The sequence below is a fragment of the Eptatretus burgeri genome, chromosome 8 (genome assembly GCF_056783735.1).
Source record: "Eptatretus burgeri isolate ZD-2024b chromosome 8, Ebu_testis_v1, whole genome shotgun sequence".
NCBI classification, from domain to species: Eukaryota; Metazoa; Chordata; class Myxini; order Myxiniformes; family Myxinidae; genus Eptatretus; species Eptatretus burgeri.
In genome coordinates, this window is record NC_140968.1 from 29813736 (window position 1) to 29885824 (window position 72089).

Here is a 72089-nt window from a genome sequence, read left to right on the forward strand (position 1 = left end):
CAGCTGATGCTGCACTTGGTGGTCATATTACAGTAATCATGCATTGCAGAGTGCTCTACGCATAGGTCTGTAACTTGAACCCAAAGTCTAAAGTTAGGCAACTCATTCCTGATGGAAAGTGCATAGTGTAAGTTTTGTGCCAAAGAGATGGGCATGCCAGTGTCCCACAGGGCAAATGCATGCGACAGCTTCGCGTTCTCCAACAGAGTAACATTTCTCAATATCAGTCAATTTCCTTGACACACAAGCAGTGGTACACTCAATACCATCCATCCATCGGGACCATACTCTGTACAGAGCGTTGGCGCTGCCTTAGCATTCTCCATTGCTGTTGAGCACAATCCTGGATGGGTCATCACTCTGACACAGGATACCAGCAAGCTGGCACTCATTTTGCCAAACTCGGAACGATGACAGGCAGTCAACACCACCTGATATAAATTCAACAGCCGAGTGGCATTTGAACACAGGATCATCATATCCCAAGCCCCCCACCCAAACCATGAAGCCAACACTTCCTCTTAAACGCAAAATCTTCCTCCCAACACTGTTTTTCAAGCCACTGGTTGACATCTATCATTCTGTTCATCATTTCTATTCCATTTCCGAATCTTGGAAGAATCCCAAAGGTGATTTCATTCAATACTGGAGAATATGAACAATTTTTATTCTCATCCAAATAATAAAATAAACAAGCAGTCAGAGACTTGTACTTACGAAATTGTCAACTTGACCTCTGACCTTGTCTAATAAAAGCTTCTGTTTGAAGCCTCGAGAGAAGGTAGCGACGCAAACCAGAAGTTTCTACGATGATTCTGGACCAAACCATCAAAAAACGTAACGTCGACCGAAGCAAAAATCTCCATTTCTCCACGCAATTATTTTATATTATTTTATCAAAGTCAGAAAACCGTAATAATCGGCCATCCACCAACAATCTTTACATAGTCCGATGGCTTCGAGAGTCAGGCATGCAACGATAACCTTTATTGGGGAAAAAAATGACTTCTAAACACCATCTTTATGGAAAACACCGTCAGCGCTCACACGGAAAACCTTTATGTGATCAACGATGCCTCTGCTCGAGCGCGCTGCACCACGTGACGAGCTGTGACGCGGCGAGTGAAATATTTTTTCTACAATCTTAAACTGTCTCCAAAACATCTGATTTTTACCAGAATTTCGACAACTGAGATTTAAGCATCCTAAGCGATTGCAAAAACTGAAGACAAAATTAAAATCGAAGTAAAAACGAACTCGTAACGTCAACTGAAGCAAAAATACTCCATTTCTCCACATGAATTTACGGAATTATGTTTGATCTCACTGCGACCTTGACCTTTGACCGATTTTGACCAAAATCTCATCAGCGCTAGCCATCACCCTCCTGAATCACGTGGTGTAATTTGACATTGGTAGCTTCTTCCGTTCTCGAGTTATCATGCCTATAAGAAAACACACAAACACACAAACACACACAAATAAACACACAAACAAACACACAAACAAACAAACAGAGGACAGAAGTCATCAATATACTTTCGAAATCTTTAGACTTCGTAAGTAATAAAAATCAATGTAAAGATGTGAAACTGTTGAAAAGCTTGACATTAGCCATTGAACAAAGTTGCGAAGTAACACAAAGGTCACTCTTTACCCATCTGAATAAAAGGATACACTCTCACACCACGAACAAAACCACAATTTTTGTGGATTTGCGTTCATTTCAATATTTACCTTTTTACAGCAAAATAAGTAGAAATCCACCAATTGGCGAAAGAGTAGCTATTTTAAGTGGAGGTGCTTCAGGCAAAATTGGAAGATGAATTTGAGACCAAAGGTGTAACCTTGCAGCTGATTATATTTGGTTGCAAAAATGTAAGTTTCATATTTATGACGACGTAATCAGGGTTGTTTGAAGCGAGAGGTGAAGCGTAAATTCCATGCATTAACTACTCTGAGTGAAAGACCCTCTCTTTAATACTGTCCTCACTCTGTCCTTTCAGCTCGACACCATGGAAACCAAGATCTGTCTTCTACCACCCTCCTTTCTGGTCTCTTATGCCCTCCTGCAGGATGCATGTAGTCCACCAAAACCCTCTTCTGTTGAAACTCTCAAAATCCAGAATCACTGCTCACCTCTGATTTTTTTTCCCTCCTCTTTTTGCCGCCTGTGGAACCACATCTGCATTTTTTCAGTCTCTTTATTCGCTCCAAGTCTTCAAAACTGCTGTTCAACACCATCTCGGACCATCCCCCATTCTTTTCCTTGGTAAGCGTACCATACATTCACAAGGACACAAATTCAACAAAATGCCACAAGAAGATCAGGTTAAACACAGAAAAATTGTCCAAAAACACAAATAACACAAGGAATAAAAGATAAGAGAGAGACGAAACGGATATGGTCCGAAAACTTCGCTTTGATAAACTGGAAAGAGGCACCGCATGATCCACGTCGAATGCACTTAGACCCAGAACCAGAAATTCATGTTTATTTTGTCCAATGGCTACCCAGCTGCCCTATTATCAGTTCATGTTCTCTATCACCTTGCTCTTCCATGAGGCTCCATATTATTCAGAAACTATGAAAGAGTGTAAGAAAGAAAAAATAAAAATAATGACGACAAAAGGACGGCTGCTTACCTTCAAAATTACATCTGGTGATGTACTTCGAAAAATGGGTGGTTCACAATCTCCTGCAAAACAATGGATGTGTTGGAATCAAATATAAACAGGATCAGGAAACACCTCCACACATGAGCAATTGCATTTTCATCCACAATAACAGGAGGTCTGCAACCTCAACATTTTTGTTCACGGAAATAAAATAGTTGTAGACATGATCAAATCCTCACCTGCATAGTGAGTCGCTCCAGAGGATCCTTCCGAAGCATCCCAGTCAGAAGGGAAACCAATGTCTTACTCGCAAAAGGTGGTGGGCTGAATACCACATTGTAGTCACTCTTGTCAAGTGACATCTGCAAAGAATCAAAACAAATTTATTTGTGACAGAATCTGAAACCATCTTCACAATCGAACACTGACATTTACGTGACGAGAAGGGCACTCAGTGGAGCACATACCTCTGCCAAATAATGCCTGATCAAGTGGAACACATAAGGCCCAATAAGTTTTTGAAATATCATGCTGTTTATTGTTGAAGATCCATCTCTCAATGAGGAAGAATCACTTTTAAAATGAAAATAAAAAATTAATATCCGGATCCAGAGTCGTATCTTCACCAAAATCGAATCCTTGTCGCATATCCAACCTGTCCACCAAGTGTCGCCTGAATCCATCTATAACTTTTTGAAATGTAATAAATGATATCGGTTTTTGCCCCCTCTCTCAATGGTTAAGAATCACTTGAAAATTTCTCGTAGCCATGTCACAGACAGGGTTGAAAACATAACCTCCTTCGACCTTTGGTGGTGAAGGTAAGAAGCATATTTAAAACAAGCACTCACTGATGAAATAACCATGACCTGACTCGAAACCAATAAAATACATTTCATTCCTCAAATAAGTGATAGTGTACAACACAAAAGTTTGTCCGAAGCTGAAAAACAAACCTTCTCAACTCAATGAATGGATGTTAAGTCTTTGTCGGTTTGTTGACCGAAGGTCGAGGAAAGGGAGGTCGAGGCCATTTATTCCTGACACATGAAACACCCTGTAGCCCATGCCATCAGGAAACGGACTTTTTGGAATGCCGGCCGAATTTTCCATCCAATTATCATGTCACTTTGTATGAAGTTAGCTTTTACCATTGCACCCACAATATCCGATTTCATCAACTTGGTTATGGGATAACTTTGAAGGCCATAAAATACAAGTTGATGAGTCTTTCCTTGGTGTTGGGAAAGGAGGTGCACAGAGCATATTGCACAAGTGCGAGCACACCACACTTACCACCTAGAGATGGTTTGAAGCCAAAGATTGAGCCCGGAATGAACAAAACCAGGAAAAGGCCAGAATCCCAAATTAATTCCCCTCAATTTTCCATGAATTCATGGGAAATGATTTACCAGGAAGAAACACAAGCTTGGGTTGTATTTGTTTGAGAGTTTATCTCAGCCCAAGCTCGAGAAAATGAGGCTTGCACCATCTCTAATCTCTGTCACATGCGACGTGTAAGCAGTGTGGTATGATTGCTGCCAGTGTGGCCATGGGCGTCCGCAGAAAAAAATGCAGGGGGGGGGGCAATGTTATCCTGAGATCGCCGTGTGAAGTGTGAAGACATCTTTTTGCTCAGATTACTGTAAATAACAGAACAAAATGTTAACAATTCTTCAGGTAGAAGACACACGATTGATTGAATGTCATGATATTTGGTGTGGAAGATAGTGTTTTTTCGTTCATTTCTTCTGTGTTGCGGCTATTTATTTTATTTCAGTAACAAAACTCATGCTAATTTTCTTCATTGGATTTTATACAAAATAATCAAATGAAATGCTCTTGATTTGATTGTTATAGTCTGGGGAAGACCAGTGTATTAAATTTGTGTTGCTATGTTAACTTCATTTTTCTTATTTTTCAGGAATGTGAAATGGATATCAGGAGGTTCTTTAAAAAACGTAAGTCTGATGACTCTGACAACAATCAAGACACCCCGTGTACATCAGAGACGCATGTTGAACCAGCAGAGCAGCGCAGAGGGGGACATCACGAGCAGTTACTCACAGCAACCAATCAGATGCCACCCCAAACACCACTTGCGAAAGTGGCCAATGACTTGCCTCATCATCTGGACATTGGATCATACGTCAAAACCACAGAACATTTGACCAATAATCGAAGATATGACCTTCTGATGAACACATACGTCCCACCAACTGATTACAGCTATCAGAACGATTCACAGGGCTCCCGCTGTTTCCGCCACACGTGGATAAACCAATATTCTCCATGGCTGGCCTACTCAAGTCACTTGAAAGGTGCTCTGTGCAAATACTGTGTGCTGTTCCCTCAACCAGTGCACCGAGGTCAAATGGGTGCGTTCATCGTGACTCCTTTTGTTAAATAAAAAGACTTCAATGAGTGCGAGAGGAAGCACATGCTTTCCTCCTGGCATAAAGGCGCACTGCAAGATACCAACAATTTCCTCAGCACCGTGCAAAGGCCAGAGTTGACCATCGTGAGCCAGATGGACCGAGCAGTCAACAAAGCAGTCACTCAAAACCGAGAGAAACTGTTCCCCATACTATCCAGCATTCTGTTCTGCTGCAGCCATGACATTGCATTGAGGGGGAAGGAGAGTACATCGGGAAACCTCTGTGACCTACTGCGATTCAGGATAGAAGCAGGGGACACGGTCCTGAAGGATCACATGGAGGGCGCAAGCAAAAATGCGAGATACACATCAGTTTGTGTACAGAACGAGCTGATAGTTCTCTCCGAAGAAGTCGTAAGAGACAATATTGTGAAAGCTGCAAATGAATCAAATGGATTCTCTATCATTGCAGATGAAACTGCTGACATATCAGGCACCGAGCAACTGTCCATTGGAGTACGATTTGTTGTGCTGCAGGAACAACGGAATGACTCAGCCACCATACGTGAGGAATTCCTTTGATTCATTCCACTGGAGAGGGTGGACGCTGCAACAATTGCAGATACTATCAGCGACCAAGCAAAAAAAATTGGTCTTAACGTTGACAAGCTCCACGGCCAAGGCTTCGATGGATGCTCAACCATGGCAGGAAAAGACAATGGTGTACAGGCCCGTATCAGGAACACCTATCCCAAAGCTGTTTTCGTGCACTGCTCTTCACATCGACTGAATTTGGTGGTTCATGATCTGAATTCTGTCGCAGATGTGAGGAATACGACTGGAACTGTGAAATCTATCATTAAATTCTTCCGTGACAGTCCCAAGCACAGGAGACTGGTTCCAAATATACCTTTGTTGTGTGAAACCAGATGGAGCGCAAAGTACAAAAGCATCCGCATCTTTTCAGACAACTTTTGTGATATCTATGCACAACTGGAGCAACTGGAGGCAAACCAGCATGAGTCACAGAGTATGCGTCAGACGGCGTATCAGCTGAGGTGTGCTGCAGGAACCACAGTGTTCCTCATCTCTCTGAAGATCATTGTGAAGTACTCAGCGATGTTGGAGCCAGTGACCCAACAGCTGTAGGCAGTCGACATGGACATGTTGGGAGTCCGAGATCACATTGACCTGTTGATGAAGGCTTTCCGAGCTCACCGGGATGGTGCAGACCGTGTGTTCTCAGAAGATGTCATCCCTGAGGTGAAAACCTTGGCAGAAGAACTTGGCATAGACTTGACTATGCCTCGGCGATGCGCACGCCAGGTCCACCGGCCGAATGTAGGAGGCTCCATTGAGGAGTACTATCGCTGCACCATCTATGTCCCGTACATGGATTCCTTGATCCAGTCTCTGGAAAGTCGCTTTGATGAAAGTAACATGCCATATTTTCACATTTTCGCACTACATCTGAGAGAAATGCAGCAAACAGAAAGGGATGAATTCAAGCACATCGTTTCATCTGTCAAGGAAATGTATGGCATTGACAACCTTGCAGAAGAAGCTCTAGCGTGGTATGACGTGCAGAAGCATAAGCCACTGGATGACAACTCTCTGGGTATGATCGAGCTGGTGAAGAGACCACTCTGTTCCCTCCTGTGCACAAGGCTATCCTCATCGCACTGACTCTGCCTGCAACATCATGTACAGTGGAAAGGTCCTTCAGCACACTGCGCAGGGTGAAGACCTGGTTAAGATCAACGATGAGTGAAAACGTCTGTCCGGCCTCTGCATGCTGAGTGTCCACCGCGACAAAGTGAACAGCCAAAAGACCGAGCTAATGAACAGGGTCATTGACAATTTCAGAAGAGATCTCCGATGGCTCCAATTCCTGTTCCAAGAGTAGTAACCTGCTCTAACTGAATGAAGTGTTGAGAAATGTTTATGTTATTTTATTCATTTTGTATTTTCCATGTAATTTTTTCAAATTTTTGATTTTCCAGGGGAGGGCCAAATGCCTCCCCCCCTTGCGCCTCCCTGCCGACGCCCATGGGTGTGGCACAATCGACAAAATTGAAGAAAATGAGAATGAAAATATTATCCTGAACTTTGTGTTGACTGAAACTATCAGTAAATTCTGTTTTCATGTCATCCGCACAAGGGCCTCGGCTGACGTTCCACAGCATGGTCAAGAATAGTGGTGGACGCCTACTACTAGTTAAATGGATTTATGAAAGCTCAAATAATTGGCAGACAAAATGAAACATAGCCAAAATATTGTCCAAATTTCCAGTGCGTTATGGTGAAATTAAACATTAAAAAAAGAAAATTAGTTCAAACAATAATTACAAAAGAGAATATAACTGAAGGATGAACCAATCATTTGTTTCATTCCACAGTGTGGAAGAAAACATATCATGCCTCCAAGCAGGAATATCCAGCAGAACCTCGACTCATCAAACTAACAGATCTTAACATCAAAAGCATCTCCATGACCGACGCATCCATAATGGCATGTGCTGAACAAGCCAACCAACAACAACCCAACATCAAACCATCAGATATTTTACAACAAAACATATCCTTCAACTAAATACACACTCAACACAACTATCACTCAATAAACCCTCAACACTCCCTTCATTCAATACTTAACACACCTCAGCATCAGCATCACATTCACACCACATTCATGATCATGACACCATTATAAGCAAAACTCACTTTCACGATATTCCGTCCATCAAATTTATGTCCAACGAATAATGTCATAAACAGGACACCAAGAGCCCACACATCGATCGGGGGACCTTCGAAGCCATTCTCTGAGATCTCTGGCGCCATATAGCGAGATGTGCCAGAGCGGCCGTAAATCTTTTCACCGTGAATGAAACATTGAGAAATGCCAAAGTCGATGACCTTCACAAGCCCACTGCTGTAAAGCACGTTTGAAAGCTGGAGAATAAACAGAAATCAACATGTTAAAAAAACATCAAACCTTTCATGATAAAATGTGTTCAAATAAAGATGCAAATTTGAATGTAAAAGACAGGCAGGAAAAAAACAAATTCCATTCAAAGAAAAGTTTAAAATAAATAAATAAAAAGTTCTTCAACAATGTCCGGAGTTTATTTAATGTGAAGGAGGGAATTAATGTAGAGGGTTATGTGTGGATAGAGATTTGGGATGGAAGAGTAGCTACCCCACACACACAAAGTGAAGAGCAGGGTTGAGCAATTGGTTCATGTCTGTCTGTCCATCCATCCATCTTATCCACTTATCTTCGAGGAACAGCTGATGTAAATCAAGTGATATATTTTAGACATGAATTGGAACATGAATCGAGAGACAAGTCTGCTGTTTTACCATATTTTTGCTCAGAATTCATTCCAAATCGCACATGCGCAGAGAGGAGTGAGATAATATTTTTACTCTGTCGAACTGCCTCCGAATGTCACTGTGCCCCACTGTTTTTTCCTTCCCACTCCTGCCCCTCTTGTCTCATGCCCCCTTTGCTGTATGTTGTGTGTTAGCTCTCATACGAGCCTCGACAAGGTATACAAAAAACCCCCCAAAAACAAGGTGTGTGCAAGTGTATTCTGTAAGAGGAGATTGATATTGTAGAATGAGACGTCAGGAGGCAAATTTTGAGAGTACGAGGAGAGAAGTGCCATAGATTGGGATAAACCAACAGAGCAATGAGTATCGGAGAAACGGGCAGCCTTCAAGGAGAAAATGTGCAACAACATCTTCACAACGTCGACATGAATAGAGATATAAAAAAATTGAACACATACCAACAATGGGTGGTTCTGTTTTCCACAGACTGCAACCGAGCTGGAATGGATATTTAATTTTATCTTCCTTTCGAGTTATGGTGTGGGTTTCATTAATTGTGCAACAAACACAAAAAGGATCGGTGCGTAATCGGCACCTCCCCCCACACCCCCATCCACCGCCACCTTTGTGAATCATTACCCAACAATATGAATTTTGTACTTTCTTGGCCACCACCCCTCTCCCCCCCCTTCCAACCCCCATTCCCTCCTTGCTGTGCTGCATAAAAATGGTTTTCACTGCAGTGTTATTAACAGAAGGATTCATGTTCTGTGCTGGTGTAGTTGGTTACCTTTATGTCCCTGTGCACAATGTTCTTGCTATGCATATACGCAAAAGCAGAAGCCAGCTGGAAGGAAGAGATAAAACATTAAAACATGGAGACAGATTGTAATTGTTTAGATTTTACAATTTTGAGTTCAATTATATTTGTTCAAGTCATTTCAAAACACATCATAAACATGAGACTGATGCTGAGAGCTCTTTCAGCTCACCTGCTCCATGATCTGCCACGCCTGTCTTTCTGTGAACGTTTTCCACAAAGCAACTTGATTTTCGAGTGTAGCTGGACACATCAAACAGTAACACACAAGAGCAAGGCAATGAGATTTTTAACTTATCAGAAAACACAACCAGAGGAAAAGTTATTTTGTTTTTGAAGATTTGGATGTTTTATTGTTCAATAAGCACAAAAGGGTAAAGATAAAATTTGTTTGCAAAATTGAAGGTCATAGAAGAGCAAGGGGAAAGAAAAATTCTGGAGGAAGTTATCGAGGATGATGTGAGATGGTGGCACACCGCATGCTTGAAGTTTTTGGGTGGTGGGGGGGGGGGGAGAGAATGTGATTGATAGTACAGTAGATTAAGTCAACATTTCACCAGAATCGTTCAAAATGTGAAAAAGTGTGAAAACTGGTACACATGACTACTTTTATATGCTCTGTCATATAAGAGCAGGACACACATGTTCAGATGAGAATTACAGCCGCCATTTTGAATTTCAAAATGGTCGCCACCGAAAACTATTTTTACAATATCTTGGTCTCCAAGAGGCCTCAACACTTGAATAAAGAGTCTAATCCAATGTTTCCACACAAAAGGAATCCAATAAACACACTTATAATGCTCCATTTTCAGTCTTTCTGCTTTAAAATCGAAATGAGACCCTTTCATAAACAACTAAATACTTAAAAGTGTTTGCTCGACGTTTGATATCCAAATGCTATGAGCGTGTAGAAATGGCTTTATCCAATTTAATTTTCAATATAATGTTTTGAAAGGTGATATAATTCTTAGAGTCTGTCTGTCATTCCCTCTGAAACTATGGTCCATGGTCGTTCCAGCTGTCAGTCGATCCATGCGTTCCAGAGAACGTCCCTGTGTGTGGGTCAATCACTATCACTCTTTGCATGCTTGAATATGATCTGTATTGCAATTGATGTCCTAAAAATCAGTTGCTGTCTGAAAATAATGAGATGTATGCATGTATAGATGTGTATAAGCAGAAATATATGTTGTAAATTGTAATGGTGGTGGACTAACATTTTTTCCCCCTTTTTTCAGGACATTTGATACAGTGATAACATTGCACTGACATGAGAATGTGTGTCAACTGGAAAGGTTCGTCATACATCTTTGTGATAGAACCAGTGAATGCACCGAGGTGAATCAGGCAAGGAAGCTTCTGTTCGCGAAAGGAAGACAAATAGATCGCATACCCCCCACAAAGGCAGCCCTCACGGAACATATCAAGAGATCGACATACCAGGCAGGACACATCTGGGGCCAAGCGCTGATATATAAGCAGCAGTTACCAAGCCCATGCGACTGGGGATGGACGAAGAATGCCATCAAACAGTAGATACCTTTCTGGACAGCACTTGCCAAGGTGGCCAAATCCTGCACAGAGCTGATCAAATGCTGCTGCAAAAAGGCATGCACACCACCATGCAAATGTTTCTGTGCATCACTCCTGTGCACTGAACTTTGCCATTGTGCAGGAACATGTTATCAGATAGATTGAAGTCAGAACTGTTTCTCGACCAGATGAACTATACTTGGGACAGTGTATATATCATTTTAAAGCAGAAAGACTGACAATAGAGCATTTAAGTGTGTTTATTGGATTCGGTGTGTGTGTGAAAACATTGGATTAGACTCTTTATTCATTTTGCTCGGTCTCTTGGTGACCGAGATATTGTAAAATATTATTTTTGGTGGTGGCCATTTTGAAATTCAAGATGGCGGCCGTAAATGTATTCTGAAAAGGTGTGCCCTGCTCTTGCATGAAAGAACAGATAAAAATGGACATGTATGCCAATTTTCACACTTTTTTCACAATCTGAACGATTTTTCTTGAAGCTACTGTACTTTGAACAGTTTCTGGAGGGAAGTTTGACAAATGGAAGAAAAGAGGAACAAAGGAGTGCAAGTGTGTGGAAAGAGTAGACTTTGAGTTTAACCACGAGGGTGTCACTTGAACTGTCTGTAATGAGGAAAGGGAGATGGGCAGAGCAGTGCTGGATTAACTATTAGGCAGACAAGGCATGTGCCTTAGGGCCATCCAAAAATTCTGACCAAAAATTCTTTTCACATGAAATATTTGTCTTCTTTTGTATTAAATATTTTGTTCTTGAATCGGTTAATCTTTTGTCTGGGGTCCATTTCCATGAGCCTGAGATCTAATTAAAAATTTTCAGGCCATTCTCTAAAATTTCAAAATGTGCCTGAGGGCCAGCCGAGGCTTAATCCGGCACTGGGGCAGAGGGGTGAGGGGACAGGAGGAGCTCAACTGCAAGGCAGCAAATATGGAACGTTTGACATGTTGCTCCATGTGTGCAGAACAACATCCCGTCCTCTGCTATTTTTTCTCTTCCTGTTCAGTCATTTTCTTGTTTATGTCCACCGATGGTCCGACTGTAAATACGGTGTTATCCTCACTCTTCCAAGACTCTGCGTTCCCTTGACAGGCCACATAAATTGAAGGAATCAACTCATATCCGATGTGAGAGGAGCTGGCCTTTGTTTCAGCCAGATCACGTGATATGCTGATAATGTTGAGCTTTATATTCCACAGAATCCAGATCAGTTTGTGGTGCTGCCATCTCATCACCTCGGAGAGAGGTTGCAGAATCAAAAACGGATCTCCTGGATTCTGTGGAACATAAAGCTCTCAATACGTCTGCATTGAACGATACAGAAACAGCTTATAGACGATGAGTTTAAGGAATTATTTCGAATGATGAAGTCTGCAGCTCAGTTTGGAAGACAGCTTTGATATACGATCCACATTATGGCTGTCAGTGAGGCCTATAAAGACAAGAGACTGAAGCACTTCCTGTTTCTGACCATGGAAATCGTTCAGTGGGTTGTTGTTAACAATCCTGCCAGAGTGACAGGATGAGACTGAGATTTGTCAGAACTGAAAGATATGTTACATTTATCAGAGCAACAAGCCTCAACTTCAAAACATATATTATTTACTTTCTGATTTGGATCAACATTCATGGTTGAGCTCAATACAGCGTACTGCTGACAGGGACATCAGATGGTGAACATGACAATGTAAAACCAAAGCTGTTAATGCCATCTTTTCTGCTCTTTTAGTTCTTGAAAGAAATATACACAGTCAAGCATGAGCCTGACACTGAGTATAAAAGGTCCCAACAATTAGGACACCATAATTCATGTTAACTAATGACTACATTATTTAGCTGCTCAAGTAAAAGTCGACTTGATGGATAAAAACAACAGATTTTCAGCAAACTGATGTCAGAAAACTCACCTCCATCCACATACTCCAGAATGAGGACCACTCGGCGAACTTCCGGATTTATATGGACGCGAATCAACTTCACTGTAGGGAAACAAGATAGTGGAGCACAAGTTAAGATGATGTTCGAAACTCACCCAAAGTGATACACCTTTAAAAAACATTGATGAATATGCAAATTTTGTGTGATCCTTCAAATGACAAGTCAACAGGTGAGGGTCAATATACCACAACAGGTGAGGGTCAATGTGGTCCTTTCACCATTCTTGATCATGTCTGGAAATATTTGGGCAACACCCACCAATCATAAGTAAATCGATAAAATCAGCATGGGTGTTAGTTACATGGGCAGTGTATGTATGAATCCCAGTTGTATGGAGTAGACTTAGGTTCAGGCAAACTGATGAGAATTATTGCGATAAGACGACTACATTCTGTGAACACACTGCTCCGATGGAGTTGTCTGAGTACATTTGATTGACAGTGTGTAGTGGTCTCATTATTGATTATTGTACACAAAAGCAATTGAAAGTGAAACACAAAGAGCCGATAATCAACAACGGAACTCCTGGATTCTGTGGAATATTATGAGTGGTGGGTGTTACCGAAATATTTGCAGACATGATAATGAATGGTGAAAGGAACACATTGACCATCACCTGTTGTGGTATATTGACCCTCACCTGTCGACTACTTGTCATTTGAAGGGTCACACAAAATTTGCATGTTCATCATGTTGATAAGAGGATCCGGTTTCGGGCAGCAGCTTTTCTTCTCCATTTCAAGTGGTTCGCTTCCAAAGCTACGTGAACCGTTCCACATTTGTTTGTTGCTATCGCTTGTTGAACACTTTTGTTGTGTTCATTACCACGCGTTCATATCATGGGTTCACTATCCTGCGTTTTGTGTTCCAGTTTGGTGATTTTAATATCCTGCACTCAGGGTCAGCTGATTCGGCCTCCCCATTTAACCTCTTCCTCTCACACCAGCTTCTCGTCCCTTTATCAGAAGGTCAATCATCATCCCTATTCCCATGGAGCCTGGTGTTGGTTTAACGGTGAAGATGGCTGGCTTAAGTTCTTCGGTTCTTGACTTTGAAATCGCACCAGGTGGGTTGACTCAGCCTGTCATTCTTCCGAGGGTGGCAAGATGAGTACCACCAGCTTACTGGTAACAGGAACACTGCATCAGTGGCACAGCCACGCTTCGAGAAAATGATGCAGCCAGCAGCCACATGCTGGATACAAAACAACGACCCTTTCCATCCTCACTAAAAACTTTCTTCTCAGCTTGTTCAACCTCTGTGTCCTCTTCCCCCTTCCCTCCACTCAATCTTCCTTCAAGTGTCCTCCTCTTGCATCCATTAACCTCCTATCATTGAAGAACCAGTCTGACAATAGGAACTGCACCTGGACTCAACAGCTCAAATGGGGTTCCTATGCAACATCCGACTGAACCCCAAAGACCAACAATGAAGTAAATATAATTACATTTCAATCTCAAAATGTACTGTTACGGCTGTGGAAATTCGCAGAGCACCATAAAGGATATCCCCAAGATCAGTTCTATCGCTTAGTGTGTGTTCAAATAGATTTCCCCACCGTGGTCTGAATGGAATTTTTCGTGTGAACAGGGCTGTGATCTGTGAGTTTGCCGTTATTCTTTGCTATCGTTATTTTGGACCAACCACACCACCAACCACCTTTTTTTACAAGCGCCCAACCACACCACCCTCACGCCCACCACACAACGCCAACCACACCACCATTACAACAACCACGACCACCTCAACCACCAACCATACCACCAATCACCTTCTACACAACAACGCTACAACCCTCTCTGCATCAAAAACCATCTCTGCCATGGGGAAAGAAGAAGGGGTTCCAGCACGCATGGGGTTTTCCCTCCTGCTTTCCCACGCTTCGCGACGGGGGAAGGGCGGATTGAACCAGGGGTCAAAGGTGATGTAGGGTGGGGGCCTGTTTTTGGGCGATAAATGTCCCTGGGCCACATTCCCATTGAGGGCTACCGCAACTATTTCTTCTGCCCTTTGCGCCCCGTGAAGGGAGGAGCCAGGGCGTTGGAGGTAAAACGCGCCCTCCTTCTGGAGGCTTCCCACGGGAGCTGGAAGAAGGGCGGGGCGAGAAGGCAGGGGGAATAAAAAGGGTGCACGGAGCATTCACAGTCTCTCTCTGGAGTTGGTTGTTGGTCGGTCGGTGGAGGTCTCGGTCTGGGTGGAGCAGTCAGTCGGTGGAGGTCTCGGAGCGTGGAGTTGTGGACAGCCACGTTCGAGCCTGGAGTCCCTGTAGTCGGTGAGGAGCTTGAGAGGGTCCATCGAGGGTCGCCCAACCAAGTCACCACGAATGTGGAGGTAACCTGCGGTGGCCTCTGGGAGTCCCTTCGGTCAACTCCCTTGGACAACTTCGTCTCCTTGGACATAAAGGACTACGGGTCCAGTCTGACTCCCTTGCCTTTGAGGGGGTCTTTCTTTGCTTTTAATTGTGTGAATGTTGTGACGCCATGTCCCGCAAGTAGAACTGTGTTAGTGCTTGTGAATAATAACCATAGACGGTTGTCGTGCTTTTACCTTGCTTGTGTCTTGTCCCCTTCCCCCATTCATTGCATGACTGCTTATCCCTGTTTACGTGTGCATTGTAAATAAATGTCCTTGTGTGAATGTTAACTCGTTCGTCGTGTCTTTTCCCCAATTGAACTGCTGTCCTTGCTCTCGGAATAATAGTGGGCTTTTTAATAGCCGATAAAAGAATTGGGTCCAGCGAGGTCTCGCGATAATAAACCGCTCGGTTATCCCAGAATGGAACGAACCGCTTTAGCGGTTCGTGTCCGAGCAGGCCTCGCTGAGGTAAGGTCTCTCGGTAGGCTGCCCGCGCGAATACTTTGGTATATCGATTAATTCGGCGATTGACCCTGTCGCACGCGGGTAGCACATTGACATGGCCGTGGTGTGCGCATTGGAGCACACCCGTGACTGGTTTTCGGCGTTGTTCCGGAAAGTCGCGACTGAATTGTCCATCCGGTGGGCGAGACGGCCGTCATTGGCTAAAGCAGCTGTTCGCACGCTGAGCGGGCGGTATAATTCATAGCAGTACATTTATTCTCTAAAACTCATTATTCAAGTATCTCTGAGAGAGGAATTGTGAGGATAGACACTTTATGACAAATACTTTTCAATTTTGTTCACAGATGGCATGATAAGGGAGAACCACTCCTTTTGCGTCTTCAGACGCATGGGGATGCTAAGGCTGGATCAGAGGTGGGTGGTGGTGGTGGTGGTGGTGGTGGTGGTGGTGGTGGTGATGGTGGTGGTGCTGGTGGTGGTGGTGGGGACGGTACAATACTGGACAGGTCACCACTCCGATGCATGATGTGATAGAGTGCGAGCGATATTTCTTTTAAAAAAGATGGAACCCAAAAGGGGGCTGACAGGGTAGCCTAGAGCCACAGATGTATGCAGACTTGCTCAAAGCTGTCTCGCCTGGGTTGGAAACTCCGCCCCGTTTTAAACTGTCATCCTGGTGTTTCACAGGCAGGTTGATTCAATGTGTGTGCCGACCTTTGGAGGGATGTTAAGCTGGCATTCCATCTGCCTGAATTAGTTGGTGGACATTAAAGACCCCACATTTTCCAAGCTATCACCAGCAGCCTGGCCAAATTACAAATTCCTGCTCCAACTACTGCTGGGAAGGCAAAGGCAAACCATCCAGTATAACCCTTGCTGAGGAAGCTGCTTAAGCGGCACCAGCAATTTGTGACAAAGGATGAATAGACGGATCCAAAAGGGTGTTTTTGCAAATTTGAACATTGGTTTTGTGAAAAGTGAAATGTTGACTGATAAGTGAGAAATTCATGCCACAGAAGCGATTTGTAACTTGTTTTGTTCATACTGCGAGACATTTGAGTGAAAGCCAAACTTACGAATGTTTTTGTGATGAAGTGACTTCATCTTCTTTGCTTCATACAAGAGCTACAAAGAAAAGGAGGAAATTGAACAAATTCATGGAGATGTACGAAGGTTATCATACCCCTCATAGCTCAAACGAAAAGATTGTAACCCACACAGACAGACTCAGCCTCAAGGGCCAATCGGCATTAAATATGTCAGAGATAAAATATCTACCAGGACACTTCAGAGGTAAATTAAACTGTATTGGTTCAGCAGTTAAAACACCATTATCTCCACATTCACACAAACTTACTCCAAGGAGACCGGCCACATATTTTGCTTTCTTCACAACAACCTGAAAGAGATGACAAGATGTCACATTTTAAAATCTTGGTTTCAATGCGGGAAAGTGAGGAAAATATATGATATCGGTGAATCGTGATATACAATGATTGTGTCCATTTATACAGAAGTCTTTAGAGGAGCAAAATGACAGAAAGGAACTTTACATCCATGGAGGATCAAAAGGAGAAAAGATAGATTATTACATGTACAAACCACCGGTGAATGTGGTTGAGTGGCAGGAATTGAAAGTGGAAGAAAAATATAGAACGGCACTCTTCCACTTAGCCAGATTTGCCTCTGCCCACATGATTCCATCATTATACATGATACTTGTTCCAAGTTTGATTTAAATCCCTGAACCCAGATGCAAAATATAAAAAAGGTCTGCCTGCCAGACCATGCGTCCAATCAGGTTGAAACTGAAAACAAATATTCCCCATGATGATGATATCAAAATTGTGAAGTTTCATGCCGATTGATGAAGTCGTTCAAGAGAAAGAATTTGTTAAAGATTTTCGTTCAATACAATATGGCTGCCAAACCATGTGACCTATTAATTTTTCGTGAACAGTTTGGAATCCCAAAAGCTTGGGGAAGATGTGGGTGAAGTTTCTCCTCGTTCTGTCAAGCCAATCTGGAGAGGATTTTCAAAGGTGTATTCTTTAAAAAAAAGATCATAGCTGCCAAACCATGTGACCTATGACATCATAGGAAGATAACTTTTTTTCCTCATGGATCGTTGATGATGCCTGTAAAGTTTTGCCTCGATCTGTTCAGCCGTTCTGGAGAAGATTTTCAGACTGATCGTTTTGTTCGATGGATTTCAGACGGATGAAGCATTCGATGCATGCAGTTATGATGTCACAAAAATGCCACCTATGACATCATCAAAATATCCCACATATTTCCCATGGGGAGTACTTGATATGCGCTACGTTTCATTTTTTTCCATGGAGCGGTTTCAGAGATACAGAGGTCTCAACTCTCCTTTTTTCCCAACATGACTGCCACACCACATGACCGATGACATCATAATTATCATTAAAACATTCTGGTTGAGTAGTCGCACCTCTGGTGAAAATTTTGTGTCAATCGGATAAGCAATCGCAGAGAAAACAGAGAAAACTAGAAGGGCACTCAATGGAGCGCATACCTCCGCCACATAATGCCTGATCCATGAGAACATATCGGGCCCAATACATTTTTAAAATACCGTGCTCTATATTGTTTTTGGCCCGATCTTTGAACAGTGAAGAATCACTTTCAATAATTCAATAATTCTCGGATCCAGATCCGGATTCGTATCTTCACCAAAATTGAATCAATTCTTCCTTGTCACACACCCAATGTGTCCACAAAGTTTCATCCAAATCTGTCAACAACTTTTTGAGATATCACGCTGCATATCATTTTTGGCCTGATCTCTCATTGGTGAAGAATAACTTTAAAAATTCGCCGTCGGATCCAGATCCTGATCTTCATCAAAATCTAATCAGTTTGTCCTTGTCACACACCCAAACTGCCCTCCAAATTTCATCCGGATCCGTCCACAAATTATTGAGATATCCTGCACACAGACAAACAGAAAAACAGACAGAGATGGGTGAGAACATAAGCTTCTTCACCTTCGGTGGCAGAGATAATTAGAATGTAGGATGTAAGGACCTACAGACAACACGAAAACATAATGCCTCCGGAAACTTCGTCAGTGGAGGCAGAACAATGATAGGAATGAAGAAGCCCCTCACCTTTGCCTCAAGGGGTTTTCCCCATTATTTTTACTGAGATTTCTGACACATCGCCATCATCTGTCACAAATGACACATTATTTCTCCAATGTAATCACATCAATGATGTAATCTTCCACAGGAATGATGTGGGGCTGACAAGTCAAAAGAAAAAGCATCTTTCATCGAAACAGAAACAAGGGAGACAAATTCAGATGAAGGAGAATCTCCCCATCGCTTTGCTCTCATTCTTCTTCCATGTGTCCCTCTGTCATGCCCCTCGAAACTGCTGGCTGTGTTTTCTCCTGTGTTCTGTGTAGCTATCCCAAGAGCTGCTCAAGATCCGAGAAAGTGAAAGGAACACACAGGAAGTATGTATTCCACAAGGTTGTACCTCTTTTCCAGAATTGATATTCTTTGCCTTGTAGACGACTCCACAGCCTCCTTCTCCAATTTTGGAGATAATCTCCCATTTCCCGATCTGAAAACAGGCACAAACATAGCTTGACAACAGTGCTCATGGAATGCAAGAGAAATAATGAAGCCATGTTTAAATGATTCCATCACATTAACTCAATAATCATCATCATATTCATGTACCATACTCTTGGGCTTAGCAGAGAGTCCGTGCTGCCGAAACAGTTACAAGGCTACAATGCTGGTCAGGTCGCCACACCAGCTCAGGAAGTCAGGGCAGGAATTTGAAATTTGCTCATGGTGCCGGTGATAGATTGCCTACTCTTCGTGAAGGAGACCGTGGGATCTTTAACGTCCACCGACTCATGCCGGCAGATGGGACGACTAATCCAACATCCATCCAAGGGATGGCACACACATTGACGATTCACCCTCCCTGTCAAGCATTGGGATGACAGTTTATAGCAGGGTAGAGATTCATAGCTGGCGAGACAGCGAGAGATTCAAACTCAGGCAAGACAGCTCACAGGGGAGTGTTGTAACTACTGAGTCACGTTATCAGTCCCACTACCGAATTTGTGTCACCTCAACTCACACTTACGTCGCTTTCAAAAGCCATACCTTTTATTCTCTCACATTTTCAGAACAAACAAGGCTGATAAAAGATGCCAGAATACATCGTGAAAGAAACAAACAGGGAGATCACAAAATTACCGAAATAAGTACTACACTGTGCTTCAATATAACTGTCATAATCAAAAAATGGTAATATCATAGGTAACTAGGATACTCGGTAGAGCGCATACTTCCACCACACAATCCTGTCCACGAGTACATATTGGGCCCAATACATTTATGAAATATCATACTATATCTATTTTTTGGCCCGATCTCTCAATGGTGAAGAATCACTGAAAAAATTAAATATCTCGTATCCAGATTCGGAACTTCACCAAAATTGAATCAATTCTTCCATGTCACACACCCAAGGTGTCCACCAAGCTTCGTGTGAATCCGTCCACAACTTTTTGAGATATTTTGCTCTATATCGTTTTTAGCCTGATCTCTCAATGGTGAAGAATCACTTAAAAATATGATGGTTATTGGATCCAAATCCAAATCCAGATCTTCACCAAAATATAATCAGTTCGTTTTTGTCACACACCCAAACTGTCCACAAAATTTCATCCGGATCCGTCCGCAACTTTTTGAGATATCCTGCACACAAACAAACAGACAGACAAACAGACAGAAAGTGGTGAAAACATAGTCTCCTTCACCTTCAGTGGAGGAGGTAAAAAGTGAAATATAACACTTGAAGTGAGGAACGCATCCCTCACTTAATCCATCAATTCTTATGAGAAAAATTTCAAGGGTTTACTTTGTTTAAATAAATGGTCGCGCTTTTCAGGAACCCCTCCCGACGCAAACTGGGGTGTTACTGTTCAGTATAAAGGTAATCCAATGTCTTGCTTACCACAGCAGGCTCGTCCTCATTCAACTTGAACTCCTCACTATAATAAGTCTCATATTCACTCTCATTTTGAGAAGATTCTGTTGCGTTGAGGGAAACAGCACTCTCGTCATCTTCACTCTGACTGAGAGAAGACCATGGAAGTTTGAGGGGAATAGTATCCTCATCATCTCCACTATGATCGAGAGAAGATCCTGGAAAGAAGAGGCAAAATCACCATAAAATCGATATTGTGACACGAAAATATCAATGAAAAGAATACAACCATGATAGATTCTGTTTAGTTGAGGGAAACACACTCTCGTCACCTTCACTCTGACTGAGAGAAGACAATGGAAGTTTGAGGTGATCAGCATCCTCATCATCTCCACCATGATTGAGAGAAGATCCTGGAAAGAAGAGGCAAAATCACCATAAAATGGATATTGTGACACGAAAATATCAATGAAAAGAATACAACCATGATAGCTCGCCCACTCTCCACGAAGGACAGCGTGGGGTCTTTAACGTCCTCCTCCGAATGCCGACAGATGGGACGCCTGTTTAATGTCCATCCGAGGGAGGGCACACACATTGATGAATGACCCCACCGACGAAACACAGAGATGACATGAAGAAAGATTTGAAAAAAACAAATGCTGTAACATTTGAGATGACATTAAATATCATGAAAAGAAAATATTGTCTGATGAACAGACGTGATCATTGCCCACTATATCCCAAACCTATTGACATCAGCTTCACAGTCTGCCTTTGGTACTCACCTTTCATGTCAGCAAGCCAGCTTTTCAATACCTCAATGGGCACTTTCTCATGCACGTACCCACAGAGCACACTATGGTGACATCGAAAGTACTCAAACAGCACATGTGTGTGAGTATCAAGATAAGCCTTCAATTTTGCATCTGAGAAGCACAAAAATGAGAAACGTGGGAACATTAACAAACATTCACGTGATAAAAAGTGAGAAATGTATTGGGCAGGACCATGGCCCACCAACTATAATAAGAGATTGCAGTTGTGCCACTCCACCAATCTGGAATTGATCGATGCTGGTCTTATAAATCGAACATTTCCTTCAATCCTGGAAAATGTCTCACGCTGTCGCGCCGGAAGGATCAAGCTAACCCACTGATATCTATCACCATGGTCAGCCACCAGAAAGGGTTCAGCATCTGGAGCACATAACCCTCACCATCAACCATGACCTCTCCTGAGTCGACCATGTATCAAAGCTGGCCTCCAAACCAACCCGCAGACTGGACTTCCTCCATCCATCAAAGTGTTTCCTTGGAAATTCAGTGCTACTCAGTTTACAAGGCATTTTCTTTTTATTTTTTTCCCTACAATGTACGGATAGACAGGTGTCTGTCCCTCCCCTTCATCTCTGTGAGATATATTATTGTTGTAGTAGCAATGGCTAGCCTGGTCATGTAATTGCTGTTAATGTTTAACAAATGAAACAAAATTCCCTGAAACTCAAACTTGTTTTGTAACTTATCATAATAATGCCATGCACCAGGTTTCAGTTGAATATGTTGAGGGTATGGGGAAAAAACTGAAAAACCACAGGTGGGATGCACAGACGGACAGACGGAAAGCAAACCGATAGACCCCTCCAGTGAAACTAGTAGGGCACTAATAAAGAGACAACTTTACTAGAAGGGCACTCGGTAGAGCGGATACCTCCACCCTGCAATGCCTGATCCACGAAAACATATCGGGCCCAATACCTTTTTGAGATATCGTGCTATACATCGTTTTGAGCCCAAATATCTCAATGGTGATGAATCACTTAAAAAATTCTTAAAGTCGAATCCGGATCTGGATCTTCACCAAAATCGAATCAATTCTTCCTTATCACACACCCAACCTGTCCACCAAGTTGTGTCCGAATCCGTCCTCAACTTTTTGAGATATCGTGTTATATATCGTTTTTGGCCCGATCTCTCAATGGTGAAGAATCACATAAGAAATTCTGGAGGTCATATCCGGATCCGGATCTTCACCAAAATCTAACCAGTTTGTCCATGTCACAAACCGAACCTGTCCACAAAATTTCACCTGGATCCATTCACAACTTTTTGAGATATTCTGTACACAGACAAACAGACAGAAAGGGGTGAAAAAATAACCTCCTTCACCTTCGGTGGTGGAGGTAAATAACAGGTTTGTTTCGATGTAAAAATAATGACGATGAATATTCTGAACAATGTGCAACTTACAATGTGTAAGTGGGCTATGTTAACTGCCATGGAAAGCAAGGGGAATCGGAGTATCGGACATTAGTCCTTCTTCAAGCAAAAGGACCCACTCCCAAAACAACGCTTCACCTTATTTCCCAAGGTTGGTTCACATGTTCAAAATCCAAAATGATAAATGACTCAAGGATCCTCGATGAATGACCCAGGCTGGCAAGACATGCTTGTTGTTGTGTTCTATACGTGTGAGGACAGATGTATTAGTTTGTGTGTGCTGTGAGTGTTTGTGATGATGAGGTTTGTGTTGTACGACAAGCAGAAGGTATTCTGAAGATCTCTCCACAGATTGTTGCAGAAACAAATTGCCCCACGAACCAAAACCCAAAGAGGAATTGTGTTCAGAAAAGGTTAATTTGCATCATCTATGGCAACAGCTCAAGATGGAATGATTCTCATTCATTACTGGTGGGACGTTAAAGAACCATGACATCTTTAGAATAAGAGAAGGTTAGTTATTGCCGGCATCCCCGAACGATATAAGTTTTTCGTTTTCAAAATTCTTCCCAAACCCCACCACACCACCACCTTCAGATCGCTCCTCCGACATGTAAAATGCTTGTAACTGAGATGATTTATCTTTCTTGGAACCAAAATTCTCAAAACTCACCAGTTAGCGACTTTTCCTTCAAAGATCCGATGGTCTTCATTGGTTCAACAATTTTTTCCTCAAATGATCCACTGGTCACTTGAGGCTCAACATTTTCCTCCTCAAACAATCCTTCTGGCATTTGAGGAACAACATTCTCTTCCTCAAAAGCATTGGACGCTTGATGAGCAACTTCCCTGCAGAAAAAAGAAGATTTTGTGAAGCTGTGCTTTCAACAATATCACAAGCAAAACAATGTAAAACTAAAAATGCAGTCGGGTCCATGAGAATCACCAAGACTGCCTTGGTTCTTTATGTGTTTTCTACATTCAGACAGAAAACAACACTTCTGGACTGCAACAGCACGAAGTATCCTCAAACACAGTTGACAATGAAGCCAATAAATATCACGTGGTGAAGAGGGTGTGACGATCACCAAAAAGTTTTTTTTTTTAACCACACTTTTCTATTTCCGCTTGGTGTCACAAGCTCCCACATGCACCTCGAAACCATCTAGCTTGGGTTTCACTGTTAGCCCATCCACAAACTGTCATTCTGGTGTTTCACAGACAAAGCAATTCATCAATATGTGTGTGCATCCTCAAGGTGGACATTAAACCGGCGTACTATCTGCCGGCCAGGGCCGGATTTAGGACAGGCAGACTGGACAGTTGCCCAGGGTCTTCCAGAAAATTTTTCAAAAAAGGGTCGTGTTTGCATTTACGATGATTGCGGATATTACTCAAAGAAAGTTTGATGCCTTGCATTGTCCGTCTCTTCACTGCACAAACTTATGCAACCTATATTTCAGGAACTTTTTCTCTCTTTTCTTGCAGAAGAGTGCAGTGTGAGCAGCGATACAGATCAGCATAAGGCTTCTCTTGTCTTCAGGAACGGTGCTGAAAAATGGAGGTTTGCAAAAGAACAGTCCGAAAAAGACATTTTCTATGGCTTGGTGGAATTGTTAAACATGCACAAGATTGATTTCAAAAATTGTTGTGGCAAGTCGGATGATAATGCTTCAGCTATAAGCCAAAGGTACAATGGCCTCCAAGCCAAGGTGGTCGTGGAGAACAACCTGGCTAAATATACAGAGTACCTTGTGTAGGGCACTCACTCAACCTGGGTGGAAAGGCAGCTGCTGAATGCTGTCCAGCTACTGTATTTTGAGACTTTCTTTGACTTTCTTGGGGAGAAATTGTTGTTTTCACTGCATCCACACATTGTGATGAAATACTCATGGATTTGCTCAAATAAGCTGATAGTCATGTCTGTGTCGCGAAATGACTCACTTCAACGTGCCATTCATGCAGAGCTATTGCCTCGAAAGCACTCATACAGGGCTATCCTTAAATCAGATTCGTGCTGACCAAAATTGCTGACAACCCGGATGAAATGTCCAACATCCGTTGTGAGACAAATGGCGTATATGAGCACACGTGTAAGCTGGAAACGTGTTTACATTCAGTCTTTTGGAAGGAGATTCCAGACAGGATCAATGGTATGAGTCAAAAGCTCCAGGATTTCAAACGAGATCTGAACACTGCAGTGGCAAATGTGAAGTCGCTGAAAACCTTTTTGGAGTTAAAACATGAGTGATTTAATGAGTACGAGTGGCAGCGAGTAGAGAAATCTGGCACAACATAATATGTGCATGCTTGGCAGTGTCAACACAATGTGTGGCTGAATCCATGAGATTCATGTCTAAAGTAAATTTAGAGACACCATTGGGATCATCTCACGCCTGAAGCAGAACTCTCCTTCACAGAGGTTTTGTGCTGAGAATTACATACCGGTTATTGACACATTTCTCAGCTCTCTTGCACAACCGCTTTCTGCTTCTGAGCGAACCTGTTCTCAATTTAATTTCCTTGGACAACTGGAAATGCTCAGTCTTGAAGAGATCCAAGGTGCAGCTCAGATATATATATATATATATATATATATATATATATATATATATATATATATATATATATATATATATATATATATATATATATATATATATATATATATATACACTCTTCAAAAAGGAAAAAAATAAAATACTCAAACAAATTTTGAAAGTTGCCAAACAGTACGACAATCATGGTTTCTGTTTGGGTGGCGTATCTGGGGGAGGGGGTTCAGGATGGGGGGAAGACCCCAATTTTGTCGATGTAAATCTGCATTGTTTCCCACCACCCAATGGTATCTGATATGACAAATAATAATCTTCTTATAAAAAGAAAGTTGACACCATTTCATAATGTGCATTACGGTGATGTTGAAATCTCAGAGTGAATTATTCAAAATGTTTAATTTCATTCCTTTTAAGCACAGATTAAAACCAAAGCATCCAACACAGCGTCACGGAAGAGAATTTTGCTCGCAACACAAACAAGCAGCAAGATTGGCTGACGAACGTGATGTAAGCCGACTCCGAAGCAGATGGAAAATGACCTGAGATACTGGTAGGGTTGGCTTCGATAAGGTTTCCATTTGTATTACCACAACGTTTCATACAACAACATTCTGAAGGGATATGTTCTCTTACTTACACGTTTTGTTCAACCTTGCAGCAAACCTCCCCCTTCTTCTTATGACTGCCGCACTTATTCCTTGTTGAAAAAGAATGAAAGGTCAATTTCTTGAACATTTGTTGAAGTCGATATGTCCAAAAACACGAGTTAAAAAACGTGAAGAAGAGGAAAAGAAAATTATTTACTTTAGACGTTTCCAAAAGGAGGGTTTCTTGGGCAAAGTTGCTGGTGATGACTGGTCCATGTGGGGAGGTTGGTTCAGAATGACATCTTCTGAACCAGGATCCTCATCCATCTTTCTTTCCCTGAAAAAGAGGTTCTGATCTTAAGTACTTTATCCATGTGATCCGAAGTCCCCACACCCTGGAGCATGAATTGGGAGTCAAATAATAAAAAAACAAATCATTGCATCTTTCATGTGTCCCCCAACGTTGATTGTAAATATAAAGATTCATTTTAAAATGTGGTGTCATTGCATTTTTCGGCATTTGACCTTTTGACCCCACCCCAGGGGCCATGTCCAAATATGGACTAATTCTTGGACTACTCGAGCAACCCATACCTACTTATAAGGATGGCCTGTGGAAATGGTTGTGGTCCAAGTCTTTCACGAACTGGTTGACCAATCCTTTCGTTGACTTGCAGGAATTTGTAATTTGTTCATCGTGCCGGCGATAACTCGCCGACTCTTTTCAAGAGACACGATGGGATCTTTCATGTCCAACGACACCCCCAGTGTTGGGAGATGGTCCTGCAGCTTCATGTCCTTCGGTGTGGAATGGCACACACAACTCTGCCTCGTCCTTCAGGTAAAACTCCAGGATGACCATTTAAAATACACGGATCAGGATTCCAGCCCAGGTTAAACAACTCGGTACAAGTACCTCAGAGAAATCCCCCATTCCTTAAACCGATAACCTGTGATGGAGATGAGGAGCAAAATGTGATCGAGACACCACAGGGTTAGTTATCTTCCATCTCCCTTTCACAAGGAAAAACAATTCCATTATTAGTCCGTTTCACGTGACCACATTCCCAAAGGATGTTTCCTCTTACTTACACGTCTCGAGGAACATCACCACAACCCTTCCCTTTCTTGCCACGTCTGCTGCACTTGTTCCTTGGTTGAAAAAGATTTTAAAAATCAATTACTTGTACATTTGCTGAGGTAAATTACATCGAAAAACAGATTTTAAAAATCAATTACTTGTCCATTTGCTGAGGTAAATTACATCGAAAAACAAGTTTTTAAAAATGTGAAGAAGAGGAAAAGAGAATTATTTACTTCAGACGTTTCCAGAAGGGAGGAGGATTCTTTGTCCTCGTTTGTGGTGTGGACTGGTCCACTCGGAGAGACTCGTTCAGGAGGACATCCTCCAAAGTCTCATTCATCTTTACTTCCCTGAAAAAAAAACATTCCTCTCAAATCAACAACTCACACTTTCTTCAGGGAGGATTTACACATCTCGACGTTTGTTACAAACGGATCGATCGACGAACAAGGAAAAACACGAAGAGAGAGGAAGAAGAGTAACATGTATAATTCGGGCTTCACTCGACGTGAAGAGATAAAATTACACTTAATGTCGTTAAAACTCGAGTGACGAACCTTCGTTGGGGTTTCTTTCGAAAGAGCCGCATCTTGAGAAGATAAAAAATAAAATCCACACGGAAATCTTCAACGAAAATCTTTTAGCCGACGAAAACACGTCCAGCGCGGCCGGATGTCCACTCAGAGACTGTTCGTTCACAGAACCCCATTATGACGTGCTGTTCCCTCTATTATGACGTAGACATTGTCGTGACGTCGGCCTCCCTCGTCCTTCAACAACGAGGGGTTTCAGCGCCATAAGAATCGGAAATTCGAAGTCTTCATCATCTTTATTTATTTGTCTCATTTAATAAACAAATCGTTGTTTCTTACCTCAGTCATCGAATGTGGACAGAGGGGGTTTTTTTATTGTTGTTGTTTTTCTGTCTGTGAGCGGAACACCTCAAAAGGTCGACAGGTTGGGTGTGTGGTGACGAAGAATTGATTGGATTTTGGTGAACATCCGAATCCGTATCAGGATACGGGAATTGTTTAAGTTGTTGTTTTGTCTCCAGCTTGTGTCTGCTGGTTGCATCATTTTCTGGAAACCCGGCTGTGCCGTTGATGCAGTGCCCCAGCCCCAAGCTGTTTCTCATTTCGCCGACCTCAGAAGGATGACAGGCTGAACCAACCCACCTGGTGTTCGTTAACGGCAGGACAGTGGCTCGAACTCAGACCCCAAGATATGAAGCCAGCCACCTTTACCGTTAATGAGGTAACAGCAATGTTTTTTTTAATGATTTTTCACAATTGAGAGATAAAGCCAAAAACGATACATGGCATGATATTTAAATTGTGGGCGAGTTGTGAGAAAACTTGGTGGATGAGTTGAGTATTTTGCAGACATCGAGCAAGCTGATACAATTTTGGTTCAGGTCCGAATCCAGATTCAGCCAATCAGTGGATAGACAGTGTTGTGTTGAATGACGTCATGATGTAATGGGGGAGGCTGCACATGCGCATGATAAACGGGTCCTGCTGTGGTGTCCTTGCACGGTGTTTGTGTCCTTCACTCAGGCTGGCTCCATGATTGAAATACGGATGTGAAGGCGTTTGTTTAGTATATCAGGTACAAAGGTTGAACTGTTCATTCTGGGTGGGTACGCGCTCTACCATGTTACATTCTGGTTATCGAAGCATGAACATCACACTGAGCCAATCCACCCCCGACCAATCACTCCTGAAGAATTTGTGGCATTATTGTGATGAAATTCCAGACCATAGTAAAGTAAAATGAAACAGTAAGCAAGTCTTGCATTCATACATGTTTATTCATTTTTAGCCGCGTCGCGTTGCAAACGCTGGCTCAAAGAGAACTCTGCGTTGTTCTTATTCTTCTTGTTCTTCTTCTGGTGAAGACAAAACCTTTCTGACGCGGCTCTTGGACACATTTGTCATTGTTTTTTCCAGTGATTTGAAGCTCATGAAGCATCTTTACCTGTGTAACTCATATCATGTTCAGACACCATTGTACGTTTACATATATGAGGACACTGTAATAAGATGACTCCAGATCTCAAGGAATGAGATCAACAGGTTTAATGAACAGCACAGCACGCAACGTCACTCGGCACGGTATCCCGCCCAAGCTCCACACGGCTTCACTGCCGCAACATCGCACCACTGCCACCATGTAATAAGATTAATCTGAGTCTCTACTTTGGAGACAACAGGCTTTAAGCAACAGCACAGAAAGTAACGTCCATCGGCCAACTATATTGCCGTTTCTCTCCTTCCTCACTCTGCTCCGCCTCCTTTTCCAGGCACCGCCCCCCCCCTCAGCTGATATGACATCCCCCTTTCTCCAAGAAAAATAATAATAATCACAATAATTTCAACAAACAGTTCATAGAAAGCATCCAGTGGGTGAGAGAGAGACAGAGACACAGAGAGACAGAGAGACAGAGACACAGAGACACAGAGAGACAGAGAGACATCAGTATAATTGGGTGAAATGCAATGCAGTTCGGAATGGCTCTCCACCCACATATTTATATGAGCAAGACCACCAGTGATCAAATGTCAAGCCTGACAGCCCGTCTGACTGAGACCAGAACGAGTTTAGAATGTTGATGGTGTGGTAGGCACTTGGGTATGTGGGGATGATGGTGGTTCCTCATCAGCACCTCGTTGTCCCTTGACAGTGGCATGGTCAGCATTGGTATCCCCGAAGGAGTTCTGCAACATCTTGCGCTCTGGCCGTTTTCGCTGGGTCTGTGGAGCAGGTCGGATGTGGCGGCGATTCCATCTCAGGATGTTTCCTGTTTCCGTGACGACTTCATATGATCTGGGCTCAGAGCGAGTGGTGGTGGACACAACTGCTGGCCCCCAAGTGTGGGATCACCCAGCCTCATCAAGAATCCGAACTCGTAGGCCAGGTTGAAGGGGCCCAAGATCGGGGCCAGCCCGGCAGTCAAAGTATTCTTTCTGGGATGCTTGCCGACGTTCGAGTGCCTCTTGGGTTGCATCACAATTCAGTGCTACATTTGGCACCTTGATGGGCAGGTTGGATTTCATTTTCCTTCGATTCAGCAGCTCCGCAGGTGATGCAAGGTGGCTGTCGATGGGCGTCGTCCTCAAAATGAGGAGGGCCATGCGTGGGTCAGCACCAGAGAGTGTTGTTTTGTGTAAGGTGTTCTTTATGGTTTGCACTTGGCGTTCTATGAAACCGTTTGATTGAGGGTAGTGGGGGCTTGAAGTAAGTAGGTTGAAATTCCAGTCCTCAGCAAATTTTGTAAAGGCTCGGTTGCTAAAATGGCCTCCATTGTTGTTCATAAGATTCTCTGGAATGCCATGCTCTGAAAATACCAGTCGCAGAATACCGATTTCATCATTTCTAGTTGCCCCTGTTGGAAGTTTTCGAACCATGGGGAACTTGGAATACATATCGGCAAGCAGGAGGTAGTCATGTCCTTCTCGGTGGAATAAGTCTGCAGCCAGTGTTTTCCATGGCCTGGTTGGGATCTCATGTGGGATCATTGGTTCCTGGGACTGCCGCAGCTGATGGGTCTGGCAGATGTGGCAGAAGCTGTTCCAGTTTTCAATGTCGTCATTCACCTTGGGCCAGAACACGCAACTGCGTGCCCTGAGCTGGGTTTTGAGGATACCGAGGTGGCCCTCATGGAGCTTCCTGAGGATTTCATGTTGTAAACTGGCACAAGGAGACATTTGGTGTCCAGAGTGGGATTCTCACCCTGATCAACATTTCAGAGGGGATATAAAATTGTTGATCACGCAAATTGGTGTCAGGAGAAAAGATCGCATGGAAATTTCAGGGTGAATTTTTTTTCTGGGAGATTAAAGAGCAGGTTTTGAGTCGCTGATGACTTCTTGTGATTCGAAGGTTGTAATCACATTAATAATAATTGTTGGGCAATTATTTTCTTACATTTGAAACCAAAAATATGCTAAAATTAACACGTTAAGTCAAAACTTTTGTCAGTGATCGAAAAACAGACTGGAATTTACCGAAGATGCTATGACGTCACGTTCTCCGAAAACTTCGTGAACATTCGGAAACAGCGTGTGAACAATGGCGAGATGCGAATCAGAGAGTAATTTTAGCGGCGATGAAATTGAGTGTTTTCATTCCGATATTGCCGAGGATGAGTCGGAGGATGATGGGAATTTATATTGTGGAGTTTCTGGCCCTGAGCCATATAAATTTAAGTCACTTGCGAGTGCCAGAAAACGGCCTATTTCATGTGCAAGTGGCAGGACTGACTGCCCAACAGTTCATACTGACAGACTCCACCAGACAGATTGGTTTGTAGATTTTCATTTTCTTGTTCGATGCATAAAATAATGCAAAGTTTGATTCATCTGTGACTTGATTTAATAATTTTTAACCCTCTCGTCACTCAAGAGTCAGGAATAGAATTAATCAATAATGGACCCAAATATATTATACACCGTAGCCTTGACGTTGAAGTCTTTCTGACAGCTGAGCTTGACCCCAGCGAAAGTGAACAGTGAGAACAAACCCCAACTTTCAAGAGACTGTTGCGGCATATAAATACCAAAACATGTTTAGCCTCATTGGGAAATATTCTACCAAATTTAGAAAAAAGTGGAAAATTGATCAATTCTTTACACTTGAAATGAAATAGCCAAATTTTCTGATGCTGTGAAAGAAGTAATTTCATCAATAATAAGTTGTTTTGTTGAGAATTTTTTTCATGCTTGTGTTTTTGAAAAAGTTTATTTATGTATTTTTCCATGTACTCTTTAAGAATACATTTCAAGGTTTTTCTCACTTAAACTCAACAATTGATTCTGTGACAGAGCAGTATCTGGAGAACTTGCCAACCAACAACTCTTATTCACAGAATGGTGATCAGATGTGTTTATGTCTTGGTAATCCTCGGCTATGAAATTAGTCAGGTCAATATACAGTTTAACCCCCAAAAAATTGCTACAAAAGGTTTCTCAACTGATTGTGGTAGGTTTTAGTGTACTTTATAACATACTAAAAGTTTACCAAAGTATGACCCCCGGAAAAGTGTTTTTTTCAAGATGGCGTCCAAGATGGCTGCCGAAACCTTTTAATGATCATAACTCTGTAAATTTCAACTCAAATTTGATGATCTTGGTGTCTATTCTTAGGTTTTTGGGGGCAAAGAACACATTAAGATCATAAAAAAATGATGTTGGCCTATTATATAACATAAAAATCCAACCTTTGTCCAGAGAATAAGTTTCAGAGCGTTCAGTTTTGAGTGTCATCGTCCTGCTCAGAAACGACCTCTTGAGTGTTTGGATTGTCACAGTTTTCAGTTTGGCAAGGGCCACATGCAGCAGTGCAGGGGAGTCCATAGCGTCTGCAGCTGCATCGAGAGGATTTTCACCCCCTCAAACAGTTGCTATGGATAATTTTCAAGAGTTTGTGAGGTGCAGCATTGTTTTGGGTCAAAATTGGAATTAACTGATCATTTTCCTGTTTCCATCCCCATTCAGTTGGGTTCATTTAATTTTCCATCCCCATCCATACAATAATTTGAAAGTACACACGTTGGCTATGGAATCTTGTTGCAGGTGATGTTGGTGGAAGCCGTTCAGGAGTGACAAATGCTTGAGCAGTTGCCACTTTCTTGGTGAAAATGATATGGTGCAGTGATGATAGCGTATCATTAGACTTGCCACCAAAGAGATCAACCATCAGGTCTTTTCCAAGATCTGATATGTCCTCTTGAGATTCGTTTTGAAGGATGAATGCACGAGCACAGGACTTCATGACAGGATCAAATTTCACTAATTTTCGGAAGGCTGACTTTGTTCCGATGCCAAAAATCATTGAAGTTGAATCACAGCCTGTGTAGGCATGTACAAAGAGCAACTCATTGCTCACATCGTCTCCTAAAGTGTCTTTCAACAGGTTAATGTAATACACTTTGTGTTCTTTTGACTGCATGTTTGCATCAGAACGGAAGTCGATGATCTCATTGCCTGTTCTAGAGTAATGAAGGAGCAAGATCAGCAAATCTGTATCCTCAACGACCAACGTTGTGGTGCAATGACGGGATCGTTCAACAGTTGCCTTAACGATATCAACGTCGGCATCCCCTGGTGACTGAATGACATGGCATCCCCTTTTAGTTAGTGCTGTGCTGATGAGAGCAATCATGTCTGCCTTGTTTTTGTCACGAGACAAAGAGTCTTCCTTTTTGCCTGAAAACTCTGTTTCTGCAGTGAAACTAACAATAGGGTGCAGGTTTTATCCTCTTCTCTGATGTGTGTTGTCTTTTATGGAAGGACCTTCACCATAGCCATCGAACACCACTGTCGCTCGTCCGTGATGTCTCACAGTGAAGTCTGCACAAGACTCAGCTATTGCATTATATGAGTCGCCTTTCTTCCAAGGTAAATGATGGAGCAAAGAGCCACCATCGAGCACGTAACAATCTGTTTTAGGAACAGAGTTCATCACAGCCTCACTTGATAAGTCCGCAGCATGGTCTCGAATTGCCTGAGCAAGCTGAGGTTTGTCTGCTTTTCAAAGAATGTTCCCGACCTCAAAGAGGGCTGGAGGGTAGGGGCTTAGTTCATACGTCAAAACATCTTCAAGGGAAAGATATCCTGACCTTGACACCACAAGGAAACGCTGGAACAGAAGGGCAGGATCAATGGTACGATCAGGAGCAATCTTCACAGCAGAGATATTCCCAAGGGTTTGGGCTCTGTCTTTTCACTTGAATTTGTAAGTTTATGCCGACTTTCCGATTATATCTTCAATGATCTTGTTCCCAACCGATTCAAAGGCATCGATATTCACATCTGGCCCAGCCACTATCCCGTTGACAATGTTTCTCAGAGTAGAATCAGATGTGAAGGGTGAGCAGGCTGCAAGCTTTATCCAAATTTTCTCGAGATCAAATGCATCTCTTTTGATGTGTGCCTCATTTGAGTCTTTGTGTTGCGGACTTGTAGTAGAGGTCAGGTCTGTGAAATCCTGCATCACACTGTTGTACTCGGATGTTACAGGTGCAGATCAGGTCCAAAGGTTTCGCATGTCCTCGGTCATCCCACTGCCGTGAATTAGACCACCAGTGCTCTTTAGAGGCCTCATCAACGTTTGTTAAATGACAAGATCACTACTAAGCCCTGCCCAGCACTGATTGCTCCTACGAACAACGTGAAAACCATCAAGGAACTTTCGATAAACGTCTGGGCGCTTTTCCTCCAGGTTGCTCATTTGCTGCAGGTAGTAATGAGCAGATCGTAGGTAATTGAAGTGCCCAGCTGCAGCAAAGACAGTTAGGCAATTGGACACTGCCTGCAAATGCATCAACCAAGACCCAGTATGATCCACCTTGATCAACATTCTTGCCATGCCAACCATACGCTGATAATTATGCCACAATTGGCTGGTCTTTGAGGTCTGAGCAAGTTCAGATTTCTTCTTCTCCGTTACTGTCTCGAGTTGGATCAAAACCTCAGAACAAGCAGCATCTCCTAGCGTCATCTCTCCGCGAAGAAGGGAGGAGTACAATTCCTCAGCTTGATCCAGCAGTGTCTGAATCTCGGGATTGTCTTTGGCCATTTCCTTATAAGCTGGCTATGCAGGCACTTGTCAACAAGAAGATGGCCCCACAAAGCCCTCTGGACAGCTTTCCCTGTCATCATGTGCACAACTGCATTTTCTCCAGAGACAGTCTCAAATATGTTTTTGAGACCGGTCCCTTCCATGAGAGTTCCTATGGCCCCCAGCAAGTTCATAAGTGTATGGAAACACCCCAACATCAGAACAATGCCTTTCAGGTGACTACTTTGTGGCGCATCAATGATGATTTCGGCAGCCTTCCAATACAAGGTCTGGTCAAAAGTTACAATGGTGGGAAGGTTTTGCTTCATGGCAAGGTTGCAAACAAAGTCTATGGTAGACACAATGAACGATTTGTCTCCAGAGTACATATTGATCACAGGCAAGAATTTGACTGACGACTGGCCAGAGTGGTGGCTCCCCTGATGCAAGATATGCATCATCCCCTGCCAATTCGGTGTTGGCCACCAATGCCACCTGCTATTTTTGGCCACCAATGCAACTGTCTCAATCGTTGCTTTGTGCGACCAATGCCTTGATGTTCAGCAAATCCAACATCAATCAGTCGATGGTGAGATCAATGTGGTCGCCCTGCGCTGAACCCTCTCGATGGCAGCTCTCTCCTTCCTAAGTTGTGGTGACTAAAACTGCACACAATAATCTCGATGTGGCCTCACTAAATTCCTGTACAATGCCAAAACCACCTCTTTTGATTTGTAATTGATCCCCTGACAATTACAACAAAAAAACCCTTTTGCATTTTCGATAGCTGCCTGGCACTGTTGCTGTCTGCTTACCTCCCACATGTATTACCACAAGGAAGTGCCACCATTTTCGTGAATGTCAGCCTCAGTGAGATCACCCCAATTTCAAAAGGAATTATGTCTAAGGGTAAGGATACGGTCAATCATTGACCTCTTTTGTGTAAAGCCTGACTGCTCTGGATGCTGGTGCTCCAGCAGATAGTTGCAAACCCCATCAAGAATTTTGCAAGCAAAGACCTTGACCGGCACTGAGAGCGGCGTCACCCCTCAGGTCGTTGTTGCATTTCTAGCGATTACCCTTCCCTTTCTAGAAAGGGACAACAAGGCCCCTCTTCCAGTCAGTTGGGATGATGCCTGTGTTCCAGCAGAGCACAGAACTATATGCAATGACATGACTAAAGCATTTCCATCAGCCTTGACATGTTCAGCATGAATGCCACAGAGCCGAGGAGCTTTGCCCCATTTCAACCGGTTCACCGCATCCTGTGTTTCCACAAACAAAGGTGATCACAATTGATTGGAGGGTCAGCAATGGGGATAGTCACACCTGTGACAACCAACTCAACAGCAACTGGATCAGCCCGGTACAGCCACTCAAAGTAATCGGCCCAGAGGGCCTTCACTTCAGACTCCATCAACGAACGTAATGCATGACCATCAATGAGCACATGATCAATCCCATTTGCGACACCACCAGCGTTGGAATATCAAGTCCAGCGATGAGCCTGTGGGTGCTAAAACTATGAACCGGCCACCCAAAGTCCTCGACTTCTTGAAAAATCACAGAACTTCGTGCTATTCTGGTTCACAGTTCCAGATCCAGGGGGACCAACACATGTCTCATAACCATCCCTATCAGTTCCACTCGATGCATTGAAATCCCTCAAGATGAGAAGGGTATCTTGCCTGGGGTAATGATCAATCAGAGACTCGAACGTGGCAGAGAATGCGTCCTTCACGGTGAGATCATGCGCTTCAGTTGGAACATATACAGAGATCAGGCAAACAACACCCACGGAGTGATGAATCCTTCGTCTCATAATATACTCATTGACAAGTGTTACCTGAATTATTATTATTGGAGTCAGCTTATTGGACACAGCTACAGCAACTCCTTGGACATGGGAACTATCAGCGCCACCAGACCAAGAGTCGGTGTAACCACCCACCATAATCTTGCCACTATCTGTTTTCTGAATCATAGAGAGTGCTGCAATACTGATGTTCAAACTCTTCAGCTTAGATAATAACAAAGACAGGTGATCATCCTCTCTTTGGGATGGGACATTCCAGGCACCAACCCAAAGGAACCGCCTCAGGTTCACCCAAGGAGACTGCCGTCTGGTGGACGACACCTCAGCACCAGCCCGACACACACGACCGCAATCTGACCTGGGAAGGTTTTCCTGTGGTTTTTCTCCAGTCATCAAAATTGGGCTTGCCGAAGGCTTTGCCCCAATCCCATCATCTGGTAAAACTGCCCTGCGGAGGGCAGCTGCACAGGAGATACTCCCATGGAGTGGGTTTTCAATTTTCTTTGCGTGTTTCTTGTGTTTTGCGAAGTGAAGCGTTTTACGTTGGCCAGAGTTCAAATCGTGCCACCAATGTCAAAAAGAAACCAAAGTAACCCAACTGCGGGAGGACGCCCACAGACAAGGTTGAGCACGAGATATGGATAGTCATTGGCTCACAAGGAGCTCCTCCGTCTTTTGACAGGTTTTGTTTTTAATCCTGCTGGGTGTCCATGTCATGCACCCTCCTCACCTGGAGGGTGGGGTGATGTGTGCAGGAGACACAAAAGTCTTCTCTCAAGCATATATTCTTGTCTCTCAAGCATGTAAAAAAAAAGTCTTATGGTTCTTCAGAGTCTTTAAAGGCTGAGGTTGTGAATAAAAACAAGTCTGGCAATGGCGATGGTTCACGAGCAATATACACGGTTCGCCTTTTTTATTTTTTGACCTTCGAGGGGACGCCACGGGCAAACTGGCGGGAATTGGGAAAAATGTTAATGATGAAAGTTGTAGTACTCGAAGAGCATTACTTGCATACCAACTTTCATTCGAAACAGTTGAAAACCCTTGGAGCTCGATGCCCAATTTATTGATTTTTTTTCACATTTTCGAAGTTCGTGACCTTGTAACGTAGACCATGGGACGAAAATGAAAAATCTAGCTCCGTGGGGCTATGCAGGTGCCATTGGGCCTACCAAATACTGAAACCCCTGCCAGATTCAACAAACCCCCTCGGAGAAGAAGTACGGGCTATGCAGGTGCCATTGGGCTAACCAAATACTGAAACCCCTGCCAGATTCAACAACCCCCCTCGGAGAAGATGTAACTTGAAACCGGCTACCCCATAAAAACATGTTTTTTGGGCGAGGCTCCGCCCATAATGGGCGCAGCATGCCCATTCTCCGGAAAACACAACTCGATCATGATGCAAACCTCACACCCTAATTTTATCAAGATCGGATCAAAACCCACGGAGCTATGCTTGGGACAGACAGACAGACAGACAGCCACACACCCATAACGAATATAGTGGTCACTTACTGACTCGTGAACCAATACACTCACAACAACCCTCGGGTCGGACTTGGTTGGTGCACCAAATTTGGTGGTTGTTGGCCCAGCGGTCTTTGCAAAAAAAAAGTTAACACAGACAGACAGACAGACATCTGATGAATATTATTTATTCGACAGCAAGTTGAGGCGATGCCGATTTTGCTTTATTTAAGGGTCTTTCGTGTATTGCGGATCTTCAAAAGTCTTCAGGTTCTTTGGGGTCTTAAGGGTCGCGGGATCTGAATGGTCTTTGAGGTGTTCTGGCTCTAAAGTATCTTTGGGGTATGCAAATGACTTCAGGGTCTTAAAGTATCTTTGGGATCTTGATGAACTTAACGGTCTTTGGGGTAATCGGGCTTTAAAGGGTCTTAATGGTGTTTGGGGAATTCAATGGTCTTGAGGGTCTTATGGGTCTTTGGGGCCTTCAGGATCTTCAGCAGTCTTAACGCCCAAACATGCAAAAATTCTTTTCTCAAGCATGAAATCGAATCACTGAAGCATGTAAAAAGCATTTCTGGGGCAATCTTATGGGTCTTTGAAGGCTGAGGTTGTGGATAAAAAATAGCCTTTCGACAATCACTCGGTCGGACTTGGTCGGGATGCGAAAATTGGTGGTTGTCGGTAGAGCGGTTCTTGCAAAAAATGCGAACATACAGACAGACAAACATCGGACCAGGCGTAGTGGCGTGCGCCTGTAATCCGGCTACTCGGAAGCTTGGGTTGGAGGATCGCTTGAGGATGTGAGCTCTGCGCTGGGCCGCGATATGAGAGGGTATAGGGCAGCTCGGAATCATGGCGAAACCCAATCCTTATGTGTCGTAAGAGGCGACTCGGGTTGCATCAGGAAGGGCATCCGGCGTAAAACCTGTGCCAAATCAGTATGCGGATCATAACAGATGATCCGCTGTGGCGACCCCGAATGGGAGCAGCCGAAAGAAGAACAACACAGACAGACAAACATCGGCTGAATCTTATTTATTATATTACTGATGTTTAAAGTGTTACTACATTTCAATAACTTTTAATAATACACCACTTTATATGGTAATATATGAAACGATAAGCACTTTACCTGATACACATGTCCATTACATCACACCTCAATCTCACCAGATTCAAACTGTCATTCAAATTTTCAAACTGTCATCAATAACCAATTTTAACATGCTGCACTGCATCTTCTAGCAACGACCAACAATTTATTTTAATGCTTATTTATAACTAGCAAATACCAACCATTGCTCACTTATGGGAATACAAAGAGAGGGGACAGAAAGATGGGGGCCGGGGAGGGGGAGAGAGGGACGGAGGGAGAGGTGGGCGGCACAGAGAGAGTGGGGAGGTGGAGAGGTGGTGGGTGGGAGGAAAGAGAAAGAGAGAGATGGGGAGAGTTGGGGTGGGTGGGAGAGAAGTGGGCAGGAGGAAAGAGAAAGAGAGAGACAGGTGGGAGACAGCAAATAAAACCAAGGCTTACCTTGCCGTGTTTAACCCCCCAGGGATCTTTGACTGGTCGAGGGTTAAACATGACCATCACCGCCGCGCCTCAACACAAAGCGCCATTTCCTGTGTGTTTTGTATTTTACGGCGATGGCCCCACTTCACACAGGGGCGACAAAGGTATCACAGGCTTGAACTGTGTCCTCCTCAGCCAGATAGTATGGACAACCGAATGAAGGACAATACAATTACTGTGAGATCGCAGGAACGATGGGGGCAGAATGCAGTCATTTTTGCTGTGTTTGCTTCTCGTCTTGCTTTTTGCTGTTGAGAAGTTTCATTTGCTCTGGAAGTATTCATTACTGCTGTGTTGCTTCTTGTACATTTCCTTCTTTTGGAAGGAGCCATCTTTCTGCAAAATAAAGCAGGGAGACAGGGGGAGGGGAAAGCGAGGAAGGGGGGAGGAGGGCTACGCCATACCACACCTTACCTTACCTTATCACACGGACTTTCCTGCTTCTGGATTACTTTTTTTTCTGGCTGCTGATGTAGATCCATAGAATCTAGGCTCATCGCTGAACATTCCATGTTGTACCATCCTCAGTTGCATAAGTATTCAAACCTAGTTGAGCACTCACTTGAGAATGGCCGAAGAATTGGCTTTCACCTTACGGAACATATCCTGGTTGTTTTTTACAATTACAACCTCGCCTTGCTTGAATGCAGTACATTTCACACCTACACGCTTATCTTCAAAAGCTTTGCTGCAATTTCTTTCTTGTGGATTCTATTTCACACAATTTTCTCTCCAGAAAAAGGAGTTTTCGTTGTTCTCGTAATATCTAACTTGGTCTTCACATGACACCAGTGAAGCTATACAGATGGTCCAATGCCAGTTATACGATGTGGAGTGCATTTGTGCACAGCAAAGGAATTGCATTCAGAATGAGTCAATGGATGGTGTGTATTTTAGTAGTTTGCAGAGACTCATTCAATACTTTGTTAAATCCTTTGATTTCACCATTCCCTTCAGGCTGGTCGGTGTCAGAATGTGAATGTTTAGTATCTCTTTCAGCAAGAAAGGTAGAAATCTCATAAAATTCAAATTGTGGTCCGTGATCAGAAATGATCTTGCCTGGAAAAACAGAGGTGAGTAACTCTCTGACACTTTCAGTCATGGTAGGATGAATAAATGTAACTTCCAACCATTTTCCACAATTGTCAAGAAGAGTGATAGCAAATCTGTTGTCATGGGAAACAAAAGGTCTGACAACATCTACTCCGAACTAACTCCACGCAATGGAAGGAAGTAGAATTGTTTGCATCAGACAATAACAACAAGCAGCAGTCTTCTCTTTTGTCTGACAAAGAAAATTTTGAATAGCACAGTGAACCTGGGTGTCTATTTTTGGCCACCAATACAACAGTCTCAATCTTACTTCGTGCGACCAATGCCTTGATGTTCAGCAAGTCCAATGTCAATCAGTCGATTGTGCTATCAATCTGGTAGCCCGGTGCTGAATCTTCTCGATGGCAGCTACGTCCTTCCGATGTTATGGTGACTAAAATTGCACACAATATTCAATATTTATCCTGGTGTTGGTTGAGCGGTTCGGGTGGCTTGGGTCCAAAGTTCTAGCCCCATTGGCCACTGAATTACCACCAGGGGGTTGGCTCAGCCTGTCTTCCTTCCGAGGTCGGCGAAATAAGTGCCAGTGTAGTCGCCAAAAGGCTGCACACGAAGAGAAGGGGTATCAACGGATTGATTAAATCTGGTATTGGTGGAGCCCAGTCATGATGGGCCGAATGGGCTCCTCCTGTGCCTTAATTCCTTGAAAATTCCTTGAAAGATGTGGCCTCAATAAATTCCTGTACAATGTCAAAACCACCTCTTTTGATTTGGAATTGATGCCCATAAAATATAACTGAAAACCCCATTTGCTTTTCCTATAGCTGCCTGTCACGGTGTTGTCTGCTTTCCTCCCATTTCTACAAAGACAAGGTAGTGCCACCATTTTCATGAATGTCAGTCTCTGTGAGATCAGCCAGATTTCAAAAGGATTTCGGTCTGACAACTCTGTTGGGATGTTGAAAAGATCTAAGTTGTTGACTTAAGCCTGAGCAGGCATTTCCCCTTGTTATAGAGCACAATCACAGGCATTGCAGATCCAGATTTTCCTCTTCACACTGACATGCATAAGCCTGGGAAGAAAGACTTCCTAAGATTCTTTGCAATACTTTCTGATGTAAAATTGCTGTACCGTTCCTCGATACATTTGACGATGACAGCAAGGACATATGCCGTCAGGACCTTGTTTGGTCGCAGCAATAAAAACCTCAGACACACATGTTATACTTTATGGGCCAGAGTGTCTCCTCAACTATGATTTGTGGGACACCGACAACTACTTGTCTGTGTGGTCCTGGACATCTCGCTGTATCTACGCCTGTTTTTCCTGGTGAGACTTCGTAAATTGGTCTTCATTATATAGTTTCATCAAAATTCCCTGGAATGAATACCATCCCAACTACATGAATGATCATCATCAACAAACATTTTTTCTTCAAACGCATATCACACAAACAATATCACCTCGAATCATTGATGGCAAATCAGATCCCTTCAACCTTTTTCTTCTCACGCTTGTTCCCAAGATTGACTGGAATACTTGATGGAATTTCCATTTTTCTTGTTAAAGTCAGCATCTGGGTCCTGAATGCCATGAAAACAGAATCACAAGATTGCATCAACACGCACAGAAACACACACACACACACACACACACACACACACACACACACACACACACACACACACACACACACACACACACACACACACACACACACACACACACACACACCATATTTATCTATGTCACCAAAGGTGGACAGAGGTTGTGCTTTCACCCCTGTCTGTTTGTATGTTTATCTGTGAGCAAGACATCTCAAAAAGATGGACAGATTTGAACAGTAGTTCAGAAATTGGGGATAACAACTTGTTCACCACAGAACATAACGTCATTGTGAGTTCACAACTGGTCAATAATGGGGATGTACGGTTTCACAGAGTCGTTGACATTTTAGACTGGGACGGCCAACCATTTTCAATATACTGTTACGGTTGTGGAAATTCGCATTACACCATAAAGAGTCCTCAGGTGAGATATATCGGTCGGTCAATGTGTCGTTAGCCCAAACCCGTTGTATAGAGGGAATATGTGTGATTCATCCAGGCTGCGACGCTTTAAGTTAGCCATTTTTCTTTCTCTATTGTTATTTTTGACCATTAAGCCACCATCAACAATGCCCCCGAACAACTCCACCAAACCCCCACGACCTTCACCTCCACAACCCAACCCCGTAAGCATCGCCTCAACCGCCATTCTCAAACGACGCCCGCCAACCACCAAACAACCATGTCCAACCCTCACCACAACGACCACCACCATCTTCGCCACTACCCGCACTTATGAACGCCGTCCACCGCGACCACGCGGCGATGATTTCCGCGGTGGAAACCGTCCAGGAACGCACGCAGGATTGCCAGAACAACAGCCTTCTTCTCTTCCTCGTGAATCTCACTCCCTATTCTCTCGTCCTGGTCCTGGCTTCACGTTCCTTCTTCCTCGCTGGCTCTTCCTCTTCCTCTGCACTCGTCTACTCTGGCAGCTGTGGAGGCTGGGTCTTGGCTCGTTCTGGTCCTGTGCTCGCGGTTTGGCGGGCGGCCTGTCCACGGAAGCACGGACGGGAGGCGCAGCACGAGCTCGCAAACCGCGAGAGGAGTCGGGGCCAGGCACGACCACGCCGACGGTCGTGGGAGGAGGGGACGACGCGCCCAGGGAAGTCGCGACTTCCTTTTCTTTTGGGGTTTTGTGTAAATGTCTTTGGGTGGCGCCAGTCAGTGAAGTAGAAACTGTGTAAGTGTTGTCGTGTGTAAATAATTCCCTTTTATTCGGTTTTAACTCTTTCCTTGCTTTTGTTGCATTTTGACTGTATGGCTGTATATACGTGCTTGTCTGTGTGTGTGTGTGTGTGTGTGTGTGTGTGTGTGTGTGTGTGTGTGTGTGTGTGTGTGTGTGTGTGTGTGTGTGTGTGTGTGTGTGTGTGTGTGTGTAAATAAAGTGCATTATGTGAACTGTTTTCCCGCTTTGCTTCGTCTCCTTCCTTTTATTGAATCTCCATCTTGCATCACGGAAGGGATTGATAGTGGGTTCAAAACGCCCGGTAATTAATCGGAACCGTCAAGGCCGACGATAACTCCCTCGGTTATCCTTGTAATACGGAATGGTTCGTGTCCGGAGTCGGCCTGTGGCGTGGTACGATCGCCCGGTCGTCCACTCGCACAGGTACTTCGGTAGGTCGAATTTGGCGAGCAGCCCGATCCTGTGCGGGTGGGCAATTGGCACGATCGTGGTGAGGTTAAACCCCCACCCTTGACTGGCTCCGTGACTGGCGGTAGTTCCCGGAGGGTCGTGACTTAATTGTACGTCCGGTGGGCGACGTGTCGCGATTCGAGTTACGTGGCCGTTCGCATGCCGGCGGGCGCGAATTCGCAACAATACCATTTTACTTTTACTTGAGCATCATCAGTGCTAATTGCTTCAACTAACATGTCATGAGAAATACAAGCATCTTGTAGCAAGATTTCAGACACCGTCAACATCATTATCCACGTCAGCACTGTCGTCAACAATATTGTCAGGTAAATTAAATAAGGCGGCAACTTTATTTTGAAAGCACAGCTTATGCTGCACTTGGTGGTCATATTTTTTTTTTTTTTTTTTTTTTTTTTTTTGTATACCTTGGTCGAGGCTCGTATGAGAGCTAACACACAACTCACAGCAATGAGGCATGAGACAAGAGGGGCGGGAGTGGAAGGGACAAAACATTGGGGAACAGACACAGGTGAAATGTGGAAGGGAGAGGGATGGGGATGGGACGGGGAACATGGCGAGGGGAAGATGGACATTACAGGGACTTTCAGGCAGGAAAGCAGGGGAATTGAAGGAAGTGGGCTTGGGTGGATTATCGGGGTACAAAAGATCGAGGATTTGGATGGGGGAAGATAAGAGGTGGTGGTGAACAGCTGTTTTGAAAGCCTGGAGGGAAGAATGGGAAAGAATAGAGTGAGGAAGTTTATTCCAAAGGCGGGAAAAAGAGCAATGAAAGAGTGAAGATGAGCAGTGATTAGTGAGTTTGGAAGTTTTACAAGAAGGGGTTGTTGGCGGACCTTGAGCGCCCTGTGGAAATGTGGTGGGGACAAATCGCAGAGAGAGCAGGGGGGCAAGGCTGGAGAGGAGTCGGTAGAAGACAGAAAGACCACCGACCAACCTGCGGTGATTGAGTGAGAGGCCCAAAGACTCAGCTTCATTGCGGGAGATGCCGATGATCTTAAATGCCCTGGTTTCGACAGCGTGAAGCCGAGAAAGGTGGGAGGCAGGAGCACCAGCCCAGAGGGGAGAGCAGTACTCCATCAGGCTACGGACAAAAGCTTTGTAAGTGGTCAGGAGCTCAAGAGGGCCGAGGAAGGACTTTGCACGACGGAGGATTCCCAGTCGGCGACTGGCTTTTGAGGCAAGGTTGGAAATGTGACTTTCCCAGGAAAGGTCATGGCAGATAGTGAGACCCAGAAGCTTGAAAGAAAAGACTTCTTCCAGAGGATTGTTGAGAAAGTGGATGGGGGGGTTTTGTAAACGGTCCTTTCGAAGAGACATAGTGAGAGTGTGAGATTTGTCTGGATTGAAAGACATGTTCCACGTGTTGGACCAGTTTGTGATTTTATCCAGATCTGCAGTGAGCGAAGAAGCTGCTGCTTGCCGGTCTGAGGGATGACAGATGGTACGGCAGAGGGTGGAGTCATCGGCAAAGAGAAATAGAGGATTTTCCAGAGAGTCCGAGAGATCATTGATGAAAACCAGAAAAAGAACAGGGCCCAGAACGCTACCTTGAGGAACTCCAGCCTGCACAGGAAGAGGGGATGAAAGAACTCCATTTAGGGCCACACGTTGACTGCGACAGGAGAGGAAGTCTGCGAGCCATGAGTGGAGATGGCCTTGAATACCATGGGAAGAGAGTTTGGTGAGTAGGGCAGGGTGCCAGTAATATTACAGTAATCGTGCATTGCGGAGTGCTATACGCATAGGTCTGTAACTTGAACCCAAAGTCTAAAGTCAGGCAACTCATTCCTGATGGAAAGTGCATAGTGTAAGTTTTGTGCCAAAGAGATAGGCATGCCAGTGTCCCACAGTGCAAATGCATGCGACAGCTTCGCGTTCTCCAACAGAGTAACATTTCTCAATATCAGTCAATTTCCTTGACACACAAGCAGTGGTACACTCAATACCATCCATCCATCGGGACCATACTCTGTGCAGAGTGTTGGTGCTGCCTAAGCAGTCTCCATTGCTGTTGAGCACAATCCTGGATGGGTCACCACTCTGACACAGGATACCAGCAAGCTTACACTCCTTTTGCCAAACTCGGAACGATGACAGGCAGTCAACATCACCTGATATAAATTCAACAGCCGCGTGGCATTTGAACACAGGATCATCATATCCCAAGCCCCCCACCCAAACTATGAAGCCAACACTTCCTCTTAAACGTAAAACCTTCCTCCCAACACTGTTCTTAAGCCACTGGTTGACATCTATCATTCTGTTCATCATTTCTATTCCATTTCCGAATCTTGGAAGAATCCCAAAGGTGATTTCATTCAATACCGGAGAAGATGAACAATTTTTATTCTCATCCAAATAATAAAATAAACAAGCAGTCATGGACTGGTACTTACGAAATTGTCAACTTGACCTCTGACCTTGTCTAATAAAAGCTGTCTCGAGAGAAGGTAGCGACGCAAACCAGAAGTTTCTACGATGATTCTTGACCAAACCATCAAAAAACGTAACGTCGACCGAAGGAAAAAATCTCCATTTCTCCACGCAATTATTTAATATTACTTTATCAAAGTCAGAAAACCGCAATATTCGGCCATCCACCAACAATCTTAACATAATCCGACGGCTTCGAGAGTCAGGCATGCGACGATAACCTTTATTGTGATAAAAATGACTTCTAAACACCATCTTTATCGAAAACACCGTCAGCGCTCACACGGAAAACCTTTACGTGATCAACGATCCCTCTGCTCAAGCGCGCTGCACCACGTGACGAGCTGTGACGCGGCGAGTGAAATATTTTTTATACAATCTTAAACCGTCTCCAAAACATCCGATTTTTACCAGAATTTTGACAGCTGAGATTTAAGCGTCCTAAGCGATCGCAAAAAACCGAAGACAAAATTAAAATCTAAGTAAAAACGAACTCGTAACATCGACCGAAGCAAAAATACTCCATTTCTCCACATGAATTTACGGAATTATGTTTGATCTCACTGCGACCTTGACCTTTGACCGATTTTGACCAAAATCTAATCAGCGCTCGCCATCACCCTCCTGAATCACGTGGTGTAATTTGACATTGGTAGCTTCTTCCGTTCTCGAGTTATCGTGCCTATAAACAAACACACAAACAAACACACAAACAAACACACAAACAAACAAACAAACAGAGGATGGAAGTCTTCAATATACTTAGGAAATCTTTAGACTTCGTAAGTAATAAAAATCAATGTTAAGATGTGAAACTGTTGAAAAGCTTGACATTAGCCATTGAACAAAGTTGCGAAGTAACACAAAGGTCACTCTTTACCCATCTGAATAAAAGGATACACTCTCACACCACGAACAAAACCACAATTTTTGTGGATTTGCGTTCATTTCAATATTTACCTTTTTACAGCAAAATAAGTGGAAATCCACCAATTGACAAAAGAGTAGCTATTTTAAGTGGAGGTGCTTCAGGCAAAATGGGAAGATGAATTGGAGACCAAAGGTGTAACATTGCAGCTGATTATATTTGGTTGCAAAAATGTAAGTTTAATATTTATGACGACGTAATCAGGGTTGTTTGAAGCGAGAGGTGAAGCGTAAATTCCATGCATTAACTACTCTGAGTGAAAGACCCTCTCCTTAATACTGTCCTCACTCTGTCCTTTCAGCTCGACACCATGGAAACCAAGATCTGTCTTCTACCACCCTCCTTTCTGGTCTCTTATGCCCTCCTGCAGGATGCATGTGGTCCACCAAAACCCTCTTCTGTTTAAACTCTCAAAATCCAGAATCACTGCTCACCTCTGATTTTTTTCCCTCCTCTTTTGGCACCTGTGGAAGCACTTCTGCATTTTTTCAGTCTCATTATTCGCTCCAAGTCTTCAAAACTGCTGTTCACCACCATCTCGGACCATCCCCAATTCTTTTCCTTGGTGAGCGTACCATACATTCACAAGGACACAAATTCAACAAAATGCCACAAGAAGATCAGGTTAAACACAGAAAAAATTGTCCAAAAACACAAATAACACAAGGAAAAAAAGATAAGAGAGAGACGCAACGGATATGGTCCGAAAACTTCGCTTTGATAAACTGGAAAGAGGCACCGCAATATCCAAGTCGAATGCACTTAGACCCAGAACCAGAAATTCATGTTTATTTTGTCCAATGGCTACCCAGCTGCCCTATTATCAGTTCATGTTCTCTATCACCTTGCTCTTCCATGAGGCTCCATATTATTCAGATACTATGAAAGAATGGAAGAAAGAAAAAAAAAAGAATGACGACAAAAGGAGGGCTGCTTACCTTCAAAATTACATCTGGTGATGTACTTCGAAAAATGGGTGGTTCACAATCTCCTGCAAAACAATGGATGTGTTGGAATCAAATATAAACAGGATCAGGAAACACCTCCACGCATGAGCAATTGCATTTTCATCCACAATAACAGGAGGTCTGCAACCTCAACATTTTTGTTCATGGAAATAAAATAGTTGTAGACATGATCAAATCCTCACCTGCATGGTGAGTCGCTCCAGAGGATCCTTCCGAAGCATCCCAGTCAGAAGGGAAACCAATGTCTTACTCGCAAAAGGTGGTGGGCTGAATACCACATTGTAATCAGTCTTGTCAAGTGACATCTGCAAAGAATCCAAACAAATGTATTTGTGTCAGAATCCGAAACCATCTTCACAATCGAACACTGACATTTACGTGACGAGAAGGGCACTCGGTGGAGCACATACCTCTGCCAAATAATGCCTGATCAAGTGGAACACATAAGGCCCAATAAGTTTTTGAAATATCATGCTGTATATTGTTTTAGCCCCATCGCTCAATGAGGAAGAATCACTTTTAAAATGAAAATAAAAAATTCGTATCTTCAACCAAATCGAATCCTTGTCGCATACCCAACCTGTCCACCAAGTGTCGCCTGAATCCATCTCTAACTTTTTGAAATGCAATAAATGATATCGGTTTTTGCCCCCTCTCTCAATGGTTAAGAATCACTTGAAAATTTCTCGTAGCCTTGTCACAGACAGGGTTGAAAACATAACCTCCTTCCACCTTTGGTGGTGAAGGTAAGAAGCATATTCAAAACAAGCACTCACTGATGAAATAACCATGACCTGACTCGAAACCAATAAAATACATTTCATTCCTCAAATAAGTGATAGTGTACAACACAAAAGTTTGTCAGAAGCTGAAAAACAAACCTTCTCAACTCAATGAATGGATGTTAAGTCTTTGTCGGTTTGTTGACCGAAGGTCGAGGAAAGGGAGGTCGAGGCCATTTATTCCTGACACATGAAACACCCTGTAGCCCATGCCATCAGGAAACGGACTTTTTGGAATGCCGGTCGAATTTTCCATCCAATTATCATGTCACTTTGTATGAAGTTAGCTTTTACCATTGCACCCACAATATCCGATTTCGTTAACTTGGTTATGGGATAACTTTGAAGGCCATAAAATACAACCCGATGAGTCTTTCCTTCGTGTTGGGAAAGGAGGTGCACAGAGCACATTGCACAAGTGCGAGCACACCACACTTACCACCTAGAGATGGTTTGAAGCCAAAGATTGAGCCTGGAATGAAGAAAACCAGGAAAAGGCCAGAATCCCAAATTAATTCCCCTCAATTTCCAAGAATTCATGTGAAATGATTTACCAGGAAGAAACACAAGCTTGGGTTGTATTTGTTTGAGAGTTTTTCTCAGCCCAAGCTCGAGAAAATGAGGCTTGCACCATTTCTAATCTCTGTCACATGCGACGTGTAAGCAGTGTGGTATGATTGCTGCCAGTGTGGCCATGGGCGTCCGCAGAAAAAAATGCAGGGGGGGGCACTGTTATCCTGAGATCGCCGTGTGAAGTGTGAAGACATCTTGTTGCTCAGATTACTGTAAATAACAGAACAAAATGTTCACAACTCTTCAGGTAGAAGACACACGATTGATTGAATGTCATGATATTTGGTGTGGAAGATAGTGTTTTTTCGTTCATTCCTTCTGTGTTGCGGCTATTTATTTTATTTCAGAAACAAAACTCATGCTAATTTTCTTCGTTGGATTTTATACAAAATAATCCAACGAAATGCTCTTGATTTGATTGTTATAGTCTGGGGAAGACCATTGTATTAAATTTGTGTTGTTATGTTAACCTCATTTTTCTTATTTTTCAGGAATGTGAAATGGATATCAGGAGGTTCTTTAAAAAACGTAAGTCTGATGACTCTGACAACAATCAAGACACCCTAGGTACATCAACAGCACATGCTTTCCTCCTGGCATAAAGGCGCACTGCAAGATACCAACAATTTCCTCACCACCGTGCAAAGGCCAGAGTTGACCATCGTGAGCCAGATGGACCGAGCAGTCAACAAAGCAGTCACTCAAAACCGAGAGAAACTGTTCCCCATACTATCCAGCATTCTGTTCTGCTGCAGCCATGACATTGCATTGAGGGGGAAGGAGAGTACATCGGGGAACCTCTGTGACCTACTGCGATTCAGGATAGAAGCAGGGGACACGGTCCTGAAGGATCACATGGAGGGCGCAAGCAAAAATGCGAGATACACATCAGTTTGTGTATAGAACGAGCTGATAGTTCTCTCCGAAGAAGTCGTAAGAGACAATATTGTGAAAGCTGCAAATGAATCAAATGGATTCTCTATCATTGCAGATGAAACTGCTGACATATCAGGCACCGAGCAACTGTCCATTGGAGTACGATTTGTTGTGCTGCAGGAACAACGGAATGACTCAGCCACCATACATGAGGAATTCCTTGGATTCATTCCACAGGAGAGGGTGGACGCTGCAACAATTGCAGATACTATCAGCGACCAAGCAAAAAAAATTGGTCTTAACGTTGACAAGCTCCACGGCCAAGGCTTCGATGGATGCTCAACCATGGCAGCAAAAGACAATGGTGTACAGGCCCGTATCAGGAACACCTATCCCAAAGCTGTTTTTCGTGCACTGCTCTTCACATCGACTGAATTTGGTGGTTCATGATCTGAATTCTGTCGCAGATGTGAGGAATACGACTGGAACTGTGAAATCTATCATTAAATTCTTCCGTGACAGTCCCAAGCGCAGGAGACTGGTTCCAAATATACCTTTGTTGTGTGAAACCAGATGGAGCGCAAAGTACAAAAGCATCCGCATCTTTTCAGACAACTTTTGTGATATCTATGCACAACTGGAGCAACTGGAGGCAAACCAGCATGAGTCACAGAGTACGCGTCAGACGGCGTATCAGCTGAGGTGTGCTGCAGGAACCACAGTGTTCCTCATCTCTCTGAAGATCATTGTGAAGTACTCAGCGATGTTGGAGCCAGTGACCCAACAGCTGCAGGCAGTCGACATGGACATGATGGGAGTCCGAGATCACATTGACCTGTTGATGAAGGCTTTCCGAGCTCACCGGGATGGTGCAGACCGTGTGTTCTCAGAAGATGTCATCCCTGAGGTGAAAACCTTGGCAGAAGCACTTGGCATAGACTTGACTATGCCTCGGCGATGCGCACGCCAGGTCCACCGGCCAAATGTAGGAAGCTCCATTGAGGAGTACTATCGCTGCACCATCTATGTCCCGTACATGGATTCCTTGATCCAGTCTCTGGAAAATCGCTTTGGTGAAAGTAACACACCATATTTTCACATTTTCGCACTACATCTGAGAGAAATGCAGCAAACAGAAAGAGATGAATTCAAGCACATCGTTTCATCTGTCAAGGAAATGTATGGCATTGACAACCTTGCAGAAGAAGCTCTAGCGTGGTATGACGTGCAGAAGCATAAGCCACTGGATGACAACTCTCTGGGTATGATCGAGCTGGTGAAGAGACCACTCTGTTCCCTCCTGTGTGCAAGGCTATCCTCATCGCACTGACTCTGCCTGCAACATCATGTACAGTGGAAAGGTCCTTCAGCACACTGCGCAGGGTGAAGACCAGGTTAAGATCAACGATGAGTGAAAGCGTCTGTCCGGCCTCTGCATGCTAAGTGTCCACCGCGACAAAGTGAACAGCCAAAAGACCGAGCTAATGAACAGGGTCATTGACAATTTCGGAAGAGATCTCCGATGGCTCCAATTCCTGTTCCAAGAGTAGTAACCTGCTCTAACTGAATGAAGTGTTGAGAAATGTTTATGTTATTTTATTCATTTTGTATTTTCCATGTAATTTTTTCAAATTTTTGATTTTCCAGGGGAAGGGCAAATGCCCCCCCCCCCTTGCGCCTCCTTGCCGACGCCCATGGGTGTGGCACAATCGACAAAATTGAAGAAAATGAGAATGAAAATATTATCCTGAACTTTGTGTTGACTGAAACTATCAGTAAATTCTGTTTTCATGTCATCCGCACAAGGGCCTCGGCTGACGTTCCACAGCATGGTCATGAATAGTGGTGGACGCCTACTACTAGTTAAATGGATTTATGAAAGCTCAAATAATTGGCAGACAAAATGAAACATAGCCAAAATATTGTCCAAATTTCCAGTGCGTTATGGTGAAATTAAACATTAAAAAAAGAAAATTAGTTCAAACAATAATTACAAAAGAGAATATAACTGAAGGATGAACCAATCATTTGTTTCATTCCACAGTGTGGAAGAAAACATATCATGCCTCCAAGCAGGAATATCCAGCAGAACCTCGACTCATCAAACTAACAGATCTTAACATCAAAAGCATCTCCATGACCGACGCATCCATAATGGCATGTGCTGAACAAGCCAACCAACAACAACCCAACATCAAACCATCAGATATTTTACAACAAAACATATCCTTCAACTAAATACACACTCAACACAACTATCACTCAATAAACCCTCAACACTCCCTTCATTCAATACTTAACACACCTCAGCATCAGCATCACATTCACACCACATTCACGATCATGACACCATTATAAGCAAAACTCACTTTCACGATATTCCGTCCATCAAATTTATGTCCAACGAATAATGTCATAAACAGGACACCAAGAGCCCACACATCGATCGGGGGACCTTCGAAGCCATTCTCTGAGATCTCTGGCGCCATATAGCGAGATGTGCCAGAGCGGCCATAAATCTTTTCACCGTGAATGAAACATTGAGAAATGCCAAAGTCGATGACCTTCACAAGCCCACTGCTGTAAAGCACGTTTGAAAGCTGGAGAATAAACAGAAATCAACATGTTAAAAAAACATCAAACCTTTCATGATAAAATGTGTTCAAATAAAGATGCAAATTTGAATGTAAAAGACAGGCAGGAAAAAAACAAATTCCATTCAAAGAAAAGCTTAAAATAAATAAATAAAAAGTTCTTCAACAATGTCCGGAGTTTATTTAATGTGAAGGAGGGAATTAATGTAGAGGGTTATGTGTGGATAGAGATTTGGGATGGAAGAGTAGCTACCCCACACACACAAAGTGAAGAGCAGGGTTGAGCAATTGGTTCATGTCTGTCTGTCCATCCATCCATCTTATCCACTTATCTTCGAGGAACAGCTGATGTAAATCAAGTGATATATTTTAGACATGAATTGGAACATGAATCGAGATTCAAGTCTGCTGTTTTACCATATTTTGGCTCAGAATTCATTCCAAATCGCACATGCACAGAGAGGAGTGAGATAATATTTTTACTCTGTCGAACTGCCTCCGAATGTCACTGTGCCCCACTGTTTTTTCCTTCCCACTCCTGCCCCTCTTGTCTCATGCCCCCTTTGCTGTATGTTGTGTGTTAGCTCTCATACGAGCCTCGACAAGGCATACAAAAAACCCCCCAAAAACAAGGTGTGTGCAAGTGTATTCTGTAAGACGAGATTGATATTGTAGAATGAGACGTCAGGAGGCAAATTTTGAGAGTACGAGGAGAGAAGTGCCATAGATTGGGATAAACCAACAGAGCAATGAGTATCGGAGAAACGGGCAGCCTTCAAGGAGAAAATGTGCAACAACATCTTCACAATATCGACATGAATAGAGATATAAAAAATTGAACACATACCAACAATGGGTGGTTCTGTTTTCCACAGACTGCAACTGAGCTGGAATGGATATTTAATTTTATCTTCCTTTCGAGTTATGGTGTGGGTTTCATTAATTGTGCAACAAACACAAAAAGGATCGGTGCGTAATCGGCACCTCCCCCCACACCCCCATCCACCGCCACCTTTGTGAATCATTACCCAACAATATGAATTTTGTACTTTCTTGGCCACCACCCCCCTCCCCCCCTTCCACCCCCCATTCCTTCCTTGCTGTGCTGCATAAAAATGGTTTTCACTGCAGTGTTATTAACAGAAGGTATCATGTTCTGTGCTAGTGTAGTTGGTTACCTTTATGTCCCTGTGCACAATGTTCTTGCTATGCATATACGCAAAAGCAGAAGCCAGCTGGAAGGAAGAGATAAAACATTAAAACATGGAGACAGATTGTAATTGTTTAGATTTTACAATTTTGAGTTCAATTATATTTGTTCAAGTCATTTCAAAACACGTCATAAACATGAGACTGATGCTGAGAGCTCTTTCAGCTTACCTGCTCCATGATCTGCCACGCCTGTCTTTCTGTGAACGTTTTCCACAAATCAACTTGATTTTCGAGTGTAGCTGGACACATCAAACAGTAACACACAAGAGCAAGGCAATGAGATTTTTAACTTATCAGAAAACACAACCAGAGGAAAAGTTATTTTGTTTTTGAAGATTTGGATGTTTTATTGTTCAATAAGCACAAAAGGGTAAAGATAAAATTTGTTTGCAAAATTGAAGGTCATAGAAGAGCAAGGGGAAAGAAAAATTCTGGAGGAAGTTATCGAGGATGATGTGAGATGGTGGCACACCGCATGCTTGAAGTTTTTGGGTGGTGGGGGGGGAGGGGGGAGAATGTGATTGATGGTCCAATAGATAAAGTCAACATTTCACCAGAATCGTTCAAAATGTGAAAAGTGTGAAAACTGGTACACATGACTACTTTTATATGCTCTGTCATATAAGAGCAGGACACACATGTTCAGATGAGAATTACAGCCGCCATTTTGAATTTCAAAATGGTCGCCACCGAAAACTATTTTTACAATATCTTGGTCTCCAAGAGGCCTCAACACTTGAATAAAGAGTCTAATCCAATGTTTCCACACAAAAGGAATCCAATAAACACACTTATAATGCTGCATTTTCAGTCTTTCTGCTTTAAAAAAATGAGACCCTTTCATAAACAACTAAATACTTCAAAGTGTTTGCTCGACGTTTGATATCCAAATGCTATGAGGGTGTAGAAATGGCTTTATCCAATTTAATTTTCAATATAATGTTTTGAAAGGTGTTATAATTCTAAGAGTCTGTCTGTCATTCGCTCTGAAACTATGGTCCATGGTCGTTCCAGCTGTCAGTCGATCCATGCGTTCCAGAGAACGTCCCTGTGTGTGGGTCAATCACTATCACTCTTTGCATGCTTGAATATGATCTGTATTGCAATTGATGTCCTAAAAATCAGTTGCTGTCTGAAAATAATGAGATGTATGCATGTATAGATGTGTATAAGCAGAAATATATGTTGTAAATTGTAATGGTGGTGGACTAACATTTTTTCCCCTTTTTTCAGGACATTTGATACAGTGATACCATTGCACTGACATGAGAATGTGTGTCAACTGGAAAGGTTCGTCATTCATCTTTGTGATAGAACCAGTGAATGCACCGAGGTGAATCAGGCAAGGAAGCTTCTGTTCGCGAAAGGAAGACAAATAGATCGCATACCCCCCACAAAGGCAGCCCTCACGGAACATATCAAGAGGTCGACATACCAGGCAGGACACATCTGGGGCCAAGTGCTGATATATAAGCAGCACTTACCAAGCCCATGCGACTGGGGATGGACGAAGAATGCCATCGAACAGTAGATACCTTTCTGGACAGCACTTGCCAAGGTGGCCAAATCCTGCACAGAGCTGATCAAATGCTGCCGCAAAAAGGCATGCACACCACCATGCAAATGTTTCTGTGCATCACTCCTGTGCACTGAACTTTGCCATTGTGCAGGAACATGTTATCAGACAGATTGAAGTCAGAACTGTTTCTCGACCAGATGAACTATACTTGGGACAGTGTATATGTCATTTAAAAGCAGAAAGACTGACAATAGAGCATTTTAAGTGTGTTTATTGGATTCGGTGTGTGTGTGAAAACATTGGATTAGACTCTTTATTCATTTTGCTCGGTCTCTTGGTGACCGAGATATTGTAAAATATTATTTTTGGTGGTGGCCATTTTGAAATTCAAGATGGCGGCCATAAATGTATTCTGAAAAGGTGTGCCCTGCTCTTGCATGAAAGAACAGATAAAAATGGACATGTATGCCAATTTTCACACTTTTTTCACAATCTGAACGATTTTTCTTGAAGCTACTGTACTTTGAACAGTTTCTGGAGGGAAGTTTGACAAATGGAAGAAAAGAGGAACAAAGGAGTGCAAATGTGTGGAAAGAGTAGACTTTGAGTTTAACCAGGAGGGTGTCACTTGAACTGTCTGTAATGAGGAAAGGGAGATGGGCAGAGCAGTGCTGGATTAACCATTTGGCAGACAAGGCATGTGCCTTAGGGCCATCCAAAAATTCGGGCCAAAAATTATTTTCACATGAAATATTTGTCTTCTTTTGTATTAAATATTTTGTTCTTGAATCGGTTAATCTTTTGTCTGGGGTCCATTTCCATGAGCCTGAGATCTAATTAAAAATTTTCAGGCCATTCTCTAAAATTTCAAAATGTGCCTGAGGGCCAGCCGAGGCTTAATCCGGCACTGGGGCAGAGGGGTGAGGGGACAGGAGGAGCTCAACTGCAAGGCAGCGAATATGGAACGTTTGACATGTTGCTCCATGTGTGCAGAACAACATCCCGTCCTCTGCTCTTTTTTCTCTTCCTGTTCAGTCATTTTCTTGTTTATGTCCACCGATGGTCCCACTGTAAATACGGTGTTATCCTCACTCTTCCAAGACTCTGCGTTCCCTTGACAGGCCACATAAATTGAAGGAATCAACTCATATCCGATGTGAGAGGAGCTGGCCTTTGTTTCAGCCAGATCACGTGATATGCTGATAATGTTGAGCTTTATATTCCACAGAATCCAGATCAGTTTGTGGTGCTGCCATCTCATCACCTCGGAGAGAGATTGCAGAATCAAAAACGGATCTCCTGGATTCTGTGGAACATAAAGCTCTCAATACGTTTGCATTGAACGATGCAGAAACACCTTATAGACGATGAGTTTAAGGAATTATTTCGAATGATGAAGTCTGCAGCTCAGTTTGGAAGACAGCTTTGATATACGATCCACATTATGGCTGTCAGTGAGGCCTATAAAGACAAGAGACTGAAGCACTTCCTGTTTCTGACCATGGAAATCGTTCAGTGGGTTGTTGTTAACAATCCTGCCAGAGTGACAGGATGAGACTGAGATTTGTCAGAACTGAAAGATATGTTACATTTATCAGAGCAACAAGCCTCGACTTCAAAACATACATTATTTACTTTCTGATTTGGATCAACATTCATGGTTGAGCTCAATACAGCGTACTGCTGACAGGGACATCAGATGGTGAACATGACAATGTAAAACCAAAGCTGTTAATGCCATCTTTTCTGCTCTTTTAGTTCTTGAAAGAAATATACACAGTCAAGCATGAGCCTGACACTGAGTATAAAAGGTCCCAACAATTAGGACACCATAATTCATGTTAACTAATGACTACATTATTTAGCTGCTCAAGTAAAAGTCGACTTGATGGATAAAAACAACAGCTTTTCAGCAAACTGATGTCAGAAAACTCACCTCCATCCACATACTCAAGAATGAGGACCACTCGGCGAACTTCCGGATTTATATGGACGCGAATCAACTTCACTGTAGGGAAACAAGATAGTGGAGCACAAGTTAAGATGATGTTCGAAACTCACCCAAAGTGATACACCTTTAAAAAACATTGATGAATATGCAAATTTTGTGTGATCCTTCAAATGGCAAGTCAACAGGTGAGGGTCAATATACCACAACAGGTGAGGGTCAATGTGGTCCTTTCACCATTCTTGATCATGTCTGGAAATATTTGGGCAACACCCACCAATCATAAGTAAATCGATAAAATCAGCATGGGTGTTAGTTACATGGGCAGTGTATGTATGAATCCCAGTTGTATGGAGTAGACTTAGGTTCAGTCAACCTGATGAGAATTATTGCGATAAGACGACTACATTCTGTGAACACACTGCTCCGAAGGAGTTGGCTGAGTACATTTGATTGACAGTGTGTAGTGGTCTAATTATTGATTATTGTACACAAAAGCAATTGAAAGTGAAACACAAAGAGCCAATAATCAACAACGGAACTCCTGGATTCTGTGGAATATTATGAGTGGTGGGTGTTACCGAAATATTTGCAGACATGATAATGAATGGTGAAAGGAACACATTGACCATCACCTGTTGTGGTATTGTTGTGGTTGACCAAATTCGCAAACCACCATTCAGGTCCCTTCGGTGAGATATCTCGGTAAGTATATGTGTAGTTAGGCCCAAACCCGTTGTCTAGAGGGAATAAAGGTCATTCATGAGGGCTGCGACTCTTCAGGATAGCCGTTTTTCTTTTACTATCTTTATTTTGGACCAGCCGCCATTATTACAACCACCAACCACGTCTCAACAGCCATCACAACAACCACCAACCACAACGCCACTTCACAACAACAACCACCAGCCACAACGCCGCTTCACCACAACCGCCACGACCTTTACCGTCACAACTCGCCACCATCGCATCACCGTCATCTCGCGCCACTCGTGGGCACCGATGCTGGACTCGTGCGGGGCGCGCACCGAGCAGCCTGTTCAAAAACATCACGGATTTTCCGCAGAAAAACGGATCAAAAACGACTCACGCCCACTTTTGTTCCGTCCAATCGGTGAGCGAGGGGCGATTTGGCCCCGCCTCCAGGGCGTTGGAGGGCGGTCGCTATATGCAAATTCATGGATCAAAAAGCATTCACGCCCAATTTTTCCTCGGGCCAATGGGGAGCGAGGTGAAAGGTCGTAGGCAGAGGGTCAAAGATGAAAGAGCGAAGCCACGGGGCTTATAAAAACGACTGCGTTCGTCAGAAGAGGGCAGTTCGCAGGAGGAAGAGTTCGGAGTTGGAAGTGGAGGGAGTTGAGTTTTGGAGTTCGGAGAAGCAGTTCGCAGTTGGGAGTTCGCGGAGTCGGAGTGAAGAGGACGGAGCTGTGGAGAGGCGGCGGCGGCGAGGGCGGACAAGGGGGTACTCGCGTCGGATTCGGGGAACTGCGGAGGGAAAGGCCGGCGGCGCGACCGAGGTCGTGGTGGAGACGCTCGTCGCGGGACCCGAGATTTTGTGAAATCCTCCTTTCCCCGAGCATCAGCAACCCCCTCCTGTTTCCCCCCGCGCTGAGATAGTGCGACAAAAGGGGGCCCCCTTCCCACCCCCTACCAGACACTCTCCGCGAGGCCCGCGGAGTTGAGGCACCACCGCCACTTCGCGTCTCATCATCAGACGGGTAGGCCCGACACGGTCTCGGCCCCAGGCCCGCCTACCCCCTCATCCTGGAGGGTGGTTCTCTTTTCTTTTGCTTTGGGAATATGTGTTGTCGGCGCCGTCTGTGAAGTAAAATTGTATAAGTGTTGCCAAGTGCCCGGTAGTCGGATAGATCTGCATTGTTGCATTTGCTTTTTGTCTTCTTCTTTTCCATGTGCTTTTGGTGGAATTGTATATGTGTGCTTTCCGTTCATCGCGAAATAAATGTGCTTATTGTTGAACTGTTTTCCCGCTTCGCTTCGTCATTTCTTTCATTGAATCCCCATCTTGCTTCACGTAAAGGGTTGGTCGTGGGCAAAGACGCCCGATAATTAATCGAACCGTCGAGGCCGACGAATAACACCGCTCGGTTATCCCGATAGTACGGAACGGGTCGCTTAAGTGGCCCGTGTCCGAAGTCGACCTGCGGCGAGGTGCGATCGCCCGGTCTACCCTCCGTGTGGGTACTTAGGTAGGTCGAATTTGGCGAGCAACCCTATCCCACGCGGGGGCCGATTGGCTCGATCGCGGTGAGACCGATGGTCCACCCGTGACTGGTTCCCGGCGTTAGTCCGAGAGGGTCACGACTGGATTGTCCGTCCGGTGGGCGACGTGCCGCGATTCGAGTTACGTGGCCGTCAGCACGCCGGCGGGCGCGAATCCGCAACAGTTTCTTGACCCTCACCTGTCGACTACTTGTCATTTGAAGGGTCACACAAAATTTGCATGTTCATCATGTTGATAAGAGGATCCGGTTTCGGGCAGCAGCTTTTCTTCTCCATTTCAAGTGGTTCGCTTCCAAAGCTACGTGAACCGTTCCACATTTGTTTGTTGCTATCGCTTGTTGAACACTTTTGTTGTGTTCATTACCACGCGTTCATATCATGGGTTCACTATCCTGCGTTTTGTGTTCCAGTTTGGTGATTTTAATATCCTGCACTCAGGGTCAGCTGATTCGGCCTCCCCATTTAACCTCTTCCTCTCACACCAGCTTCTCGTCCCTTTATCAGAAGGTCAATCATCATCCCTATTCCCATGGAGCCTGGTGTTGGTTTAACGGTGAAGATGGCTGGCTTAAGTTCTTCGGTTCTTGACTTTGAAATCGCACCAGGTGGGTTGACTCAGCCTGTCATCCTTCCGAGGGTGGCAAGATGAGTACCACCAGCTTACTGGTAACAGGAACACTGCATCAGTGGCACAGCCACGCTTCGAGAAAATGATGCAGCCAGCAGCCACATGCTGGATACAAAACAACAACGACTCTTTCCATCCTCACTAAAACCTTTCTTCTCAGCTTGTTCAACCTCTGTGTCCTCTTCCCCTTCCCTCCACTCAATCTTCCTTCAAGTGTCCTCCTCTTGCATCCATTAACCTCCTATCATTGAAGAACCGGTCTGACAATAGGAACTGCACCTGGACTCAACAGCTCAAATGGGCTTCCTCTGCAACATCCGACTGAACCCCAAAGACCAACAATGAAGTAAATATAATTACATTTCAATCTCAAAATGTACTGTTACGGCTGTGGAAATTCGCAGAGCACCATAAAGGATATCCCCAAGATCAGTTCTATCGCTTAGTGTGTGTTCAAATAGATTTCCCCACCGTGGTCTGAATGGAATTTTTTGTGTGGACAGGGCTGTGATCTGTGAGTTTGCCGTTATTCTTTGCTATCGTTATTTTGGACCAACCACACCACCAACCACCTTTTTTTACAAGCGCCCAACCACACCACCCTCACGCCCACCACACAACGCCAACCACACCACCATTACAACAACCACGACCACCTCAACCACCAACCATACCACCAATCACCTTCTCCACAACAACGCTACAACCCTCTCTACATCAAAAACCATCTCTGCCATGGGGAAAGAAGAAGGGGTTCCAGCACGCATGGGGTTTTCCCTCCTGCTTTCCCACGCTTCGCGACGGGGGAAGGGCGGATTGAACCAGGGGTCAAAGGTGATGTAGGGTGGGGGCCTGTTTTTGGGCGATAAATGTCCCTGGGCCACATTCCCATTGAGGGCTACCGCAACGATTTCTTCTGCCCTTTGCGCCCCGTGAAGGGAGGAGCCAGGGCGTTGGAGGTAAAACGCGCCCTCCTTCTGGAGGCTTCCCACGGGAGCTGGAAGAAGGGCGGGGCGAGAAGGCAGGGGGAATAAAAAGGGTGCACGGAGCATTCACAGTCTCTCTCTGGAGTTGGTTGTTGGTCGGTCGGTGGAGGTCTCGGTCTGGGTGGAGCAGTCAGTCGGTGGAGGTCTCGGAGCGTGGAGTTGTGGACAGCCACGTTCAAGCCTGGAGTCCCTGTAGTCGGTGAGGAGCTTGAGAGGGTCCATCGAGGGTCGCCCAACCAAGTCACCACGAACGTGGAGGTAACCTGCGGTGGCCTCTGGGAGTCCCTTCGGTCAACTCCCTTGGACAACTTCGTCTCCTTGGACATAAAGGACTTCGGGTCCAGTCTGACTCCCTTGCCTTTGAGGGGGTCTTTCTTTGCTTTTATTTGTGTGAATGTTGTGACGCCATGTCCCGCAAGTAGAACTGTGTAAGTGCTTGTGAATAATAACCATAGACGGTTGTCGTGCTTTTACCTTGCTTGTGTCTTGTCCCCTTCCCCCATTCATTGCATGACTGCTTATCCCTGTTTACGTGTGCATTGTAAATAAATGTCCTTGTGTGAATGTTAACTCGTTCGTCGTGTCTTTTCCCCAATTGAACTGCTATCTTGCTCTCGGAATAATAGTGGGCTTTTTAATAGCCGATAAAAGAATTGGGTCCAGCGAGGTCTCGCGATAATAAACCGTTCGGTTATCCCAGAACGGAACGAACCGCTTAAGCGGTTCGTGTCCGAGCAGGCCTCGCTGAGGTAAGGTCTCTCGGTAGGCTGCCCGCCCGAATACTTAGGTATATCGATTAATTCGGCGATTGACCCTGTCGCGCGCGGGTAGCACATTGACATGGCCGTGGTGTGCGCATTGGAGCACACCCGTGACTGGTTTTCGGCGTTGTTCCGGAAAGTCGCGACTGAATTGTCCATCCGGTGGGCGAGACGGCCGTCATTGGCTAAAGCAGCTGTTCGCACGCTGAGCGGGCGGTATAATTCATAGCAGTACATTTATTCTCTAAAACTCATTATTCAAGTATCTCTGAGAGAGGAATTGTGAGGATAGACACTTTATGACAAATACTTTTCAATTTTGTTCACAGATGGCATGATAAGGGAGAACCACTCCTTTTGCGTCTTCAGACGCATGGGGATGCTAAGGCTGGATCAGAGGTGGGTGGTGGTGATGGTGGTGGTGCTGGTGGTGGTGGTGGTGGTGGTGGTGGGGACGGCACAATACTGGACAGGTCACCACTCCGATGCATGATATGATAGAGTGCGAGCGATATTTCTTTTAAAAAAGATGGAACCCAAAAGGGGGCTGACAGGGTAGCCTAGAGCCACAGATGTATGCAGACTTGCTCAAAGCTGTCTCGCCTGGGTTGGAAACTCCGCCCCGTTTTAAACTGTCATCCTGGTGTTTCACAGGCAGGTTGATTCAATGTGTGTGCCGACCTTTGGAGGGATGTTAAACTGGCATTCCATCTGCCTGAATTAGTTGGTGGACATTAAAGACCCCACATTTTCCAAGCTATCACCAGCAGCCTGGCCAAATTACAAATTCCTGCTCCAACTACTGCTGGGAAGGCAAAGGCAAACCATCCAGTATAACCCTTGCTGAGGAAGCTGCTTAAGCGGCACCAGCAATTTGTGACAAAGGATGAATAGACGGATCCAAAAGGGTGTTTTTGCAAATTTGAACATTGGTTTTGTGAAAAGTGAAATGTTGACTGATAAGTGAGAAATTCATGCCACAGAAGCGATTTGTAACTTGTTTTGTTCATACTGCGAGACATTTGAGTGAAAGCCAAACTTACGAATGTTTTTGTGATGAAGTGACTTCATCTTCTTTGCTTCATACAAGAGCTACAAAGAAAAGGAGGAAATTGAACAAATTCATGGAGATGTACGAAGGTTATCATACCCCTCATAGCTCAAACCAAAAGATTGTAACCCACACAGACAGACTCAGCCTCAAGGGCCAATCGGCATTAAATATGTCAGAGATAAAATATCTACCAGGACACTTCAGAGATAAATTAAACTGTATTGGTTCAGCAGTTAAAACACCATTATCTCCACATTCACACAAACTTACTCCAAGGAGACCGGCCACATATTTTGCTTTCTTCACAACAACCTGAAAGAGATGACAAGATGTCACATTTTAAAATCTTGGTTTCAATGCGGGAAAGTGAGGAAAATATATGATATCGGTGAATCGTGATATACAATGATTGTGTCCATTTATACAGAAGTCTTTAGAGGAGCAAAATGACAGAAAGGAACTTTACATCCATGGAGGATCAAAAGGAGAAAAGATAGATTATTACATGTACAAACCACCGGTGAATGTGGTTGAGTGGCAGGAATTGAAAGTGGAAGAAAAGTATAGAACGGCACTCTTCCACTTAGCCAGATTTGCCTCTGCCCACATGATTCCATCATTATACATGATACTTGTTCCAAGTTTGATTTAAATCCCTGAACCCAGATGCAAAATATAAAAAAGGTCTGCCTGCCAGACCATGCGTCCAATCAGGTTGAAACTGAAAACAAATATTCCCCATGATGATGATATCAAAATTGTGAAGTTTCATGCTGATTGATGAAGTAGTTCAAGAGAAAGAATTTGTTAAAGATTTTCGTTCAATACAATATGGCTGCCAAACCATGTGACCTATTAATTTTTTGTGAACATTTTGGAATCCCAAAAGCTTGGGGAAGATGTGGGTGAAGTTTCTCCTCGTTCTGTCAAGCCAATCTGGAGAGGATTTTCAAAGGTGTATTCTTCAAAAAAAAGATCATAGCTGCCAAACCATGTGACCTATGACATCATAGGAAGATAACTTTTTATTCCTCATGGATCGTTGATGATGCCTGTAAAGTTTTGCCTCGATCTGTTCAGCCGTTCTGGAGAAGATTTTCAGACTGATCGTTTTGTTCGATGGATTTCAGACGGATGAAGAATTCGATGCATGCAGTTATGATGTCACAATAATGCCACCTATGACATCATCAAAATATCCCACATATTTCCCATGGGGAGTACTTGATAGGCGCTACGTTTCATTTTTTTCCATGTAGCGGTTTCAGAGATACAGAGGTCTCAACTCTCCTTTTTTCCCAACATGACTGCCACACCACATGACCGATGACATCATAATTATCATTAAAACATTCTGGATGAGTAGTCGCACCTCTGGTGAAAATTTTGTGTCAATCGGATAAGCAATCGCAGAGAAAACAGAGAAAACTAGAAGGGCACTCAATGGAGCGCATACCTCCGCCACATAATGCCTGATCCATGAGAACATATCAGGCCCAATACATTTTTAAAATACAGTGCTCTATATTGATTTTGGCCCGATCTTTGAACAGTGAAGAATCACTTTCAATAATTCAATAATTCTCGGATCCAGATCCGGATTCGTATCTTCACCAAAATTGCATCAATTCTTCCTTGTCACACACCCAATGTGTCCACAAAGTTTCATCCAAATCTGTCCACAACTTTTTGAGATATCATGCTGCATATCATTTTTGGCCTGATCTCTCATTGGTGAAGAATAACTTTAAAAATTCGCCGTCGGATCCAGATCCGGATCTTCATCAAAATCTAATCAGTTTGTCCTTGTCACACACCCAAACTTCCCTCCAAATTTCATCCGGATCCGTCCACAAATTATTGAGATATCCTGCACACAGACAAACAGAAAAACAGACAGAGAGGGGTGAGAACATAAGCTTCTTCACCTTCGGTGGCAGAGATAATTAGAATGTAGGATGTAAGGACCTACGGACAACACGAAAACATAATGCCTCCGGCAACTTCGTCAGTGGAGGCAGAACAATGATAGGAATGAAGAAGCCCCCTCACCTTTACCTCAAGGGGTTTTCCCCATTATTTTTACTGAGATTTCTGACACATCGCCATCATCTGTCACAAATGAGACATTATTTCTCCAATGTAATCACATCAATGATGTAATCTTCCACAGGAATGATGTGGGGCTGACAAGTCAAAAGAAAAAGCATCTTTCATCGAAACAGAAACAAGGGAGACAAATTCAGATGAAGGAGAATCTCCCCATCGCTTTGCTCTCATTCTTCTTCCATGTGTCCCTCTGTCATGCCCCTCGAAACTGCTGGCTGTGTTTTCTCCTGTGTTCTGTGTAGCTATCCCAAGAGCTGCTCAAGATCCGAGAAAGTGAAAGGAACACACAGGAAGTATGTATTCCACAAGGTTGTACCTCTTTTCCAGAATTGATATTCTTCGCCTTGTAGACGACTCCACAGCCTCCTTCTCCAATTTTGGAGATAATCTCCCATTTCCCGATCTGAAAACAGGCACAAACATAGCTTGACAACAGTGCTCATGGAATGCAAGAGAAATAATGAAGCCATGTTTTAATGATTCCATCACATTAACTCAATAATCATCATCATATTCATGTACCATACTCTTGGGCTTCGCAGAGAGTCGGTGCTGCCGAAACAGTTACAAGGCTACAATGCTGGTCAGGTCGCCACACCAGCTCAGGAAGTCAGGGCAGGAATTTGAAATTTGCTCATGGTGCTGGTGATAGATTGCCTACTCTTCGTGAAGGAGACCGTGGGATCTTTAACGTCCACCGACTCATGCCGGCAGATGGGACGACTAATCCAACATCCATCCAAGGGATGGCACACACATTGACGATTCACCCTCCCTGTCAAGCATCGGGATGACAGTTTATAGCTGGGTAGAGATTCATAGCTGGCGAGACAGCGAGAGATTCAAACTCAGGCAAGACAGCTCACAGGGGAGTGTTGTAACTACCGAGTCACGTTATCAGTCCCACTACCGAATTTGTGTCACCTCAACTCACACTTACGTCGCTTTCAAAAGCCATACCTTTTATTCTTTCACATTTTCAGAACTAACAAGGCTGATAAAAGATGCCAGAATACATCGCGAAAGAAACAAACAGGGAGATCACAAAATTACCGAAATAAGTACTACACTGTGCTTCAATATAACTGTCATAATCAAAAAATGGTAATATCATATGTAACTAGGATACTCGGTAGAGCGCATACTTCCGCCACGCAATCCTGATCCACGAGTACATATCGGGCCCAATACATTTATGAAATATCATACTATATCTATTTTTTGGCCCGATCTCTCAATGGTGAAGAATCACTGAAAAAATTAAATATCTCGTATCCAGATTCGGAACTTCACCAAAATTGAATCAATTCTTCCATGTCACACACCCAAGGTGTCCACCAAGTTTCGTGTGAATCCGTCCACAACTTTTTGAGATATTTTGCTCCATATCGTTTTTAGCCTGATCTCTCAATGGTGAAGAATCACTTAAAAATATTATGGTTATCGGATCGAAATCCAAATCTTCACCAAAATATAATCAGTTCGTTTTTGTCACACACCCAAACTGTCCACAAAATTTCATCTGGATCCGTCCGCAACTTTTTGAGATATCCTGCACACAAACAAACAGACAGACAAACAGACAGAAAGTGGTGAAAACAAGTCTCCTTCACCTTCAGTGGGGGAGGTAAAAAGTGAAATATAACACTTGAAGTGAGGAACGCATCCCTCACTTAATCCATCAATTCTTATGAGAAAAATTGCAAGGGTTTACTGTGTTTAAATAAATGATTGCGCTTTTCAGGAACCCCTCCCGACGCAAACCGGGGTGTTACTGTTCAGTATAAAGGTAATCCAATGTCTTGCTTACCACAGCAGGCTCGTCCTCATTCAACTTGAACTCGTCACTATAATAAGTCTCATATTCACTCTCATTTTGAGAAGATTCTGTTGCGTTGAGGGAAACAGCACTCTCGTCATCTTCACTCTGACTGAGAGAAGACCATGGAAGTTTGAGGGGAATAGTATCCTCATCATCTCCACTATGATCGAGAGAAGATCCTGGAAAGAAGAGGCAAAATCACCATAAAATCGATATTGTGACACGAAAATATCAATGAAAAGAATACAACCATGATAGATTCTGTTTAGTTGAGGGAAATGCAGTCTCGTCACCTTCACTCTGACTGAGAGAAGACAATGGAAGTTTGAGGTGATCAGCATCCTCATCATCTCCACCATGATTGAGAGAAGATCCTGGAAAGAAGAGGCAAAATCACCATAAAATGGATATTGTGACACGAAAATATCAATGAAAAGAATACAACCATGATAGCTCGCCCACTCTCCACGAAGGACAGCGTGGGATCTTTAACGTCCTCCTCCGAATGCCGACAGACAGGACGCCTGTTTAATGTCCATCCGAGGGAGGGCACACACATTGATGAATGACCCCACCGACGAAACACAGAGATGACATGAAGAAAGATTTGAAAAAAACAAATGCTGTAACATTTGAGATGACATTAAATATCATGAAAAGAAAATATTGTCTGATAAACAGACGTGATCATTGCCCACTATCTCCCAAACCTATTAACATCAGCTTCACAGTCTGCCTTTGGTACTCACCTTTCATGTCAGCAAGCCAGCTTTTCAATACCTCAATGGGCACTTTCTCATGCACGTACCCACAGAGCACACTATGGTGACATCGAAAGTACTCAAACAGCACATGTGTGTGAGTATCAAGATAAGCCTTCAATTTTGCATCTGAGAAGCACAAAAATGAGAAACGTGGGAACATTAACAAACATTCACGTGATAAAAAGTGAGAAATGTATTGGGCAGGACCATGGCCCACCAACTATAATAAGAGGTTGCAGTTGTGCCACTCCACCAATCTGGAATTGATCGATGATGGTCTTATAAATCGAACATTTCCTTCAATCCTGGAAAATGTCTCACGCTGTCGCGCCGGAAGGATCAAGCTAACCCACTGATATCTATCACCATGGTCAGCCACCAGAAAGGGTTCAGCATCTGGAGCACCTAACCCTCACCATCAACCATGACCTCTCCTGAGTCGACCATGTATCAAAGCTGGCCTCCAAACCAACCCGCAGACTGGACTTCCTCCATCCATCAAAGTGTTTCCTTGGAAATTCAGTGCTACTCAGTTTACAAGGCATTTTCTTTTTATTTTTTTTACCCTACAATGTACGGATAGACAGGTGTCTGTCCCTCCCCTTCATCTCTGTGGGATATATTATTGTTGTAGTAGCAATGGCTAGCCTGGTCATGTAATTGCTGTTAATGTTTAACAAATGAAACAAAATTCCCTGAAACTCAAACTTGTTTTGTAACTTATCATAATAATGCCATGCACCAGGTTTCAGTTGAATATGTTGAGGGTATGGGGAAAAAACTGAAAAACCACAGGTGGGATGCACAGACGGACAGACGGAAAGCAAACCGATAGACCCCTCCAGTGAAACTAGTAGGGGACTAATGAAGAGACAACTTTACTAGAAGGGCACTCGGTAGAGCGGATACCTCCACCCTGCAATGCCTGATCCACCAAAACATATCGGGCCCAATACCTTTTTGAGATATCGTGCTTTTCATCGTTTTGAGCCCAAATATCTCAATGGTGATGAATCACTTAAAAAATTCTTAAAGTCGGATCCGGATCTGGATCTTCACCAAAATCGAATCAATTCTTCCTTATCACACACCCAACCTGTCCACCAAGTTGTGTCCGAATCCGTCCTCAACTTTTTGAGATATCGTGTTATATATCGTTTTTGGCCCGATCTCTCAATGGTGAAGAATCACATAAGCAATTCTGGAAGTCATATCCGGATCCAGATCTTCACCAAAATCTAACCAGTTTGTCCATGTCACAAACCGAACCTGTCCATACAATTTCATCTGGATCCATTCAAAACTTTTTGAGATATTCTGTACACAGACAAACAGACAGAAAGGGGTGAAAAAATAACCTCCTTCACCTTCGGTGGTGGAGGTAAATAACAGGTTTGTGTCGATGTAAAAATAATGACGATGAATATTCTGAACAATGTGCAAGTGGGCTATGTTAACTACCATGGAAAGCAAGGGGAATCGGAGTATCGGACATTAGTCCTTCTTCAAGCAAAAGGACCCACTCCCAAAACAACGCTTCACCTTATTTCCCAAGGTTGGTTCACATGTTCAAAATCCAAAATGATAAATGACTCAAGGATCCTCGATGAATGACCCAGGCTGGCAAGACATGCTTGTTGTTGTGTTCTATACGTGTGTAGGACAGATGTATTAGTTTGTGTGTGCTGTGAGTGTTTGTGATGATCAGGTTTGTGTTGTAATACAAGCAGAAGGTATTCTGAAGATCTCTCCACAGATTGTTGCAGAAACAAATTGCCCCACGAACCAAAACCCAAAGAGGAATTGTGTTCAGAAAAGGTTAATTTGCATCATCTATGGCAACAGCTCAAGATGGAATGATTCTCATTCATTACTGGTGGGACGTTAAAGAACCATGACATCTTTAGAATAAGAGAAGGTTGGTTATTGCCGGCATCCCCGAACGATATAAGTTTTTCGTTTTCAAAATTCTTCCCAAACCCCACCACACCACCACCTTCAGGTCGCTCCTCCGACATGTAAAATGCTTGTAACTGAGATGATTTATCTTTCTTGGAACCAAAATTCTCAAAACTCACCAGTTAGCGACTTTTCCTTCAAAGATCCTATGGTCTTTATTGGTTCAACAATCTTTTCCTCAAATGATCCACTGGTCACTTGAGGCTCAACATTTTCCTCCTCAAACAATCCTTCTGGCATTTGAGGCACAACATTCTCTTCCTCAAAAGCATTGGACGCTTGATGAGCAACTTCCCTGCAGAAAAAAGAAGATTTTGTGAAGCTGTGCTTTCAACAATGTCACAAGCAAAACAATGTAAAACTAAAAATGCAGTCGGGTCCATGAGAATCACCAAGACTGCCTTGGTTCTTTATGTGTTTTCTACATTCAGACAGAAAACAACACTTCTGGACTGCGACCGCACGAAGTATCCTCAAACACAGTTGACAATGAAGCCAATAAATATCACGTGGTGAAGAGGGTGTGACGATCACCAAAAAGTTTTTTTTTTAACCACACTTTTCTATTTCCGCTTGGTGTCACAAGCTCCCACACGCACCTCAAAACCATCTAGCTTGGGTTTCAATGTCAGCCCATCCACAAACTGTCATTCTGGTGTTTCACAGACAAAGCAATTCATCAATATGTGTGTGCGTCCTTCAGGTGGACATTAAACCGGCGTACTATCTACCGGCCAGGGCCGGATTTAGGACAGGCAGACTGGACAGTTGCCCAGGGTCTTCCAGAAAACTTTTCAAAAAAGGGTCGTGTTTGCATTTACGATGATTGCGGATATTACTCAAAGAAAGTTTGATGCCTTGCATTGTCCGTCTCTTCACTGCACAAACTTATGTAATCTATATTTCAGGAACTTTTTCTATGGCTTGGTGGAATTGTTAAACATGCACGAGATTGATTTCAAAAATTGTTGTGGCAAGTCAGATGATAATGCTTCAGCTATGAGCCAAAGGTACAATGGCCTCCAAGCCAAGGTGGTAGTGGAGAACAACCTGGCTAAATATACAGAGTACCTTGTGTAGGGCACTCACTCAACCTGGGTGGAAAGGCAGCTGCTGAATGCTGTCCAGCTACTGTATTTTGAGACTTTCTTTGACTTTCTTGGGGAGAAATTGTTGTTTTCACTGCATCCACACATTGTGATGAAATACTCATGGATTTGCTCAAATAAGCTGATAGTCATGTCTGTGTCGCGAAATGACTCACTTCAACGTGCCATTCATGCAGAGCTATTGCCTCTAAAGCACTCATACAGGGCTATCCTTAAATCAGATTCGTGCTGACCAAAATTGCTGACAACCCGGATGAAATGTCCAACATCCGTTGTGAGACAAATGGCATATATGAGCACACGTGTAAGCTGGAAACGTGTTTACATTCAGTCTTTTGGAAGGAGATTCCAGACAGGATCAATGGTATGAGTCAAAAGCTCCAGGATTTCAAATGAGATCTGAACACTGCAGTGGCAAATGTGAAGTCGCTGAAAACCTTTTTGGAGTTAAAACATGAGTGCTTTAATGAGTACGAGTGGCAGCGAGTAGAGAAATCTGGCACAACATAATATGTGCATGCTTGGCAGTGTCAACACAATGTGTGGCTGAATCCATGAGATGATCATCTCACGCCTGAAGCAGAACTCTCTCCTTCACAGAGGTTTTGTGCTGAGAATTACATACCGGTTATTGACACATTTCTCAGCTCTCTTGCACAACCGCTTTCTGCTTCTGAGCGAACCTGTTCTCAATTCAATTTCCTTGGACAACTGGAAATGCTCAGTCTTGAAGAGATCCAAGGTGCAGCTCAGATATATATATATATATATATATATATATATATATATATATATATATATATATATATATATATATATATATATATATATATATATATATATATATATATATATATATATATATATATATATATATATATACACTCTTCAAAAAGGAAAAAAATAAAATACTCAAACAAATTTTGAATGTTGCCAAACAGTACGACAATTATGGTTTCTGTTTGGGTGGTGTATCTGGGGGAGGGGGTTCAGGATGGGGGGAAGACCCCAATTTTGTCGATGTAAATCTGCATTGTTTCGCACCACCCAATGGTATCCGATATGATAAATAATAATCTTCTTATTAAAAGAAAGTTGACACCATTTCATAATGTGCATTAAGGTGATGTTGAAATCTCAGAGTGAATTATTCAAAATGTTTAATTTCATTCCTTTTAAGC

General features: G+C 43.5%; 2 long non-coding RNA genes across 2 annotated transcripts; both read right to left on the reverse strand.

Moving 5' to 3' along the window:
• Nucleotides 1-23350: 23350 nt before the first annotated feature.
• LOC147021429 (uncharacterized) lies at nt 23351-26135 on the reverse strand. Its single transcript, XR_015061365.1, has 3 exons — nt 26033-26135; nt 25866-25925; nt 23351-23519 (listed from the first exon to the last, which is right to left on the reverse strand). It is a non-coding gene; the product is annotated as an uncharacterized LOC147021429 (long non-coding RNA).
• A 767-nt stretch (nt 26136-26902) lies between these two features.
• Nucleotides 26903-27570, reverse strand: LOC147021430 (uncharacterized). The gene is made up of 3 exons (XR_015061366.1): nt 27457-27570; nt 27133-27249; nt 26903-26967 (listed from the first exon to the last, which is right to left on the reverse strand). It is a non-coding gene; the product is annotated as an uncharacterized LOC147021430 (long non-coding RNA).
• Nucleotides 27571-72089: the final 44519 nt, after the last annotated feature.